At 39.7% G+C, this 72,089-nt stretch overlaps 1 protein-coding gene across 1 annotated transcript; it reads left to right on the forward strand.

Annotated features, from left to right (window-relative positions):
• Positions 1-12,907: 12,907 nt before the first annotated feature.
• On the forward strand, positions 12,908-29,436 carry ANKEF1 (ankyrin repeat and EF-hand domain containing 1). Its single transcript, XM_084248067.1, has 9 exons — positions 12,908-13,274; positions 15,133-15,332; positions 16,368-16,517; positions 17,562-17,685; positions 22,765-23,587; positions 25,217-25,443; positions 26,655-26,815; positions 27,881-28,018; positions 28,862-29,436. Exons 1-9 carry the CDS (start codon positions 12,929-12,931, stop codon positions 29,018-29,020), a joined length of 2,328 nt encoding a protein of 775 aa, XP_084104193.1. The 5' UTR covers positions 12,908-12,928; the 3' UTR covers positions 29,021-29,436.
• The last annotated feature ends 42,653 nt before the right edge of the window (positions 29,437-72,089 follow it).

Below are 72,089 nucleotides of genomic sequence, written 5' to 3' on the forward strand. Positions count from 1 at the left end.
ACACTGCTGAGGGGAGCAGAGGGCGGCAGGAGAGGTCGGCGTGCCATGTGGGACCCTCCTCCAGGGCCTGGGAGGAGCCGGGATCGAACTGGCGCCGCAGAGGCCGCAGGCAGCTTCGCAACCCAGCGTTCAACCGCTGCGCCACCGGGGAGGCCCCCTTCTTCATTTCTTTTTAATAAAATTATAAAATACACCTATGCCATGGCCACACATGGGTAGACTGAATAGTCCCATTCCTTGATTTGTGGCTTAGCCATGAAACTTGCTCTGAATAATAAAATTTAGCAGACATGATATAAACTTGACTACTGGTCCTGTCCTCTTGGCAGTGGTGATCCTTCATGAGAAGAACATGGCCCAAATAACTGCCACTCCTCCTTCTTCAGTCTAGGTCCTTTAATGAAATGTGGAAACAATGTGAACCAGGAGCTTCCATCCTGGGTCATGGAGCCTGAAGCAGAACTGCCAGCCAAGTGTTTTCTAGAAGAGACAACAGCAGTCACTTTGAGAACCCAAGAGTGAGAGTGAATGCTTACTGTTACAAACTACAGGATTTGGGGATAAATTTTCTGGTGAGTTTATTATCTAGTATTATTGTGGCAATAGTTGCTTGATACCAGTGGTGATTTTTTTTTTCTTTACTCTATTTAAAGTTATAATAGGGAGGAATAAAGACCTTTTGGCCAAGACCCAGGGTTCACTGAAGAATATAAGAAAATGGAATAGGAAAGAGGCTTCCGGTGAGAAACTGTAGAAAATTCTAAGCCAGGGCTTCCCTGGTAGCACAGGCAGTTGAGCGCCGCACTGTGATGCTGTCCGCAGCCTCTGCAGCGAGGGTTCGATCCCTGCCGGCCAGCAAGAATCCCTCATGGCGAAGCAGACCTCTCCTGTCTCGCCTGCTGCTCCCCTCAGCACTGTATTTCCTCAGTCTGCTTGTTCTGTTCCCTACTCTGTCTCTGGTGAATCCGCTCACCCTCCCATGCATCTGGCCTGTACCCCGGTTCTTGTATAAAAGTAAATTAAAAATCTTTAAAAAAAAAAGAAAGAAAGAAAAGAAAATTGTAAGCCAGAGACCGAGTGGGGAGCAGAACAGGTAGACAGATGAAAGCACTGCTGAGGGGAGAAGTGGGCAAGACAGGAGAGGTCTGCCGCACCATGTGGCTATCTCCCTGGCTGGGAATCGAATCCGCACTGCAGAGGCTGCGGACAGCTTCGTAGTGCTGCACTCAACCTGCTGTGCCACCAGGGAGGTCTTCACCTTCTTTTGTTTTTGATAATTAAACATTACTGATGTTTGCAAATGTGATACCAGCGTTTCTAATAGGTAGTGCCTTTCTGGGAATATGATACTCCCTTTTTGAGAGGGAAATATACATATTTAAATCTTTTCATGGGAAAATATTTAAAAACATAAATATTTCCAAAAGTTATGACTGATTTTGAATAGTTGCTCACTGATTTTAAATAAAGTTCAAACAAAAAAAACTATTGATGAAAAATTGATGACAGTCATAGATCTAATCCTTGTATTCCCGTATACCTTAGTTTGACAGCTGTCTTTGCTAGTTATGGGGGTGGGAGGATTTCTATAAACATTATAATAAGTATTATGTCCTTGGGGCCTCCCTGGTGGTGCATGGGGTTAAGCACAGCACTATGAAGCAATCCACAGCCTCAGCAGCAAGAGTTCAATCCCCATCCAGCCAGAGAGACACCCACATGGCAAGGCGGACCTCTCTTATCTCGCCTGCTGCTCCCCTCAGCAGTGTATTTCAGTCAGTCTGCTTGTTCTGTTCCCACTCTGTCTCTGATGAATCCTCTCATCCCCCATACCTCTGGCCTGTACCCCAGTTCTTGTATGCATAAATAAATACATCTTTACTTAAAAAAAGTATTATGTCCTTCTTACATAATCTATTCCAAAATATTTTAAAAAATGAAAACATGAAAAATGCTGATATGCTCAATAATAGCACCAAAGAAAAGGACAGACATTAAGTTCATACAAATAATGAATGAAATATTTTCAAATTCACTACAGTAGTATCTTAATATTTTAACAACGCATAGTGATGAAGACACTATGTAATAAAGGGGGTGAATTTATACTAAATCACTGGATGAATAGAAGTAAGCAAAACAAATCTCAATATTTGTAGGAAACTATTGAACGGAATGTATTTAGTCTCAATTTTAACATTACGATACAGTGAAATTCTAGGATTTCTATGACAATTCTTGCCCTTGATAAATAAAATCTATTTTCAGGAAATTGAACTTCCGAATATATCTGTTTCTGATATATTTACTATGGGAAAGACTACATTGCGTGGTTTTCTCAATTCACCTATGGGATTTGACGACATGTTTATATGTCAATAAAGTCAATTATCTTAATATTAAAAAAATACTTCCTATGATATCTTCCTATGGCATCACTGGCCTAGGAATACTTGACAATTTCATGCCTTTTGTCTTATTTCAGTTTTCCTAGAAACAGAGCATGAGGCAAAGGTTCTAGTTCAAGAGATGGATAGAGAGGGAACTCTTAAGGAGCTGGGTGGAAGACTTGAGATGGCTCTGGGGGAGGGAGCTAAGCACTAACAGGGGTGCTGACATCTACTCTCAGCCTGAGTGCTCACAACTCTAAATTCCTCAAATTCTGTCTCCCCTAGACTATTTCTCTCTTCCCATCTCCCATTTATACCTCCTGCAGCCTGGCTGGGGACAGGAAAGAAACACGAAGCACTTCACAGCAAGCCTGGCCACAGGTCATGTAGAAGGGGGTGGGAGGTAAGCTTAACTGAAAAAAAGATGCTGTCTCCAGGTAGGACTTCAAGCATCTAAAGTTTTGCCTAGAGCAAAGAGTCTACTTCCTAGATGACTTACTCAAATGGCTTTGGCTGAAGATATCAACCCCTCTCTATAGGGCACTACATGGCTACCTAAATGTCCTCATAACAGCAGCTGCTTTGCCCTAGAGTGAACATTCTGAGAGAGAGAACCAGAGGTTACAATGTCTTTTATGACCTCATACTCTTAGTACACCTCACAAATTAAGTACCAGTTCCAGGGGGTGAGAAGGGCAAGAGCAGATCAGAAGGCTTGATCTGCTATTATCTTGACTAGGCACCCAGGCTGTGTGGAGGACCGCAGCTCCTCATTCCAGGGAAGGTACATCCACACAACCTCTGCTTCCCTCTTCCCTGGGCCTCTAGCCGAGCTGACCACCCTGCCACCTGCGCCCCCTACTCCAGACCACAATCCACAGGCTCCACCCCACTTCTGTATATGAAGATGAACCTCCTCAGTGTCAACCCTGTTGAAGTCTGCAGTGATGGCGACTGACTGGGGGAAAAGCAATCCCACTCCTGTCTGAGAGACTGTCTTACCAGAGCCCTTATGTCTCACTGCTCCAAGAGCAACAGCCCATGGGAATCAGGCCCTGCAGTTACTCTGACAGGACCTTTCATGTCTGTTCCCTTTGGCAGGACCTGAACCACTCTTGCCAGGATCTACTAGGTCTGGGATACTTCCAGGGCCCTTTCTGGGGCTCTCTGGGGTTTGTAAGGCCTTCTGCTGTGGGTCTGATATTGTCCTGGGGCTCAATGAGGCTGCTGAGGCCTATGGTGGTGAACACTGCTTCCAGGAAACCTCCTGGTAGTTCTGTGGAGGCCTACCTGGTGTTGCTTCCTGGCCCTGTCCTGGGGGGCTCACTGATATCTGTGAAGGACTACTATAGTAGGCCCGTTTCCAGGACCCTCCTGGGAACTTGCGGAAGTCAGGGCGAAAGAGAGAGCACCTTGGCAGATGTGCTTCCAGGCCCCATCCTGGGGCTTGCTGAGGTCTGCTGCCTATGGGTCTGCATCAACGAGTGTCTCCAGAGGTCACAAAAGTCTGCACCAATGTCTGTGGGGTCCTGCTGTGGTGGGTCTGCTCTAGGGTCCTGTCCTAGAGCTTGATGAGGTCTGCTAAATGTTACCAGGCAAGAGCTGTGCCAGTTCCACTCTGCTGCTTGACCATGGGGCTACCAGGGCTCGCCTCACCTACCTGGGAAGGCTACCTGCTTGGCCCGTTCCATTGCTGGAGTCCCCCTCCTTTGAAAATTACTCCTAGCATGTGCTACAATCATGTTTTTCCTTCAGGACTTAGTGCTTTTGTTCAGCTGAGTATATGGAGAAGGTGTGCTAGCATCTTTACTCAGCCACCATCTTACACTACTGTCCTAATCAAAGTTCAAAAATAAATGAGGCAAGGCAAACAGAAAGCTATTAATATTCAACCAGGAGAAATTAAAGATTATGGATATAACCTAAGAAAAGGAGAAACACTATATAAGTATAAAAGGCAAAAGTTGGGAGTCAGATACATCAGAAATCTATATGTACAGAGGTATGACAATTAAATACATAAACTAAGAATAAAAAAAACCAAACAACTATAAAAAGAATTTGATAAAAATATACTACTGTAAGAGTAGTATATTTGAAGAAGTAGACTGAACAGTAAATTTAAGGGTTTATGGAAAACCTATATAATACAATAGTAGATTACAAATAATGAAAATATACTCAAGAACATGAGAACTTTGTGGGGGGGTTATTTTACATACATGAAAACCTCCCCATGTGAACTTAGAGGGCCTTACTCTAAGCCAGAGAAAAGTATAGATCCTGATATGAATATATGGATCTATAAACTGCTCATATCCTAAAGGAATAGCTGCTGGACATTCCTCATTCTAGAGGTGTTTTGTAATTGCTACAACTTAAAAGGATCGATCTAGGTCCTTGATGAAAACATTAAGCAGGGCTCTACATTGTCAACTACTTGCCATTTCAAAGCAATTTGGCATGTTTTTATTTCCCATTTGGAAAAACACATCTAAATGTCTATTATCAGTTCATCACTTCCTTCCACAATACATAAAGTTTTAAATCAAAGTGCAGTGCAAGCCAGTAAATAGCCTTTCTTGCAATACACAGGCATGCTGGATGGTTTTAGAGAGAAAAAAATGTTAACACATGGGCATTATAAAATATTCATTTTGTAAATATTTATGGAAAGTTAATGATACACTCTACTACCTTGATCTATAAAAAGATCCATAATGATTCAACAAATTTTATATCTAATTAGGCATACTACATCAGTTACTAATTCATATTTCAATTATCTTCACATTTAAATTAATCAATATAGTTGTTGCTACATTGATTGACTTTTCAGCCAATCACTCTGATTGATTTTTCAGGCCAGTAAATAAGAATTTAAGAGCTATGGGATTTAATGCAGCTTATTAATGGATTTTAATGACAACTTTTATAACAGTAGATGAGGTAATTCCATAAAGTTACTTTTATTTATCAGGCATTTTACAAAAAGCCTGGGACTATGTCAGAATTGTACATGACCAACCCTTTGTGTAGTTGTAATTGAAAGATAAAATTTTATTTAATATCAGATACAGATGAAGGCACAGGTTAGATTTTTTTTTTTTTTAAATTTTTTATTTTTATTATTTATTTATACAAGCACTGGGTACAGTCAGAAGCTTGGGAGGGTGAGAGAATTCACCAGAGCCAGAGCGGGGAGCAGAGCAGGCAGAAGGACCGAAGTACACTGCTGAGGGGAGCAGTGGGCGGCAGGAGAGGTCTGCGCGCCATGTGGGACCCTCCTCCGGTGGCCGGGGAGCAGCCGGGGATCGAACCGGCGCCGCAGAGGCTGCGGGCAGCTTCGCAACCCAGCGCTCAACCGCTGTCAGGTTAGATTTTTGACAGAGAATTCTGCCCATGCATAACTCTGAATCCTAAGTTTGTGTTGGTAAGAACTCCATAAACTCCATCACTCCTCAATTAGTTTTGTCTTAAACAGTAGAACTATTAATGTTGTTTATTCCCATTTGTGTTGCCCAAGTTCTGACAATTTAACTGCCAGACAGCTAAGAGCAAAAATAAAGTTCAAATTAAGAGCATTGCAGTATTTTTAAGACCTCTGGTGAAAGAGGGAGAAAATTTTACCCATATTGTGATTGCCTTCATTAGTAGGACACCTCCCTAGGCCACAAAATGCCTGAATTCAAATACGATTTGTCTACTCTGAAGCTACTTTTCTGCTACCTGCTCATAAAGTCAAATGGAGTTTTTATGAAACTTTGATAGTATCCTATCAGGGAAAAAATGTCGCTGAAACCAGACTGGGAGAGTGAGTCAAAGCGCTTTGCTATCTCCAAGGTCTCATTCAATTAACAATTGTTTATCCAACTCCTACTCAAAATATTTGCACCAATGGTTCTGATAAATCCAAGCATCGTTTATACATTACCGTTTTTTTCCTTCAGTCTTCTAGCTGTGTTTCTTTACAAATCTACCAGATTCTCAAATAAATTTTGGAACTTTCTCTGGAGTTAAAGTGTGTTGCCATTAACATTAAATTTGTGTCCAAAATGAGGGACATTAGCATTGTAAATCCACTGATGACCTGTAAACAGAGTGAAAACATTCCCAGGGAATCAATCACATTTGTCCACCAGAACCAAGAGAAGTTCATTAATTGTTATGTCTAAAACCTTTGTGATTTGTAAGGACAGTTCATTTCATTCCTATTTTACACAATGAAATCCAAGTAACCTGAGTGACTTACTCTTCATTGACAAACCCCACTAAGTCAACAAGCCACACTCAAACATTCCTACTTTGAGAAACAGTTCAAATAAAGTTGCCCTATTCTGTTAAAAACAATCTTAAGAGAGTTATGTGGTAAGTACTTGAGGGTAAAGAGTGTAACTTGCCAATAATACACTCAGCACTCTCCAAGGAACAAAGCTCTCAGACTAATAATCAGTAATCAGAATTTGCAAAATAAAATCATGAAATACCAGTTTACACCCACTAGATTTGCAAAATAAAAGTTTTTACAAAAACAAGTTTTAGCTGACACTGCTAATGGGAGTTGGATATATGTATGTATATATACAAGTGAAGAACAAGTTGACATTTTCTTGAAGTTATAAATAACCTGTTACCCAGTGATTTCACTCCTAGGCATGTAATCTAGAGAAACTCTTGAGCTTGTGCATTTAAGGACATGTACAAACATGATTAAAAGCAGCATTGCTTTTAATAGCAAATCTGGAAACATCTCAAATGTCCATCAATAGTAGAGCTGATTTCAAAGGGTTGTGGAATGATACACTACTGTTAAGATAAAGGAACCATAGTTAACATATCAACAAAGAAATTTCAAAAACAAGATGTTGGAAGGAAAAAAAATCAAAAACAATACATAACATTTGACTTTTTATATATTTTCAAAATATGCAATACTAAAGACACTTTTCTTAAAGATTTATTTTATTTATGCATATAAGAACTGGGGTACAGGCCAGAGGTTTGGGGGGTGGGAGGATCCACCAGAGACAGAATGGGAAACAGAACAGGCAGATTGAAACACACTGCTGAGGGGAGCAGTGGGTGAGACAGGAGAGGTCTGCTGAGCCATATGGGTAACTCCCTGGCCGGGGATCGAACTCATGGTGCAGAGGTGAGGGTAGCTTCATAGTGCTGAGACTTAACCCCTACCGCCAACAGGGAGGCCCTAAAGACACTTTTTTAAGGGATGCATTCATATGAAGGAACATATTTTTAATAAGAAAGAGGATGAGAAATACAAAATTCTGAATCTGGTTGCTTCTGGGGACAGGAAAGGGCGATGCAGTGGTGGAAGGAAGCACACAGGGAGTTGAGCATAGAGCAGACTTTCCCTTTAGCTGCGGTGTGCTGTGTTCCCCAAACTTTCCCTATGTGATGGAGTTTATTATATTATGTTCATGAAATAGTCCCTAATATCTTAAAACAGAGTGGGTAGAGTAGAAAACAACATAGATTGGGGTGAGAGGACTATGCTTGTAATTTAGAAGCTATTGCAGTCCATTTCCCAAAGCATACAAGTTTTACATTCACAGAAACAAACGTTTTCACACTTTGCCTCCCATAAAGCCTGTATGTTGTGAGGAGGGCCTGACAGGGCATATTTGTAGACCCTGAAATAAAATTCTTTGTGATATATTTGCTCCTGTTTGCGTGTAAGTACTACAAAGCATATATGCATCCCAGAGTGTGCAAAGAAAAGTTGAGAAGAATTACAAGAATCTGTAGATTCTGACAAGTAGATTTTTCATTTTATGCTATACTTGGCTGTAACCTTTTTAACTTATTGTATATTTTCTTTCGTTTGCCACATGAGCTTTGCTTTTCAATTAAATTATTTTTTGAATGGGAACAGGAGGTGAAAGTGGATATAGGAAAGGCGGACTTAGCACAGGGCTTGCCGCGCTCTGCTCCAGCCTCCTGGCTCTGTTTGACCACCTGGGGGGGCCGGAGCCACCTGGCGGGGACAGAAGCCGACAAGCCCCGCCTCACCCCGCCCGGCACCTGGGTGGTTGCCCTGGCAGCCGGGTCTTGCGTGGCCAAAGCTCACAATAGGCCCGGTCTGTGCAGTTCCCACCCCGCCCCCTGCGCTCACCTGGCCCAGCGCTCGCTCGCACGCAGACCGGAGGCCCATGGACACACACACCCCCTTCTCTGCTGCCCAGCGCGCCGGGCTCACCTTCTCTGCCCTCAGGGACACAGCTCTCCGCAGGGCGCCCAAGCTGGATTCCAGGGGCCAGAGGTAGCGGTTGGGTCCAGAGCCTGATCCAAAGAGAACCAGAGCAGAGGCTGCCGTGCGCCCCCGCAGGCCCAGGCATTTCTGTGGCTGGTCACCCAGGGCTCCTGACCCAGGGCTTGGTCCCACAGGACTAAGAGGTGAGTTTGGCCCGTTGGTCCCTGCCACCTGGCCTTTCCCTTGAAAACCATCTCTACCCATCTGCCCCTCCACATTTTTCTCAGACATAACACTGAAAGCAACAGCAAAGAACACACACACACACCCCCCAAATTAAAGGGTGAGCTGAAATTCACAGAAATTTGATAAATTCATTGTGAGTCTGCAACCAAGGACTTTGCTAAGTACTTTACAGGGATGATCTCATTTCCTCATTTACCCATAAAGTGGGTACTATTATTATCCTCATTTCACAGATGAAGAGACTGAGGCACAATCTAGATAGGTATCCTGCCCTGGAAGCACGATGTACTTGGACACACAGAACTTGCAAATTTTTTTCTATAGTTTCAGAGTATTTAGATTCTAAACATAGAACTCAAATCAAGAAATCCTGTTCTATCCCACTATATATGAATTGTCTGTAGAAATGTCTAAGTAGATGAGCCAGGGGCATAGGTAAAATATGCATGCTGAGGCACAGGCATAGGTAGTGACCTTCCTGAGGATCAGAGATGCCACAGCGTTTACAAGGAACCCAGGAGTAGAGGGCAGACTTAGTTATTTCCTCCATTGGGGAAACTCTTGATTAGTCTTGGTAGCTGGCTGTTTTGAACACTGCACAAGACACCACTGTCTCCCCAGGAATCTGGGGCTTTAACTAGGAGGGATATAAACCTCAGAGCTGACCCATGGACTGCTGAATTCATTAGTATAGCTGCTAGTTGCTTCTTAGAGGTGGATGCTTTCAAGGACAATAGTGAGGTCTCTCGCTAGGAAGTCTGTCCATGCAAATGAGGAGGCATCTAGTCAGTACAATGAATAAACTATTGGGCTGTCAGAAAAGTCATGATGCATTTTTTCCTATGTTTTTAAAAAAATATGTTATGACTTTTTTCCAATAACCTGATATTTGGAAGCATCTTACCCTATTGGCATATGATATACTTAAGTATGCAGTATGACAGCACTGTACCTCTCCAGAGTATGACTGATGAGGATAATACAAGCCACAAAAAAACAGTAGAAACACTCTTTAAGAGGTCATCATGAAGGGTTTGGATTTATTCTGATTACAATGGAAAGTTATTGTCATTCTTTTAAAAGATGGTTTGGAGAGAACTTTGTGGCATGAAGGTTATGTCTGTATCTTGATGGGGTTTGGGTTACTTAGGTGTATGCATTGTTAAACTCATGGAGTGGTACACTTAATTCTTGTATATTTAATTATGTATTCAATAGAACAAAAAGAAAAAAGGACAAACTCTGAACTCCAATTAAGGCTATGTATACTAGAATATACCTGCAATTTCATTTGAAATGGATTAAAAAACAAGATTAGGCAGCACTCCCACTGCCCACCTGTGACTAAGCAGGTGCTTTTCCCCAACTCTCTCCCTCTGCAGGGCAGCAGCCTCCTGCCTGCCCATGACCTATACTATGCTGGGACTTCTCTTCACTGACCTCCCTCAGCAGAGGCCACTTTCCTCAAGGCCACCTGCCTGCAACTATGCAGGCCTCTCTTAGCAAAACCTGTCCCTTTCCCTTTCCCTAATAAACCTGCTCTTTAAATTTGGGAAAGAAGAAAAAAAAGATTAGTGGATTGAGGCATGATAGATAAAGCAAGTAAAGCATTAATGGTGTAAGATCTCAGTGGAGGATATACAGGTTTTCAACTTTTATGTTTAAAAATAGTTTTTAAAAATGCTGTGGGTGGAAGCTTGCCTAATGTTATCTGATGAACATTTTTAAAAGACTGACTAGATAATGAGTTATAGGGAACTATTTTGAAAGCAGTGAAGCAAATTAGGCAGCTGTGGCAATGATTTCACTTAGGATGGTAACACTGGAAGGTGATGTCAGAATATATTCTGGAGGTAGAGTTGATAGGATTTGCTGATGAATTTAAAGAGTAAGGGATCTATGAGGGAGAGAATGGATGAAGACTAACCCTTAGTATTTTAATCTGAATTGGTGAATAGATGATGCTACCTTGGAGATGGGGAGAACTGGAAAAGGTTGGATGATATTAAGAGTTCTGCTTTGGACCTACTACATTTTAGAGGCCTATTAGATATCCATGTGAGAATGATGAGCCAAAAGGCAAAAAATATAACTTTAGAACTGGATTGAGTCAGGAACGACTAAATTTGAGAGTGAGCAATTGAAGTTGCAAACTGGGAAGAAGATCATGAGATGGGATAAGGTCAGCAGGGAGTATGTGATTAGGGAAGAATCCTGATCACTCTAACAATTAGGTTTTTGAAAAAAGAGGGACGTCCAGATAAAGAGACTGAGAAAGGGTGGGTGCAGATGTGGGAGGAAGATGGCAATGGATATGTTATGATTGCCTAAGGAGATATAGTTAAGAAAGAACAAGAGCTCAACAGTGCAACACGGAGAATTAGGTGAAGGAGTAGATTTGTTATAGGCAAAAGATAGTATAAAGTTTCAGATTTTATACTAAGATGGAATCTTTCCATTGTAAATGACAGAAACTCTACTGGCTAGCTCATGCTAAATTAAGGTCAAGAGAATGATCTATTTACTTATGCAAGCCTGAATACTGAAGTGTAAGCGCAATTTTTGGCACAACTGGGTCCATAGAGCAATGACTGCCATCAATATCAATCTCTTTTTATCTCTCAAACACACACAGTCTCCATGATAGCCAAATGGATGCCTGTAGCCCCAGCTCCACTCCCACTGCTTAACAACTTTAGCAGAAAGAGTTGTCTTTTCACATGGTTTTGGCAGAAAGTTCCTCTAAGTATACTAATTGGCTGATGTCTTTTCTGAGTATATGCTTGAGTCATTCACTGTAACTGGGAAAGTGTCACTCAAGAAGGCTAGACCTGGGCCCCCCTGGTGGTGCAAGGAGTTAAGAGGCAACCTATGACGCTGTCTGCAGCCTCTGCAGCACGAGTTTGATTCCCCAGCTGGCCAGGGAGCAACCCACATGGCGCAGCAGACCCCTCCTGACTCGCCCGCTGCTCCCCTCAGCAGTGTACTTCAGTCAAATCTGCCTGTTCTGTTCCCCACTCTGTCTCTGGTGACCCCTCTGACCCCATCCCCTCCATACACATACACCTCTGGCCTATACCCCAGCTCTTGTATGCATAATTTTTTTTTTTAAAGGCGGCTAGACCCTTCCCTGTGCCAGGGAATGAAAGAGATAATCTGATCCAACATGTTGGGAATAGAAGCTTGCTTGATTTTATCTGATCTACATGTTGAAATGATTTCTTTGAAATCTGAATAGTGGGTGGACTATAAGGATTTTGTGTAAACAAGGAGGCGAATTTGTAAGCTATAGCAGTGATATTCTAGGACAGTACCATTGTGCTATCTGGAATGGATTCCTTATTTTATACCAGGTTTCTTTTCCCAAAAGAAAGAAAATCAACTGGGGTTAGCTAGCATGGCCTGTGACTCAATACAAAAGATTGCATTTCCATAAACAGTAAAAGATAATCATCTATTTGAATGCACATCTTCATGACCATTTAATTGTGGGATGATATATAAAAACTTATAGTTTGTTTCTCAACCATTTATCTACATCATTTCCATGTAAGACCATATAAGAATCATCCATCCAACTTTTGTGTCTCACAGAGTTTGGTTGATCTCTATTTAAAATTAGCACCTCAAAATTCTACACATTCTTCATATCATTTTAACCACTGAAACTGCTAGAGTCTCTATTGTTGGGGACGTATTGGTACAGAGTCATACAGTGGTGAGGCCTAATCTCTGCCTTGGCAATTTGTTAGCCTTACCCTCATGGATGAATGCAAAGACTGTCAAGGAGGAAAGAAAACTACATAGCAAGACTAGTATTAATTATGATGGAGATAGGTTTTGCAATATTTTAACTTTGTGCTAGATGAATATATTTTCTAATTATATGTAATTTCTACTGTCATGAAATCTGTTGCAATAAATTATGGTAATAATGTTTCATAAGAAACTGCCTCTTTTCATAGACAAGATGATATAAACTAATCATAATGAAGATGACATAATTAACTTTGAGTTTTGTGTTTTGCTTCTTTAGTTTTTGTCTTAGTTCAGAAAAGCATTTTCAAGAAGCTGGTCGAATATGGCTTTGACAGATAAGAGACTTGAGAACTTGCAAATCTACAAAGTCCTTCAGTGTGTTCGGAACAAAGACAAGAAACAAATAGAGAAGCTGATCAAACTTGGATACCCTCAACTCATCAATTTCACAGACCCTGTCAACGGACACAGCGCATTGCACTTAGCCTCAGTTTCTAATGATATTGACATGGTTAGCTTTCTCCTTAACCTTGGAGCTCACCCTGATGTGCAAGACCAGATGGGCTGTACTCCAACTATGAGGGCTGCAGAACTGGGCCATGAATTATCAATGGAAATATTAGCAAAGGCAAAGGCTGATATGACTATAGTTGATAATGAAGGAAAAGGTAAAAATTCCAATATCCTATCCAACAGATGCAATCCACTTTTAGCTAGAAATAATGGTCTTTTTTTGTTTTCCAACTTTAGAACTGAATTATTATAGTTTTCTGCGATAGTCTAGATTCTTACTCCTGTACCTAAGGAGACCATATTTCCATAATCAAAAAGAGTATGGTTTATTTTAGGGAAACCAGTTCTAAAAATTTTCTTAGTTAAAAAGAAAATTAGGGTTAGATTAATCTGTGTTTGGTGGGTTTTTTAAATGTGGAGAATTTTCAAAATGATACATTGCTATTACTATAATCATAATTATCCATTAAAAATAAAATTTAGAATGAAAGATGAGGGAAAGTATTTTTGTTTAGAACCTCAAGTGGTACTAGACCTAGGACTCCAGATGGATTTTATCCCCCTTTCAGTGGCAATCTGATATAGGAAGAAATTGCATTGGGAATTTAAAAGAATTAAAGTGGTTTCTGGCATAAACTCCAATTTTCTAGGGTCATTTTAAACTGTATTTGGAAGTATGACCTGAAATTTGAGATTCGGAATTTCCATTATTATGAAGAAATAATATATTTAACACATATAAAATGTATTTTCCTATGTGTTATATATATTCTTTGTTTTATCTTGCTATGTATGTTATTTTCCTTCTGGTTGAATTTTCTTAAATTAGTGACATCTTTTTAGTTCTTTCAATGGCTAATAGCTTTATATATATATACCCCCGATATAAAGATATTTCTTGTGTTAATGCCCTAGGCTTTAAGAAGTATTCATTGATCATTATGAAAGGTGAGATTAGTACAGTAACCCTCCTTTTCACTTCTTTAGCTCCCTGTCAGCTACCAATTTCAGTAAATTATAACCCTCTTAGTTCTATGATTTATTTTATACATTTAAATAATAAACATCTCTCACTTATTTTATCTCTTTATATACTTTGAATACTGTATCTAACTCCAGAGGCAAAAGATGAAAAAAATCACATGATTATACCATCCCTCTCCCCCTTCTCTTCCCTCCTAGTTTTGTTAAATCACATGATGATTGCTACATTACTAAGAGTTCCAGTGTTTTCCTCTGTATCTAGAATTCCTGAGATGATTTAGCTTTGATTCTGTGATTGAAGAAATTCAGTATCTATCGCTGGTCTGTCCGTCATATATTCTCTATTAATCTCCTGGTAGACTCATTTTTGGCTTTATACCCTCTGATATTTGTATCCTTATATTAAAATGCCCATGGCTTTTTTTTTTATATGAACAACTTTTTGACTGTTACCCCAACTTTCTTACCAACACTCTTCCCAGAGAGTACAACAATATCCCTGGTTTATAGTAACATTTGGAGTAGTCTTAGAGCATGGGGATTTAGCATTTCCCACTCATCAGTGGAAAGAAATGATTTTCCAAAATGGTACAAGCACTTGCCATAGAGTTTTTCTTCTCATTACTGCTACACTAACAATCTACTTCATATAAGCAGTTTCAGAGGGAACCCAGGGACCACACCACTTCTGGCACACACAGTCCTCCCCGTGGCCAGAGGGACACTTGGGGGAGAGTTGTAATCTGCAAGATGCTAAATGTACAGTTTTGACAGGGGCTCGCATCCAGATCTCAGATTCCTCCCTAAACCAGATCCTCATCACACTTGGGTCTGACTGTTCTAACTCAGAGATTGGATTTCTTTTCTGTTTTATTATCTTGCTGTTTCTGTTGGTTTCAGAGGGGAAATCAAAGTAAACATGTCTTTGATCCACCTACCATCTTCACTAAGAATGGATATCTTAATTATTTTGCCTTATATACAGAGACTGCTAGTTAAGTACTCTTTGGGGGTTCTGTTTTTCTGCAGGTATTTTGTTTTACTGCATTTTACCTACTAAGCGGCATTATCGATGTGCATTGATTGCCTTGGAACACGGTGCAGATGTCAATAATTGTTCCTATAACGGAATGCCAGTATTCCTTAGAGCTTGTGAAGAAGCACATGATGTTAGAGATGTGTGCCTGACCTTTTTGGAAAAAGGAGCCAATCCAAATGCTATCAACTCAGTATGACCTTTCCTGTGATTATAAATATTACGGGGTTTTTTTTCAATTATAGATTCCTAGTAGTTATAATTTTTTATTTAAGCTATGGTAAAATTATCCTGTTAGCTTATAGACTATTCATTTATATTCAAAATGATTTAAGATTATATACTTTCATTATCTTTTTATTAAATATGATTCTACAGTCTAATCCCTAATTACATTTGGAAAATTGGTATTTATTGTAACATAGGGAAGAAAACATTTATGCCTTCATTGTTGTGGAAAGAAAATATGTAGTTCTGCTGCTTTCCTTATTTATTTAGCTTCCTCTCATTTGACTATTTTTATTCAGTTTTCTTACCTTGTAATCGTCATTTCCAAACAATAAAAATATTTTTTCTCACTAGAAAACACCTATAACCTAATTTTAGCATATACTTTGCCCTCTTTTTCCCTTCTTTTCTTGTTTTCCTTGCCAACAATAGATATAGATATAGAGAGATAGATAGATACATATATATGTATTCTTTTTTTAATTATTTGTTTATACAGAACCAGGGTACAGGCCAGATATGTGGGAGGGTAGAGGATTCACCAGAGACAGAGTGGGGGAGTGTAACAGGCAGACTGACTGAAATACCCTGCTGTGGGGAGCAGTGGGCGAGAGAGGAGAGGTCTGCTGCACCATGTGGGTATCCCCCCAGCCTGCCAGGATCGAACCTGCACTGCAGAGGCTGCGGACAGCTCCACAGTTCTGCGCTTAACCGCCTGCACCACCAGGGAGGCTCAATATATATTTTAGCATGATTTTCTCACAGGGGCATCTGTTGTAACCTTGATTTTGATTTTAGAATTCTATATTTTGAACATTGATTCATTACATTGACTTCATTTCTCTTATTTGCTACATAAAACTATTAAAATATTGAGAACTAAACATGTCACTTTCAATCTAAGGTCAAATGGATTTAGATCAGGTTAATACTGTATTTATACTGAATATGTTATTTAATAGGACAGGTATAGACAGTATTTGATCTGTTTTGTTTCCAGTCCACAGGTCGCACAGCTTTAATGGAAGCATCAAGAGAAGGAGTGACAGAATTAGTCCGAGGGATATTGGAAAGAGGAGGTGAAGTGAATGCATTTGACAATGACAGACGTCAAGCTGCACATTTTGCTGCCAAAGGAGGCTATTTTGATGTAATGATCTGCTCTTTGCTTTAACATTTTTGGTGGCTAGAAATTTGATCTTATTTTTCTGAAAAATTTAAAATATCATGTAGTTATGTACTAAGACAGGATTTTTTTCTGAGTTACCAGCTTGATTTCCCTAAATAATTCTAAAGTTCTATTTAAATCAACTTATTTTGTAACATTTTATCTCTTTATTCAGATTTTTCTGCTTTGCTAATTTATTGATTCAAGATTACTAGTGATAGTTTTATGTATCCTTCAATTATGAAGGATATGCAAAAGTTAAAACTTATGCAAATAGGGGTCTGTTTAAGGTCTCCATTGTGTATTACAATCTTCAAAACATGATATAACCTAATTGCAAGGAGAATAATGCAAACATTCACTTATTTCCCTGTTATCTGAGTGTATCACCTTGATGTGTATGTGATTCACCTTAATTTGAAACTCAACAGTTCTGATTACCTGGCAAAGGAATCTCAATGACAGTTACATAGCAGAAACAAAATAGGAGCCAATGCTATCCTGTTTTGTTAAATTCTGAATTACAACCAAAATTTATTTGCCCAGTATTCTTGGTTTTAACATTTTCTGTTTTTGGTCATAAATCTCTTTACTCTAATAAAATTATGCATAACAAGGAAATCACATTTGGTAAATAATTTACTCCTCTGGTGATAGCTGCCATAGTCTAATTCTTTCTAAAACTGCCTAGGTTTACCAAATGGACACTATCCCAGTTGAGTATAGAGTTTTCTATATACTCTAGGTCAACATGGCTTGATAGAACTTTTGACAATGATGGGAAGGTTCTATATCTATGCTGCACAACACACTACAGTAGTCACATGTGACTCAAACACACTAAATCTGTGAACATAAGGCATTGAGTTTTAGAAATCTGTTTTCCATTTAATTTCCATTTAATTTTAACTAGACATGTGTGGCTCATAGGTACAATGCTGGGTCTGGGTATACTGTGGGTCTAAATGCCAGTCTTAGTAAATGTGCCTGCCTATTCCTCTACAATGTCCACTATTTGTTTTGCAGATTTTGAAGCTTCTTTTTGCCTACAATGGAGACATGGGGCTGATAGCAATGAGTGGAAACACACCACTTCATCTTGCTGCCATGGGTGGTTATGCAGATTGCTGTAAATATATAGCTCAGCGAGGTAAAATTATCTAGCAACTTTATACTTAAAGCTTTTGTGATTTTCCCATGTCATAGATGAGTGGTGAATGTGTGCCTGCTACTTGTCAGTTGCTTGTTCTTTTCAGTAACCCAACCTCACTCATATATGTAAAAAGAAAATTGAAACTTTTTTTTTCTTGCACTAGCTTCTGTAAAGTCATGAATCTGGTTAGATTATTCTTGAACTGTAAAAGAAATTGCTCACAAATCACCCAATTATTAAAATGCTCATAGCTGATTGAACTCTTCCTTTTAAAAATGTCCATGTCAGGCCTCCCAGTGGTGCAGTGGTTGAGCGCTGGGTTGCAAAGCTGCCTGAAGCCTCTGCAGCGCTGGTTCGATCCCCCGCAGCCTGGCGAGGGTCCCACATGGCGCGCAGACCTCTCCTGCCGCCCACTGCTCCCTTCAGCAGTGTATTTCGTCGGTCTGCCTGTTCTGTTCCCTGCTCTGGCTCTGGTGAATTCTCTCACCCTCCTGCACTTCTGACTGTACCCAGTGCTTGTATAAATAAATAAATAAATAAATCTTTTAATTAATAAATAAATAAATAATAAATAAGAATGTCCATGTCATTCTTAAAAATGGACAAACACTGGATACCATGTTTGTTAGTCTGAATTGGGGTGGAAATCTTTGGGGTTTGTTTTTGTTTTTGTTTCTTTTTTTTAAGATTTATTTATTTTATACAAGAACTGGGGTACAGGCCAGATGTGCCGGCGGGTGAGAGGATTCATCAGAGACAGAGTGGGGAGCAGAACAGGTGGATTGACCGAAGTACACTGCTGAGGGGAGCAGCCGGCGAGACAGGAGAGGTCTGCGGCGCCATGTGGGACCCTCCCCGGCCAGTGGGGATAGAACCCGCGCTGCAGAGGCTGCGGCCAGCTTCACAGCGTGTGCTCAACCAACTGCGCCACCAGGGGTGGCCCAGAAATCATTGTTTTTAGAAATTTTGTGTTCAGTACAAAGATAACTTTTCTGGATAATTTAAATTATAGGGAAATGTTTTGGGAAGAAACATGAGATAAGATGAAAATTTTCATGGGAAATTTGAACTATAAGCAGTATTTATACTTTTAGCATTTCCTGTAACTTTTAATTAACTTTACTCATTTTGGAATACAAACTATATTAAATATAACAATGGGTTCCTTAAAGTAACATTTACTAATTAAGTATAAAGGTATGGATGAATTTGGTGTTAATTAAGTACTAATTGAATGTAGATTAAAACTTTAAACTTTGTTAGAGATGGAGCTGAAATCTACTAAAATTAATGTCAGTGGATTTTCCCAGTTTATAAAAAAATTGGAAAAAATTTAAAGACCACTGACCGTATAATAGAGCAAAGGAAGTGCTTTCATTTTTCTGTCCTCTACATGACAGAATTTTAGAAGCCACTGGGACCTAGAGATCCTATACTGTAACCCCTAAAGAATCAATAAGACTATAGTTCTTGCATAACTAACACTGTAATAATGATCTACTTTTACTTTTACAAGTTTATGTTCTTCCCCCCACCTCCCCCAGAACAATTAACACTTCATTTTGAGCAAATGAAGAAAGAAAAATACATCAAGTGTAGTTTTGTCCTCATATACTATCTCCTCCATCTTTTCAAATCTATCAGCAGTTTATTCTTTTAACAGTTAATTCACTTTCAACATTGTATATCCTAAAACTACAGATCTGTCCAAATGGAGACAAGCTTCTTCAATTCAACATGTTGACCTGTTTCTTATTGGGACAAACATACAACACTCTACATACACTTAGTCCTGGAATAAAGTCAAGGCAAGCAAATTGAGATGCAAAGAGCCAGAGCTTGGTCCATGCAGGTTTGGCCCAATGATGCAAAAAAGATTCATCTTCCCAGAGCTTGATCCTTGCAGAAGGTTAGACTGTGTCTCTAAAACAAATGTCTGAATATGTTGTGCCCTATCGAGCCTGTTAGGAAGCACAACCACTTCACCAGGTCCTGTGTGGCTGAGCCAATTCCCTAGAATAAGCATTATTGGTTAGTTACATTTCCACCATTAGAATCTTTTTTTTTTTAAAGATTTATTTTTTTATACAAGAACCAGGGTACAGGCCAGATGCGCGGGAGGGTGAGAGGATTCACCAGAGACAGAGCGGGGAACAGAACAGGCAGGCTCACGAAATACACTGCTGAGGGGAGCAGCGGGAGCAACAGGAGAGTTCTGTCCTGCCATGTGGGACACTCGCTGGCCAGCCGGGATCGAAGCAGCGCTGCAGAGGCTGAGGACAGCTTCACAGCACTGCGCTCAACCGCTGGAGCCACCTGGGGAGGCCTGACCATTAGAATCTTACATCTTAGGCTCTCGGAATGGCAATAAAGCATTAACAAGGAAACACTGTTTCTGAGTAAACTCCCTGGGGTTAGTATCTTCTGTACTTAAATGTAAAACATTTGTGCTGGCTGGGTTCTTTCCTCATTAACTATCTTCTTTAAAATGCTCCACTTTTTAATTACAATAAAGTAAATATCAAAATCAACAGGCAACTATAAACCAGAGACATTCTATGGGGGGAATAGGAGAGTAGGATCAAAACAGGGGTGGGAAGAGCACAAGGGACTATGTGATGGTGCACGGGTGAATGGGTGGTGGGAATTTCATGGAGACTATAACCGAGATGAGAAAGCATACATTGTACAAAATGAAGAATGATGTAAAAAATATATAAAATTTAACAAATGAAGAATCAAAAGAAAATGCTCCACTCCTGTCCCTGGCCCTGTTGCTGGCATAATTAACAAATCCCTGTTAGCAGTGTGAATGCCAAGTCCAGGGGTAGACAAGAGGGATAGGTCATCTTAAGCACCTCAAGGCGAGTTCTCCTCAAGATTCTTGGGCTCTAGTGTTCTGTAATACACCAGCTCAAACTTGAGTATCTTGACACAGAGAAATAGAAATCACAAAGGAAATTATTTATTAATCATAAAGGAGAAACAAAAAGTCCCATGTCAAAGGGAGAGGGGAATAATACCATCAGATTTTTAAGTTGGGATGTTGGAGTCTTTTAGTACATAAAGATTTCTAACTAGGAGAAACTGAGAGCTGAAAAAGGAAGCTAAAGATGCTTTTTAATACCTGGATCCTAGTTGGAGTGAATGTAGAAAGAATGGCTTGGCAGATGGCATATAAATCCTGCAGACACAACTATTTAAGCAAAAAACTCAAAGTAGCATACTTGGAATTACTATGGAATTACACTATGATATTATGCTATGGAAATATACTATCAAGACCAGCCTCAGGGTCTCCTTTTCAATAAACACTGTTCTTAAAACTGTCTAATACAGAAATTCTATAATCTTTACTGTCCCAATACTCTTTTTGAGTTTTTCTATTAGTAGCAAAATTATCAGCTTCGGTTAAAAAAATGATATCAAATGAGTATTAATCTTAAAACACTTTGGTGATAATTCTTGACAAGAATAAAACTAAAAATCATTGGCGGTACATGTCTTATTTTTGCATACAGCTGCTTATGTGTTTGGTTGCTAGAGACACTGATTGGATAGCATTCTTTTTTGCTTATGTGGTGTAGGTAAAGCAACAGAAGAATCTTGCTCTAGACTGAAATGCTAGGGAGAGCTTCTGCAATAGCCTTATTTATATGCATAACTGATTTTTTTACTATCTCAAGATAGTTATGGTCTTCCTAGGACTTCCAATGCTTTCAGAAATTCATTTCTTTGGAGGATACTTACAAATAATATTGGTATTGTTTTAAGTGAGGGATCAAAAAGAAAAATGAATTTTAATGTCTAACTTACGTAGGTATTATATTGCAATATTTTCAGTTTTAACAAATTCCTTTTTCTTTGTTAAGATTGTTCACATGACCTTTCCACGGAACAATATTAATTAGTACAAATAATGTTAATTTCATGGACAATACAGATAAAATATGGTTTAAGATTGTACTCAGATGAATAGTTAAAGGCATTAAAAAAAGAAATAGGTGTCTTCTGCATTCTAAGTTGGTAAGGTCCTAAGTAATTTTTTTTTGTTTTTTTTTTAAATAAATTTTATTTTTATATTCCTCATACAATTGCAACACCCTTATTTTGACCCCAATTCCTCCCCTCCCCACACCCCACCCTCCATAGAGTGTCTCTGGTTCATAGTTTTTTGTTGATTTTGATTTTCACTTTCTTATAGTTATTCATTTTCCTGGTCCCTTATTTAAGTTTTCTAGATTCCTGCTGTGAGTGAGACCATCCGGTATTTTTCTTTTTCTTTCTGGCTTATTTCACTGAGCATGATCCCTTCCAGCGCCATTCATGTTGCTGCAAATTGCATGTGTTTATCTTTTTTGAATGCTGAGTAATATTCCATGGTGTGTATGTACCACATCTTCTTGATCCAATCATCTGTTTTTGGGCATTTGTGTTGTTTCCAAAGCTTAGCTATTGTAAACAGTGCTGCTATAAACATAGGGGTGCAGGTGCTCTTTGGAATTGATGTTTCTGTGCCCTTTGGGTAAATACCTAGGAGTGGAACTGCTGGATCATATGGAAGCTCTATGTTTAGTAGGTCCAGAAATCTCCACACAGCTCTCCATAGTGGTTGGATCAGTTTTCACTCCCACCAGCAGTGCAGGAGAGTTCCTTTTTCTCCACATCCTAAGTAATTTGAATCCAGCTTCCTTCTAAATTCATGTATCACTTCGACTCTTTTCTCGCTTGGCATGAAGCCTCCCTAGCAAGTATCCCAAATATGATATTTGTTTCAAATATCTATGTGGATCAAAATCTTAATCCTCTGGGGATAGAAATTGTAAATTCTAAGGGAGAGACATGTCTCCCTTAGAATTTACTAAAGTGAAGCACACGGCGGGGGGGGGGGGGGGGGGGGGGGAATCAGAAGCTCACTTTGTAATTGCCAAAGCTTCATGCCTCATCTTTGTAAGACTATTTCAGGATAAACTTTTGACTCGTCATACAAAATTAAAAAAACAGTGGATATGTGTTATTTGTAGGGTCCTATAGGTGCCTCCGAACCATTTATAATAACGATGTTTCATGTTTTAGGATGTGATCTGAAATGGAAGAATTTAGATCATAAAACACCCAGGGCTATAGCTAAGGAAGGAGGTTTCAAGGCAGCCAGCAAAGAAATACGGCGGGCGGAGAGAATTGCTAATAAACTAGCCAAGCCAGGAGTCAAAAACCCGAATCCACTCTGGGCGCTTAGACTACACGACTGGTCATCAGTGCATGAGAATTTCCTTCGGGAAGCCTTTTCATTTGTGGACAGAGGTGACGGGACAGTCACTAAGGAGGACTTTGTGATAGCGCTGGAGGAGAGGCAAGATTTTGTGACCTCGGAACAGCTGGCTATGATAGCTCAGCTTCATGAAAAAAGTCGTGGGGGTGGGGTGAACATCAACGATTTCTTTAAAGGAATTAAATACTTAAACAAGAATTTTGTCTTGGGATCCTTTGGGCCTAAGAAAAAGAAAAAAGGGATGGCCAGAAAGGGAAGGAAAGGCAAGCTGGTTTTACCACTTCCAATCTGCACCATCCCTGATGAGGTGTTTCCTCGACGCAGTGACGGTGGCCCACCCTATTACATGATCGAAACCTACTCCAACGTCACTGACTGCAATCGGTTTAATCGAGATCATCCACCAGAACATCCCATTCAGGATGACTCTGCCTGGTACATTGATGACCCTGGGAAGGTATTTTCAAATATTAATTTTATCACCAGAGCAGGAGACCTGGCTTCTCTGAAAAAGGCATTTGAATCAGGAATACCCGTGGATATGAAAGACACTTACTATAAAACACCCCTCATGACTGCATGTGCAAATGGGAACATGGATGCTGTCAAGTTTCTTCTTGAAAAGGGGTAGGTTTTTGAGTATGTGAGGTTTGGATTGTCATGAGTTTTCACATTTCAAGGAAGTGACAGGAAGGCTAAGTAACTCCAGAATTTTAGCAGCAAAGGGAAGTGCTTCATTCCTGACGTCTAGAATACCGTTAGATCTTACACACGGAGCCAGGCTTCTGAGAACACAGGAGTGTGTGTGCAGAGAGCTAGTTAATTACAACTGTCTACAAAGTGAAGGTCAAGTTTTTACACCCAGGGTAGAATCCTTATGATTGGATGTCACAGACGTCCCAAGAGTTTAACCTCAATGGCATGAAATCACTTACTACTTAAATTTTTGGTGTTTGTGATAGGAACAGATATGAGAGAAATCTGCCCTCCTAACAAATCTTAAGCATACAAAACAGTATTGTTAATAACAACCACAGATCTCTAGAACTTTAAAACAGTCTCACTTTTTTTTTTTGGAAGAGATCCAAATGATTCAAATAAGTGGGATGGTGATCATTATAATCACTGAAGATGTTTCAGTCTCTCCCCCACAGGTTACAGTCTTATAAATATTTTTTAAATAACAAAGCACAATACTTTCATTTAACTTTTTAAACTAAGGTCGGTGGTTGCTTAAGTCCAGCACTTCTACCATAGCCAAATTACCTGGGGTAATTATTTAGCCTTTTGTGACCATTTTCTCATTTATATAATGGTTTCTAGTGGGACTAGTTCACAGAATTTGTTGAATATTAAATGAGTTAAAATATTAAAGCACTTGGGTCTCCCCAGTGGGAAAGCAGGTTGAGCACAGCGCTGTGGAGCTATCCTCAGCCTCTGCAGCTCCTGTTCGATTCCAGGCCAGCCAGGGAGATTCCCACATGACTGGGCAGACTTCTCCTGTCACTCCCACTGTGTATACACTGTGTATACACTCCTTAGCAGTGTATTTTGGTCCTCCTGCCTGTTCTGCTCCCTGCTCTGTCTCTGGTGAATTCTCTCACCCTGTTGCACCTCTAGCTTATACCCCAGTGCTTGTATAAATAAATAAATCTTAAAAAAAAGAAAGAAAAATATATATTTAAGCACTTATTACAATAATTGCGTACTTCATCAAAAGCATGATTAACACTACTGTACTGTGTGGTGTCAAAGAAGGATTCAATTTTATATGTTATCATGATGGATATAAAGCAATTAGTGAGAATTTGGAATTCTAGACAGTGAAATTTTTAGACAAAATAAATAATATACTAACAATTTTAATAATGAAGGTACATTTAGAATTCATGTATCACAGCAAATGTTGACATAAAGTGGAAAAATATAGTTTTATATTTTTTGTTAGCTTCCACCTTTGCTGAATCTAGCATTATCATTTTCCTTGATTTTAGTCTTTGCAAAAATTTAGGATTATATGCATTTTTAGGAATATATGCATTTTAAAATGAAATAAAATGTATATATACATAAAGAAAGTTAAACCTGTCAAATAATGTAGAACATGTGTCAAGAAAAATTATGGCACAGAGTTTAACTTTATCAGTTTTCTTGGTTTTCATTTGAACAATGTGATGAAATCTTACTTAGCATGTTTAGCCTCTAGTGCTTGGAACAAACTTGATTTTTAGCTTGTGCATGTATCTTATTTTATAGGGCTGACGTTAATGCAACAGATAATTTTCTGTGGACTCCACTTCATTTTGCATGCCATGCAGGCCAGCAAGATATTGTTGAACTTCTAGTTAACTCTGGAGCTGTGATAGATGCAGTTTCAATCAACAACTCAACTCCTTTATGTAGAGCCATTGAGAGCTGTAGCCTGGATACTGTAAAATACTTACTTGATATTGGTGCTAAATTCCAGCTGGAAAATAGAAAAGGTATGTGTTCAGGTTATGAATCATTTAGGTTTGGAAGAGGAGAACTTATGTTAGGTTCCAAACCCATTCTAATTTTTTTCTTGTTGCACCACAATAGCTCTGAGTTATTGCTGGAGACACAAGTTTGAGTTAATTGTTATAGAAGTTTGTCTTCTATTTCTCAAATTATTGGTGTTAAAGGGCTGGCTTTTTATGTTTACAGTCTATCGTGGACTAGTACTTTTGTAAGTTACAATCAAAAGTGATTTATAAGAAGAAGTGGGAAAAAAACAATAAATTACAAGTCTAGACTTTTCTCTAATATTTAGAATCAATAGCAGGAAATTCTTCTATCAAATTGCTATAGGAAATTAAAACTTATTCTAATTTCTGTAGTTATTTCATTGTGGTCCAGTCCCTATTAGTGTGCGAACCTGTGCCAATTTACAGATCACATCTTGAGTCATCACACTGTTACAACTATCCATTCCTAATATTCTCACAGTATAAAGCCTTATAGACTTTGGACTCCCTCTTAAGCAAGACATTGCCATTCCTGAATTGAGGCTTTCTCCAGGTAGTAGATAGGCGCTTATCTAATGTCATAAATATCACACCTGAAGAATGAATAATCCCTTGAATAAATATTTAAGCTCCTTGATTGAAGGTTTCCTTTTTTTATTGTAGAGCTCTGCTTCCTTTCAATCTGAGAGAGCATTAGTATCTCTGGCTGCTTCTGGCTGCCTGGAGTCACAGGTAGTTCTGTATTAGGCCTACTTGAGGACACTGCAGGTGTCATAATACCCAGGCATCTGTGTAGAACACTTGTTGGTCACGAGCTTCCCCAAGTCTGTTTGAATATACCTCCTTACATCGTGAGGGTCAAATGAAAGGAAATGTGCTTAGTGTGGAAGAGAATCAGCACAAGTTCAAAATGTAATTTACCAATATTAATCAATTTTTTTAAAGAAACATGCTCACAAAAATTAGTAAGACTGTTTTGCCAGTAAATGGCACTTTAAATTGTGAGACTTGAAGCTGAGTCTACCTTAGAGAATGTCTGATTAGCTCTGTGCCCTTACACATACCACTTACTTTAGTAATGACTTGCTGTCACATGCTTAGGGCTGACGAGCTAGGCTTTATAAGGTTAAATGTTAAGGTTTCCAAACTTAAATATAAAGTTTATTACTAACTAGCTTATTGTAACTCTGAATTTATATTTTAAACAGGGCATAATGCCATGGATATTGCAAAAGCATATGCTGACTACAGAGTAATTAGTTTGATTAAAGAAAAGCTAGATAACTTGCCAAAACCAGCAGAAAGTCAAAAACCAAAAAGCAAGCCCCTTAAAATGAAGACTGAAGGCCCTGAAGTCAAGAAAGAAGAGGTAAGAGAAGTAGTTGACTCCCCAAGAGTACTAACTGGAACCCTTTAAAACCACGTGTGGTTGCTTGTGTACATATTATTACAACATGGGCAAAAGAATACGCAATCAGTGTTCTCAGAAACATGTAATTATTTCAAATCAATAGCCATCAAGAATATTCCTGCTACTGAAAATTCTGAAAAGTGCTCATTGCAAACAGAATCCACACAAAAACCAAGCTGATTCAGCCAAATACAATTAGAATGTTGAAATAAGATCTAGCATTGAATATGTATATATTTGATCCTGAACTATACAGATTTGTTGAGATGGTCCAAACCAGAAAGAAGGGTCACCCTTATAAGAAATGACATAACATGGAGTGGTCTGGATGCCTCTAAACTACCAGTAGAAGGTTAAGATGGTTGCCCATAGGTATTAAGAGACATCAAGACATTTCCATTAGCAACCAGCTAAAGCTCTATTATCATTTTAGTAAAAATATACTCTTTTGACTGATGAGTGGTCACAGGTCAAGAATGAGTAGCTTGAAGACTTATGTGGTCTATCACCAATACTACTAATTTTTTAAAAAGATTTATTTATTCATTTATACATAGAAGAACTGGGGTGTAGGAGAGAAGTGTGGGGGTTGGGGGGGGAGAAGGAGAGGATTCACCAGAGACAGAGTGGGGAACAGAACAGGCAGATCTACTGAAATACACTGCTGAAGGGGGGCAGTGGCCGAGACAGGAGAGGTCTGCTGCGCCATGTGGGTTAGCTCCCTGGCTGGGGATTGAACTCATGCTGCAGTGGCTTGGCAATATCTTAATAGCACTGAGACTTTTACCCCTGCACCATCAGGGAGGCCCACTGCTATTATAATTAATAGAGTTAAACAAGGCAAACTAATTTTCTCCCCCTAGTCAAAGTTGTAATGACATTCCATTTGATTTTAAATTACGATCTGTCTGTACAGTAGCATTTTTCTGGCTCCAGTGTAAGATGCAGAACAACAAATAGTATTAAAAAGTGTATATAAGTTTTTAAAATTACTATTAATTAGTAATTTTGTCTTTCTTCCAGGAACCATTTTCAAAACTTTATACCGTTCCAGCCATATCACAGGAAAAGAAATTACCTACGGATAATGTGGTTTATCTCAATTCATTGATTACCAGTGGTTATACCAAGAAAGTAGATATTACATTTGTTCCACGGAGGGTAAGTACTTTGGAAAGATCATCATAACATGGTATAAACTCATAATGTCCTTTTTCAAATACTTTCATACAGAGCACTCCAAAAAATATTTTCAGGTCATCTTTCATAGTTATTATTTGAAGGTCTTTTTGCCATTCCTACTGCTTCTGACTCAGCAAATCAAACTTATTTAGCTCCCAATGTCTGGCTCCCTTAATTATCACATATTGAGATTTAATTTTCCTTGAAAGATTGAAGAAGTCTTTGTTCAATTCCATTTCTAATACCTATTCCATCACCAAGCTCTACAGATTTCTTTTCATGGTACTTCTCATATCCAATCCTTTCTCTTTATATTCAATACCACCATCTCACTTGGGAGTTTCAAGCTAATCCAGATTGGATAAATTTAAGTAGTTTCATAAAACATCTACTATTAAAGAGGTGGAGGCAAATTTGGAATATAAGAGTGACCTTACCGATGCCCATCAAACCATGCTGAGTCAGAGGCCATCAGCCCAGCTTCTTCTGCCATCTATTTTGAAAATAATTTTGACTTCCCCATCAGACCCAGAAGATAGTAAACCCATATACCTTATAATTCCATTGTTAACTTGTTTTGATACTTAAAACAGCAGCAACTGGCCTGAGGGTTGGTAGAGGTAACTGAAGAACATGTCAGTTGTCCTTATAGTCAACCAAGAGAAATAATGGTGCTTATGTTGAAGATGAAAAGCTAAGTTAAAATAGATTTATAAGTAAAACTGGTATTCTTAAATTTACTATGCTGAAAATTGTCTGGACCCTGGCATATTTATTGATGGTCACACTCACACCTGCTCTGTGTGTGGTTGTTTATTTAAGACCTGGAGCCCGGAAGCCACGACAGCAGAGCTGATCAGAAAGAGGGAGATGAGACGCGAGCGGTTCACTTATGAGGTGGACTTTGAAGACTTCTTGACGCCCTTTGAAAAGAACATCAAAGAGAAAGCTCAAGCATTGGAAGCTACTTTAAAGACCTAAATCACAGCTGTTGTTTCTTGGGGTAAATATTCTGAGGCTCCAGGACCAAACTTTGGAGTAATTAGATATTTCCATTAAAGCCAAAGGGATCTCCAAGGAAAGAATTTGTAACCAAATATTTGTTTTTGTTTTAACAGGTATAAATGTTCTGGGCTGTCTGGAGAAGGTGTATTTTTTTTTTTTTTGTAAATAATGATTGTTGTTCTGGATAAATCCCCCAATCTTCTTTAAGAATATTAAAATAAATGGCATTTTGGTTATAAATATTGGCAAAAAATTTACAAGGTATATATTATGTGAAAGATATAATTTTGCTGGAAATTGATAAAAACAAGATAGTGTTAGGAAAGAAAGTAGTTTTCAACTCATTTAAAGGTATTCCATGTTTTTAGCAGCACTATTCACAATAGCTAAGCTATGGAAACAACCCAAATGCCCAAAAATAGATGACTGGATCAAGAAGATGTGGTACATATATACCATGGAATATTACTCAGCATTCAAAAAAGATAAACACATGCAATTTGCAGCAAAGTGGATGGCGCTGGAAGGGATCATGCTCAGCGAAATAAGCCAAAAAGAAAAAGAAAAATACTGGATGGTCTCACTCATAGCAGGAATCTAGAAAACGTAAATAAAAGACCAGGAAAAAGACTAATCAATACAAAGTAAAAATCAACATCAGTAAGTAACTATAAACCAGAGACACACTGGGGGCGGGGGGCAAGGGAAGGGAAGGGTGGAGAGAGGAAGAACTAGAGTCAAAATAAAGGGAGGTGCAATTGTATGGAGAATATAACCATAATGAAAATGCATGCATTGTGCAAAGATGAAAAATGATGTAAGAATTACATAAAATAAAATATTTTAAAAAAAGTATTCCAACTCAAGGAAAGTATTTGTTTCCCCGACACCACCATAAAAGATGTACAGTAGCTACTGGGGCTTAAATAAACTTTGACACCTCTTGCAAACTGGGTCAGCCCTCCATCCACATTTCCCACTGCTTTGGGGTTCTAGCCCTCTCACAGCTGATTTCCGATTGCTGGAAGGCTGCCTCTCAAACTAGTATAGCAGGATCAATTACATGAGAATTAGAACCTCCTGGAAACATCCCTCATGCAATCACCAAATAGATTAGTGTATTAATACCCCAGCTTTCTCACCACTCTGGTGGGACTGCTCTGAAGTGCATGTTCTGAATGTGAATATTCCCCAACAAAACTAAGATCGAGTGGCTCCCAGTGGTGACTTATTTGATAACAAGGCTTTCCTCCTTCCCCTCTTTTTTCACTTTTCCCTACCCCTCTGGCCATTGTCAAGATCACTTTCCAAATAAATATACCTCAATCCTTGTCTCCAGTTTGCTTCTAGAAGGACCCAAACTAAGACAATTTCTATGGTATTAGTTATGGTTCTGAATCATCTAGTAAAAATTGTAAAAGAGCATTCTTATATTCTGTTCACTACAAAATAAATATTTCCCCACAACAAGGATTTACCCCAAGGTCTCTATGGTCATCAGTGCTAATTAACTGATAGTTTGAACAAAATTACTAGATGCCAGAAAAAAATAGAGAATATAGAGAATAACTAGATAGCATATGTGAGTTTTCCTTAAGGCAAGGCAGAAAGGGGAATTTAAGAGACCCATAATCAAACCTTACAAAGTGTCCATTGGGATTTCAGCCTGATGAATGACTCATACTTGGACAAAGGGCATATCACTGTTATAGCAGAGAAACAGAACCAGTAGTATGTACATGTAGGGTAAGGTAAAATGTAGGGCTTTTCTGCCCTCCCGCCATCAGGCTAGATGATGGATCCTTGCGGTCCTGAATGCATGCCTGATGGCGGGCACCTGGAATAGGGTGTGGGCATAGGTAGATGGGATTAACCTGGGCTGAGACTGGGTTTTTAAGGGTGGTGTCACGGGGATGCCAGCAAAAGCCAAAAGAGAAGCCGAAGAGAAGCTGAGGGAGAAGCTAGAGAAGCAGAAGCTGAGAGAAGGCCAGAGAGCCCGGATAGAGTGAAGACTTGCTGGGGGCTGGGAGGCCTGCCAGCCTCCTGGCCCCCCAGCACCCCTGCCTGCCATATGCCTGCTGAACCCCAATAAAAGACCTGCAAAAGCCACTTAGGACTCTGAGTCCTCCTTTACCCAGTCTGCTGGATATTAGAAAACCTGCACTGTGTCCCTTCCTGCCTCTTACAGTACAGAAAGATGATAGACAAATAATAAAGACACTTATTGCAGTGAATTGCCTTATGTGATTGTGGGGACAGCCTGAGCAAGTCTGAAATCTTTAAACAGGACATCAGGAAGGGCTGGCTGGAAACTTACACAAGAACTGTCTCTGCATTTCACAAGTGGGATTTCCTCTTCCTCAGGGAAACTTCAGTTCTCTTAAGATCTTTCAATTGATGCACCAAGACCACCCAGATTACTGAGGATGATCTTGTTTACATAAAGTCAACTAGTTCTAGATGTTATCTGCATCCACACAATTCCTTCATAGTAGTCAAACTGAGACATAAAACCACTGCTAAAGATATAGTACTGAGTAGGGGCATCACCCACATCCAAAAATGCAGGATCTTCAAAATTATCCACAGAAGCCTCAATAACAAAGATTCCAGAGAGCACTTACTCCAGATTACTAGTGTGTCAATCAAATATGATAAAACCCTTTTCCTCTAATCTCCTTCCTCACTTTCCCACCTTGGCGGGGCCTTAATAGTACCTAGTGAAGAATTGGGGAGAAGTGTAAATGAGTGAAGGTAACCAGACCCACCTTACCATGATGTTGGCATGGGCTGGGATTGCTGAGTAGTTTTAATATGAATCCTAGAGATGTGCTATTAAAACTAAATTTTGTTGTTTCATGAGAATTTTTTGTCTTTTTCATTTTTAAACTTTCACTTAATATCAGATGTACAGAAAAGTTGCAAAGAATTTTCAAAGAAGTCCTGTGGACTCTCTTCCCAGATCACCTAAATGTTAATACTTTACCATGTTGCTTTATCTTTCTCTGTATATACATTTCTATGTGTAGTTTTTCTTCTGAACTATTTGAATGTCAGTGGAAGACATGGTGTCTTTACCCCTAAAAACATGCTTTCAAAAAGCAAGGACATTCTTTTACATGACAATTTTACCATTCTTAAAATTAAGAAATTAACATCTGAATCAACTAATCTACAGACCTGATTAAAATTTTGCTATTTGCCCAATATAACTTTTTAGCAAAAACACAAAACAAAACAAACAAACAAAAAAACCCAAATCTTGGCTTGCATGGAGTTGTCACATCTTTGGAATACTTTAGAAGAGTTCCTAGTCTTTTTTTGTTTTTAATGATACTGGTGTATTAGAAGAATGCAGTCTCGTTATTTTGTAAAATATCCCTCAATTTTGCGTTGTCTTATATGTATATATCTTCTGGTATAAATTCAAGTGATGTATTTTAGGCACTGTTTTAAAAAACAAAAGAAAAAAGAAAAAAATTTCATTCAATAAATGTAGAGATCAAAATGACTATTAGACATTTCACCGATCAGGCAGCTTCCCATGTAGGAGGAGAAAGGTTCTGCAAGGGCTTGCATTAAGTGGAAGGTTTTCATAGTAAGAGGGTGGAACAAGGTTATTAACAAAAAAAGAAAGATTGTTTCAAGCAAAGTCACCTTCCCTAAGGGGAAAGGGTGTCTTGTTAGCAGAATTCCTCACTAATGTGGACCAGGAAACTCCAGAATAATTGGTTTAGAATTCCACTTTTGAGAGAGAGAGAAACTACTATTGGGTTGGGTTAGGTTTAGGTCTTAATCCAACTCACCCCCCACCTCCATTTTGGGCCAGTTGTTTTTTTTTTTTTTTTTTTTTTTTTTTGGTAATAGCATGAAAGCCACAAATGTGATATTTAGCCCTTTTCCATTACATCAGGGTATGGTATGTTGCTAGGGTGTGATGTTACTATGTGATAGCAAACTTTGTAAACTTTAATACCTTGTTCAAATTGGTTTTTCCCCTGTAAAGTTATTTTCCTTTTGTACTTACTAAGTACCTTATAGACAGATCCTTGGGAATTATGTAAATTTCCTTTTGTTCCTATAATTTTTTCATCCATTAATTTTAATATTCATGGATGATTTGTGCCTAAAATAATTATGTGTTTCCTATAAGAAGACTTTTTAATTTAATCATTCATTCTACATTTCTTAGTTGGTTTTCTACTACTAAGCAGTATTTTCTTACCTATTCATTTATGTATTTGAGTCGGTTTGGACTAATGTGTTCTGTTTTTGTTCTTATTTGTTTAGTGGGTTATAATCCTTAGCTATTATTTATTTTGATGATCAACTTGTCTCTGTTACGGCCAGTAGAAGCTCTTCCAATTGACTCATAAGAACAAGACATTTTGTATCCTAAAATAACTACAGGACTCATTATTTCTTGAATATGAGGGAAAATGTCTACCCACGGTTTCATTCATTAACAAGGAAAATGAATCTACAGATTTTTCAGAGGCTATAAGTTTCTGTTTGACCCTAGTGAATACACCTTCTAAATACCAGAATCACATATAGTGGTGTTCTATGATCACCTTCAGCCCTATGCAAACATAAACTGAAAATGTTAATATCAAATTCTATTAATTCTCTACACCACATAGAAAGTGTTTATAGTTGTTTGAATGGCTCAACGACATCTTTGAATGGAAATTGTTTGACAATTCAAGTGACTACATTTATTTGGAGTTTAACACAAAGCTCAGACAGAGCAGATCAAAGTTCCTGGATAACTCTATAATGTCATCAGTGCTATCCAGGGTCGTCCACAAACCAGAAGCATCAACTGGGAGCTTGGCCCGATACCTTGAAAATTATGACACACAATTCTATGAAGTATAAAATGTTTTATAGAGGAAATTTTACTGCCATTAAAAAGAGAGTCTGTCAAGTTTAGATGAAAAAATCACAAATAATATGTGTAATAATCTCAGACTTGTAATAAATTATTTGTTTCTGAATTCTCAGTTCATTGTCTCTGTCTGAAAGAATATTATCTAAGTCTTTTTTCCATAAAGGAATAAAAGAGGAAAATCTGAAATACAATCACTTTGGTAATTCTGGAATTCTGGGTCAATATTTTTTTCTCTTTAAAAATAACTTGCTATTTATTGTAAAGTAATATATGTTCATTGTAAAAGACATAAAATATGCCAAAACAAGACATAATGGGTTCATAATTTTGAAACTCAGGAAAATTACTGTGTATAGGTGTGTTGCTTTAATTATTGCTAATTGTCCTAGTTGTCATTCTAGTGGATTCTGGCCCAAAAGTTTCCTTTTTTCCCTGTCTCCAGAATTGATTTCTTCAAGAGTTTAAGTGGTTAGGTAATTAACATAGTATCTTAGGTCTAGCTCCCTGGAAATACAGCCTGAGATGGGAATCTTGTGTAAGTTTCCATTGAGAGAATTATTCCCAGGAGAAGATTTTAAGGGCATAGGGGAAGCAGAATAAAGTAGTGGAAGGACCTATGGGAAGGAGTGTTATTAGCCTAAAGCTGAATCAATAGAGAACTGTGGAGGAGAATTGCAGTTAGAGATTGCCCTGCAGAGAGGGAAGGCAGTGGCTGTCATTCCCGGCAGCAGTCTGTCCATAAAGCACAGTCCATAATGAAATGTCACAGAGGCAAGGTGACTGCAATCAGCCAAATGCAATTCTCCAGAAACTGGGCAGCACTGGGCCAAAAGCATCAGCTACCCACAGCAGCTGAGCAATGGGCAGACATGCCAACTGGTAGATGGAATCTGGTTAAGGCACTAATAGCATCTGCTGCAAATGACACAACACTTTTGTGTGCAAAGTTTTGTGTGCAAGGTTTGTGTGGTGATAGCTTGATAATCATTTTGTATAACATACTTTCTCTTTAAAAGGAATGTAACTTTTATAAATTTCTAAAACTGGTTTAGATCATTCTTAAGAATAAAGGATGAGCAAGGACAGCAATGAGAACCAATTCAGCAGCTGTTGAAAAGAGGAAAGCAATTCACAAATCCCACAAGCAGTGTGTGTTTCCTAATACTTGAATCGAGCACTATCAATCATTGAAAATTATAAACATGAGAGACAGAAAGATGCATTTAACCCTATACTCAGGCTAAGGTCATATCTAATTGGTACAAATGAATTAGTCCCAGTGTAGTTTTTCAATTTTTATTGAATTCACAATTTTGTAAATTTACTATGAAGCCATAAAGGTACCCAAGAGGACCACTTAGTCTGTAGTTTGTAGGAGCATGGCATATAAAGAAAAAGGAGAGGGGGTGGGAATTGTATGGGGAATATAACCAAAATGAAAATGTATACATTATGCAAAAATGAAAAAATGATATAAGAATTATATAAAATAAAATAATTCATGAAAAAGGAGAATTCAGATGAGTTCTACACATTGGACTACATTTGAAAGAAGTCATCTGAACTTAGTATTTTTTAAATATTTGTACATGGTATATATTTTTTTCCTGGATTTATGTTTCTTTAACAATGAATCCTGGGGGAAGTAAATGGGCTTTTTGTACAGATCACATAAGCTGACACTAACATTCTTTGCTCCTTAGGTAATTATTACTACATCATGAATTTTATCTTGGCAATAAGGAAGAATTGAATATTCTGTTAACATGCAGGAGCTCACTAGAGATTCTTCATCCTAAAAAACAGTAATTGAGTACTGGATGATGTATATGTATGTTTTACTCAGGATTAATAATAATGGCCTTCCCTTTTTATATTTGATAAATAAGACTTTGAAAAAGAATACGCAAAAGATTATTTGATTTTCCATAGGCATAATGAGTTCTTTATAAGATGATTTGAAATGTCCATGTATTTCTCTAAACTTGGGGGATTATGTTCTTTGTTACTATGACGTTCAGAGTATGATGCTTCCCTTCTAAGGAAGTTGGAATGAAGAGAAATAAGTATTCTTTCACAAAGTTTGAATAATGATGTCAACACAGAAAGAAAGAGATAAGCAATAAACCAAGAAGGAACTGAAGTCTTAAAGGATCCCAAATTAAAGCAACAGGTTGTAGGGCCTCCCCGGTGGCGCAGCCATTGAGTGCTGGGTTGTGAAGCTGCCCTCAGCCTCTGCAGCACCGCCGGTTCAATCCCTGGCCTCCAGGAGAGGAGCCCCTATGGCACAAGATCTCTCCTGCCACCCACTGCTCCCCTCAGCAGTGTACTTCGTCACTCTGCCTATTCTGCTCTCCGCTCTGGCTCTGGTGAATTCTCTCACCCTCCCGTGCTTTTGACTGTACCCAGTGCTCGTATAAATAAATAAATAAATATTAAAAAAAAAAAGGCAATCAATCCCCTATGCCCCAATCCTCCGAGGGAGGATTGATTAGCACAGAAGCATCACTAAATGAAAGCAATTAGGCTGTGTCTTTCTGGATCTGCCCCAGGTAGAGACCTCTGGCCACTGGAACACTTGATCTGTGTTATAAATCTTGACCTTTCAAAGCTTGTGGCACTAGAATTTTGAATTAACTGCCAACACTGGTGCTGCACATTATTTTTGCCATTCACGCAGCATATATTTATTGAGCACTAATAATGACGATCCTGGAGCTGTTTCTTGTTTCCTTCTATAGTACATTACAAGAGAAAGATGCATCCATTTGTCTTCTCTGGGTTTCTGCCTCCTTTGGCTTCCAATTTGATTCAGACAATGATAGAAACTGGTAGAAGAAAGGAAGTTCTTCCTGTTCTCTTTCCTTTGGTCAGTTTTGCAAGCAGTGGCTATGTCCATTTTCCCCATGACTGCTGCTCCTGCCTGACAATCCTGCCTTGGCTTCAGCTTCCACCAGGCCTGTGAGCACAAGGCCTCAATATTGAGCTTAAAAATATCCAGTGTTATAAACAGCTGTGCTATCATCTGGGCTTTTTTGTTCAATTGATAGGACAAGAGTGCAAGCAGAGTACCTTTAGCATGGTTCTAAATGTCTTAGCATTTTTGGAATGGAAAATGAGCATTGGCTTCAACTTAAAGTTATCAGCTGCTTTAGCCCCTAATAAGAGAGTCAGTCAGTCCTCTGAAACTTTGTAGCATTGACTTTTCCTTTCTAGGTATGAAAGTCTTAGGTGGTACCTTCTTCAGATATAATGTTGTTTCATCTACACTGAAAATCTGTTTTTTAATATACCTCCTTCATTAATTACCTTAGCTAGATCTTCTGGATAAGTTGTGGCAGCTTCTATACTAGCACTTGATGCTTTACCTTGCACTTTTATGTCATGGGAAGTTTCTTAAATCTCATGAACCAACATCTGCTAGCTCCAAGTTTTTGTTTTGCAGCTTCCTCAACATTTGTTAGCCTTTTTTTTTTTAAGATTTATTTATTATTTATGCATACAAGAACTGGGGTACAGGCCAGAGGTGAGGGGGGGTGAGAGGATTCACCAGAGATGGAGTGGGGAACAGAACAAGCAGATTGACTGAAGCACACTGCTGAGGGGAGCAGTGGGCGAGTCAGGAGAGGTCTGCTGCACCATGTGGGTCAGCTCCCTGGCTGGGGATTAAACTCATGTTCCAGTGGCTGCAGACAGCCTCATAGGCTGTTTCCCAACCCCTTGCGCCACCTGGGAGGCCCAATATTTGTTAACTTTTATAGAAGAGAGTTATGATCTTCCCCTGGATTAGGTTTTGACTTAAGGGACTATTACAACTTGATTTTCTGTCCATACTACTCAAACTCTTTCCATATCAGCAATTAGATTGTTTTGCTTTATTATCATTCATGTGTTCACTGGGATAGTACTCTTTATTTCCTTCAAGAACTTTCCCCTTGCATTCCAACTTAGCCGTCTATTTGTTACAAGAGGCATAGTTTTTAGTCTGTCTTGGCATGCTATATGCCTTCCTTACTAAGGTTAAGGATTTCTAGCTTTTGATTTAAAGTAAGAGATATGTGACTCTTCCTTTCACTTGAACACTTAAAGACTTAACTGATCAAATTTTTTGTTTAAATTTTTGCGTAGAACTGGGGTACAGGCCAAAGGTGCAGGGGAGTGAGAGGATTCACCAGAGACAGAGTAGGGAGCAGAATAGGTGGATCGACTGAAATACACTGTTGAGGGGAGCAGTAGGTGAGACAGGAGAGGCCTGCTGCACCATATGTGGGTTAGCTCCCTGGTCAGGGATTCAGGCTGTAGCAGTGACAGAACTGAGACTTAACCCCTAAGCCACTAGGGAAGACCAAACTGATCTAATTTCAATGTCATTGTGTTTCAGGAGTAGGGAGACCCCAGGACAGGAAGAGAGATGGGGAAAACCATTCAGTGGGAACACACCCAACATTTATTGATTAAATTCACTGCCTTATATGGGTGTGGTTTGTGGTGCTCCAATGCACTTAGAATAGTAACATCAAAGATCACTAATCACAGATCACCATAAAAGATATAATAATTAAAAAGTCTGAACTATGAAGGTTACCAAAACATAACAGAGAGACAAGCAACAGCACACAATATAGGAAAAAAGCCGCCAAGGGACTTGCTCAACACAGGGTTTCCACAAACCTACAATTGATAAATATATGTAAACAATATCTGTGACATACATACACTGTAAAGCAAAGTACCATAAAAGGAGGTATGACTTTAGCTGTGTGTGAAGCTTCTAGCCAGTGCCCATTGGTAGGAGGCACTCCCTTGCCTCACTGCTGCCCTACCTAAGTCTCGATGCCATGCCGTGCACTGTAAGCATAAAACTTGTCCATCATCTGAAGAAGTAAAGGGATTGCAAATAAGCAAGAAGAAAATAGTCTCAAAAATTCCTTGTAAATGATGTTGCAAGAATTTTTCCTTTTTGGGAGGTGGGAGACAGAACTAGCAGAATAAAAACACTATTCACAGAATTAGTAGATATGCTCTGCAGCATTAAAATTATCCTTTTGGCACTGAAAAGTATGCCACATGTTTTGCAATGCAAACCAAGCACAGGCTTTAAATTTTCCTCCAGGTTATGTACTCACAGAATTTGAGTGACATGAACTGGTTAACAACAAAATTATTTCCATTGTTCAACAAAGCCCTTAGCTTTGCTTAGTTTGTTATGTGTGAATAGAAATGAACACACACACACACACACACACATACCAGATCATATTATCTAAGCCATTTGATAAGAAATGTCTGACTGAAAAATGTAAAATGTACTTATTGATTCAAATGCAGTAACTGGCATGGTGATTTTCTATATCATCCTTTCTACTTATAGAAATCATCTTGAATATAGCAAAATGTTCTTTTGTACTTCATTCTAAAAATCAATAGTCCAAAACAGTTAATTCCTTTCAAACTTTTGGCAAAAAAAAAAAAATGACCAGAGTACAGAGGAGAGGGGTTTTCATTTTTATCTGAACTTTTCTGGTTGTTTCTGTATTTTACCATCTCTGATTTCATGCGTCTAGCATTGGAATTTTTTTTTCTGCAAGCTTAAAAGAAGAGAAACATAAACTTGGGGAACTCAACTGCAATCTTCATTTAGAGATTAAAAGTCATTCATTTATTTCATTCACAAATAGAAAAGACTCATGACTCTCCCATCAGCACTCCAGGCACCCCGTCTAGAGCATAGAACAAAGCAGAGTCACTGCTCCCCTGGTTATTGCCACCATAGTGGGGAGACAGCAATGAAATAAAACAAAAAAAGGTCATTATAAACTGTGATGCAAACTACAATGGAAATGTACTGAGTAAAACTTTGCATTGTAAGGCAAGAAGGGGCTCTCTGATGTATCCAGTCTGAGACCTAAAGGATGAGTAAAAAGTACCAGATTGGAGGGAAGGAGGGTGGAGCAAGCTATACACCAACAAGAAGAAGAGTCTGATTTGGTGACGAGCAGGAAGAAGGCTAGAATGGCTTTAACAAAGACATGGATGAGGTGAAGAGAACTGAAAATAAGTCTAAAAGGGAAACTGGTCCAGATTTGGAGGACCTTGCAGGGACAGGTAAGGAGTGTTAATGTATAGATCAAAAAAAAATTCTCTTTATTAAATGATCATTCTGGCTGCTTATGGAAAAGACTGAAATGAGGGCAAAGTGAGCAGTGAAGTTATCAATTAGGACATTGTAATATTCTGGATAAAAAATAATTGTGGCATAGTTTAAAAGAGTAGTTGTATTAGCCACAACCAAAATTAGCTCTAATGGTTCCCTTCTCATGATTTTTACATCCTGGTGTAGTTCCCTTGGTGGATCGGTGTAGCCAAGAAAGGTATACGAAAATGATTCATGTGTGACTTCCTTGAGTGAGCGATTACAGTCTCCTCTTTGCTCTCTCATGGAACATTCACTTTGATGTGCCAGCTGCCATATTGTGAGAACACAGCAGCCTTCTGAAGATTTTCTTACAGGAGGAATTGAGGCCTCCTACCAACAACCAGCACAAACTCCCCAACCATCTGAGTGACCATGTTGGAAGCAGATCTTGCACTGCTAGGCGAGCTTTCAAGATGGCTACAACCCTGGCCAACAAATGCAACCTCATGAGAGACTTCTGGTTAGAATCATTCATTTCAGCCCCTTCCACTCTTGAGCCACAGAAACTTTATAAGATACAAATGTTTTCATAGCATCATTGTTTTAAGGCACTAAGTTTTAGGTTAATATATGCAACAAGAGATGCTTAGTTTAGCTGTGGAGACATAAAAAAGGGTGGATTTTAAAGGAGGTGAAACAGGGGCGGTCAGAGCAGGGGAGCAGGAGGCTGGATGGACAGATGGAAGGCTGGAATGGCCACCCACCTGTCCAGGCTCTGAGATAAGAGAGCCACCAAAGAGCCCCAAAAACCAAAACCAAGGGCTATAGAAATACAACACCCACACAACAGGGGTCTGTGGGCTACAGCTGAAAAAAGGACAGTGCCCGGTAAGAGGACAGGTCGCTGTGGGTTCTCACCCACACAGCACACACAATTGCAAGAGATCTATCTCCAGGAACAACAACCATGGGGTTTATTTTACAAACAGGGGAGACAAAGGGATCACTGCAGCCACAAGTGGCTGGTTATCTCACCCAAATTCTGTCAGTGATGGTTACCACTGGCCACCAGAAGTGCTGGACAGCACTGGCCAGTAATGATGGTCACTACTGGTGCCTCAGGGGCAGTGTCAGAGATGCCAAGTGTCAACAGCTCTTTGTGAGTTGTTGGGTTATATCATCAGCAAGCAGCTCTTTGAGACACCAAGCCCAGGGCCTTTGGTACTCCCTTCAGGCAATGTTAGAGACAGCACTGGAGGCCCTGTCTTCTTTCTTTCTTCAGAGGCTAGAACCATCTGTCCTGTTTGGGGTATGGCATCTTCTCTCATCCTAAGCTCCCTCCAACCCTGGTTTATATTCTGTTTCTGGGCGCCCCACCCACAAGTATGATTGGACCATTTTTCAATCCTGTGACTGATTGGACAATTTAGCACCAATCAGCTTATAGCTCACACCTAATTGGTACATTCTATGATCCAGGCAATACACTGTTACATAAAAGGGCTCAGAGAAGCAACTGCCACAACAGACCCGTGGAAGGAGCATCAGGGTGAAAGGACACCTCTGTTCCTGCCGGCTCCAAATGCTGAAGCGGCTGGGTTCCAGTAACAGAGGGGGAGACTAGATGAGATATGATTAAGGTCTAGATATGAGGGTGAGTTTTGCAGAGGGCAGCATGGACATTACCTCCAAGATTTCCAGCTTGTGCTATTGAAGAGACTTCCTTATATAGAGAGAGTGAGAAAGACATCAAAAAGCAACATGACTGCGATCAAGAGCTCAGCTCCGGAAATAGTGAGAGACTCCTGTAAAACATCCAAGCGGATAAGCAAGCTCAAAAAAGAGATCTGGGCTAGTGATATAAATTTGGGGACTTTTGGCTTGATGATGGCATTCAGTCATAGAAATTAATTATATCAACTACCCATGAAGATAATTCTGCCTCAATAAGTGAAGTAGAAAAGTAGAAAAATAGAAGAAGTTGGACTTAAAATAGAAGAAGTTAGAAAAGTTGGCACACGAGAACAGGGAGAGGGTGATTTCAGGATATGGAAGAAAAAAATGAAAACAAGAGTGTGGAGTCATGGAAACCAAGTTAATAGTTTCCAAAAAAGAAGGAGAAGGTCAATGTCAAAAGTTGCTGCAAAGTTTAGTACAATATTGACTGAACAGGGGCTAGTGCAGTCATTTATGACCTTTAATGTGTTCTAGAATGAACTAGAGAATGTTAAAAATATATATATATATATATACAGATGTCTGTCTCCCATCCACAAAGATTGTGAATTGGCGTTCTGAATCACCCCCATATCTAGGCCTTAATCACATCTCATCTAGTCTCCCCCTCTGTTACTGGAAAACAGCCACTTCAGCAGTTGGATCCGGCAGGAGCAGAGGTGTCCTTTCACCCTGGTGCTCCACAGGTCTGTTGTACAGTTGCTTCTCTGAGCCTTTTTATGTAACAATGTATTGCCTGGATCATGGAATGGACCAATTAGGTGTGAGCTATAAGCTGATTGGTGCTAAATTGTCCTATCAGTCACAGGATTGAAAAATAGTCCAATCAGACTCGGGGGTGGGACACCCAGAAACAGAATATAATTGGGTATGAACTTGGTGTCTGGATTTTGAAAGCTTTCCAGGGCACTGTTATGCACTATGTTGAGAACCCAGGATAGAATGGATTGGAAATGTGGAAGGAATCAAGAGCTTTAGCATTTCGGAGGAGTGTTGAGACAGAAACTGACTTTGGTAGACTGAGGAGTTAAGTCTATTGTGACTTATCTTTCTTTGTTCTTGTTGATACAGCAATGTTAAAGCTTTTCTAATGTTCCTTATCTAATAAATAGAACTTCTTGGTAAAGGGTAAAATACTGTTAAACTATTTCCTAGACCTGTGGTTCTCAAACTAGGCTACTATTAGAACCATCTGAGGAGCTTTGTAAAATATCCATGGCCTATCTAGGTCAATTAAATCAGATCCCACTCCAAGTCTCCTTGCCTCGCCTATGAGGAAAAAGGGGATTTTTTTGAAAACACCCCAGGTTATTAATGTATAGCCAGGGTGGAGACCCGTTCTTGGGTATTATGTATAAGCAATGTAAATTTGTTGTTTACTTCATGTTGAAATATCTAGGGAAGCAGAGATTCTTCAGTACATATGAGCAAAGCTCATGATCACCAGATGTCAAAATCTAAAAGGGAAATGACAGAATGAACCTATAGTGCATTTGCAAAATTTGTAGATTCCTTAAAACTTAACTCATAATATATTTCCAACACCTACTCACGAAAAGGGAAATAATACTCTTAAGGAGAGAAATGGAAACTAAGGAAAAAGTATGTCATTTACTCCCCCCAAGTGTCTAGACAGGTGGGTTTTTTTTGTTTGTTTGTTTGTTTTTAGCAACACATTGCACAACTCCAGAAAGTTCTAACATAGAATATTATGTGAACAATGCTCCCTGGAATTATGATACAACAGCCTTGTCAGTATGTCAGTAATTCATCTAAATGAAAAATGTATACCTTTGAATCAATTAGCTAGATGGTATTGGACCTTCTTGAGGGTTTTGTGGGTTTTTTGGAAGTGGGGGGTCTTCACGATGCTAACAAGTGAAATCATATTGCTCTTTCTCTTCAATAAGTTACTCCTAGAACTCCAAGTTCTATGACAAATTTCCTAAGGAACTCAGCTCAGTAAACAGAAAGTTATTATTTTCAGTCTCTAGCTGTTGAGGTAGGCAGGTGGGAATATAGCCCAAGGATTTTAGACTTCACAAAAGTGAGACCAAGATAGACCTGATAATCTCTGTTCAGCCTGTGTCTTTCCAAGTGACAGAGAATTGGTAGGCTCAGAATTTGCTATAAAAATGTTAAATGCTTGCTTGGTTCTTTAACAGTATCTTAGCTCTTTCACTTAGTAGCTGCGATTTGACAAGTCATTTTACCTCTCACATTCTGTTTCTTTGTGTGCAAAATAGGGACAAGAACCTACTGTGGCAGTGATTAGTATTACCAAGAATTTTCTGTTGCCCCCCTCCATTCCTGAACACCCCTGACAATTGCACTCCCTGCCCTGCCCCCTTGTTGTGGGTGGTGCCAGGTGACTGACCAATAAGTTGTGGGTGAAGTAATGTCTGCTATTTGTAGGTGGAAGTGTGGATTTGCTGGTGCGTGTAAGTTTTCAAACTCTACTTTCCTCGGTAGCTACTTCCCTCGGTAGTTACTCTGTCAGCACGGATTACCCTAACTAGTACACATACTTCATAGTTCTGTGTTGAGGACTCAATGGGATAATATTTACTATGCAATTGCTTCATTTACTATCAGTCACACTATAAAGTGTTAAATACATGTTTCCAACTTTCAGGGAAGCATTATTGGACCTCTGTGTCCAAGAACTAGGATTTGTGTAACTTTCAGGATTTATTTTTCAGGTGTAAGATTGAACAAGGTACCCCTAAAAGTATCTACTTTGATATTTACTTATGTATGAAAATTATTTGGTATCCAGTTTGTAAATCATATATTCACTTCACAGTAATTGACAATATACAAGAATCTCTAAGAATTTACTATTACCTTACAAAAATAAAATTAGTTCCTAATTAATCCTCTTTTCAATAAATAACTGATTTACTCAGCACTTACCAATGCAGTTGAGGGAAATCTTAACTGTTTGATAAATATTGAAGAATGTTTAGTTTTAACTCATAACACAATGCATATGGGTTTAAGGAAGAAAATCAAGGGAAACATTATTCTAAATTAATTGGTTCCCTCCTTTCTCTTGTTGCCATTTTTTTCAAACATTTATGCTCTCCCTATAAATATACACCTGTATAAATTATGCCTTAACCTACTGTTATTGCTTCTTGGTAAATATTTTGCTGAATTGTGGAATCTTATCTCTGGAGCATTATGTACTAACTGATAATAGATTTGGCAACAGAAATAAGTTTTATGTTGCATTAAAAGCCAGTTCTCTCTTTCAGAACTGGACTTAGATTCTGGTTCTAGCCCAATGATACACTCAACTCCCAAATGAGCTAAAACAAATTTTAAATTTTCCAGTTTTATCATTTCAAAAATCATTTTTTCTCCATTTAAAAAAAAAACAGACTCTGATATGTTATTTTCCATGCGTTCTCAAAATAATAAGAAAATAACTTGACATGAAGTATGATTTTATTGAATTCAGTAATCTTTTTTTTAAAGATTTATTTATTTATTTATACAAGCACTGGGTACAGTCAGAAGCGGGGGAGGGTGAGAGAATTCACCAGAGCCAGAGCAGAGAACAGAACAGGCAGACCTACGAAGTACACTGCTGAGGGGAGCAGCGGGCGGCAGGAGAGGTCTGCGCGCCATGCGGGACCCTCCTCCAGTGGCCGGGGAGCAGCCAGGGATCGAATTGGTGCTGCAGAGGCTGCGGGCAGCTTCGAAACCCAGCGCTCAACCACTGCGCCACAGGGGAGGCCTGAATTCAGTAATCTTTGATAGGGGGTGATTATGTAACTATTCAAATTCTTAATCATCATATCATTTATTTAATTTTATATCTATTTTAAATATTTTTTTTCTTAGAAATACATAGTTTTACACAAAAACACTGCAAATTAGGAGCAAAAGGAAAAGTCACCCATTATTCCAATTCTAGAGAAAACTATTGTTAATTCTTTGAGGATTCTGCCTTAATTTTTTTGTTCTGCATGTATTTGCCATAAAGACAAATGCAAATAGGGCCTCCCCGGTGGCGCAGCGGTTGAGCACTGGGTTGCAAAGCTGCCCGCGGACCCGGTCCTTCTGCCTGCTCTGCTCCCCGCTCTGGCTCTGGTGAATTCTCTCACCCTCCCGAGCTTCTGACTGTACCCAGTGCATGTATAAAACAAAACAAGCAAAATAAATAAATAAATAAATAAAATACAAAATAGCATATACTATTTTTACCTTTGTTCCTGATTATAAATGCAAACTATATGGTTCTTATAGAGAATTTTGAAAATAGAAAAATTATTAAGACAAAAACTAATTCAGAGAAAACCATTATTCGTATTTTACTCACTTCTGAACAGGAGTGTCTGCCTTTATCATGTCTGTACAATAAGAGGCAATTACAATATATTATACCTTAATGTTACAGATACAGAAGACCCAGCCCATTCTTGCCAAGAGCTCCAGAGATGGGAGGGTATAGACTAGAAAGTAATTTCAACACAGAGTGTTGATTAGTGCTAGCATTTGAGAAAAACTTGAATGCAACAGAACTAGTTGGATAGAATGCCAGCCTTTCCACTGGGGGAGGAAATGTTAAGGGAAAACAAAAAGTTCCTGGAGAAGCAGAGTTTGCTTAGCTCTGATGGGGGTACAGCTAAGAATAGAGGAGAACAGAATCAACAGGGAACATATACTGTTCAGGATCAAAGGTAATCCCACCTGTCTGCAGGATAGTAAGATCGGAACAAGACTTGAGGTGGGAGAAGTCAGCACTGTATTTGTATTCCATAATGTTGAGCAAGTGACTAAGAAGGCTTTGTGTTTCATTATCAGGAGTCTTAGTTTTATGCAGAAGGTAAGGAGACAATTAAGCAGCAGAATACCATAAAAGGATGTGCATTTCAGATAGCGCATTCTAGCTACAGCAAGAAAGGAATGGGAGACAGGGCAAGACTGTGGCTGAGGAAAACAATAAGCCACTGAAGTCATCCAGGTTAGAAATGGAAGCCAGTGAAGGTGTAACAGGGTGGTCCCCAGGAAAGGGGGAGGTTCCTTGCCCCACCCAAGAGAGGGTGGAGCTGAGCAGGGAGAGGAGAAGCTGCAGAAGAGACTGAGGAAGGAAGCAGGATGGAGCCAGAAAGAGACCTGGAGGAGGCGCATGGAGCTTAGAGACACATAAAAAAACTGCACTTGTCTTTTGGTCGTGGACTGGGTGACACAGATGTGGGTGAGACCCGTGGGGAGGTGACCATGGCAGCTTTTATCTTGATGTTGATTTTGCTCTTTTCCTTCCGGACTTGTCTGGTTGTTTCTGACCCTTTTCTGTGGGTCCCCACTGGAAGATGCTTTAGACTTGTGGCAGGCTTTGGGGCCTTGTTCTGGGCCGATCTATATGGATGGACTTTTACCCACGAGGGGACGGGTAACTTTGGGTGCTTGATTTAAAAACTAAATTCTTTGCCTTTCCTGTATTGTTTCCTAATTGTATTAAAGTTCCTTCCCATTAAAGTTCCATATGTTTTGTGTTGATGCGGTAGATGGCAGAACCCATAGAATAGGCAGGTTTGCGGGGTTTGGGCTGCCCTGTCCTATAACAAAGGCACTGGTAACAATGATGTGAGGGATGTCAAGGAAGCTTAGAATATTCCTTAACCCTCCACATGCTACGCACGGATTAACATTAGATGTTGATCATGCCTGTCAAACTATTAATCAATATCTTAAAACTTGCTTTGATAATCTTCTTTCAGCCTTATGAGGTTAAACACAGCAAGTAAGCAAGCATTTTGTATTCTACTCCAAAGGGGTCATCAGAAAAGACCTGGATATGACTTTGGCACGATAATCCAAGTGAGGGCAGGAGTCCATAGCATATAGAGAATAAGTAACTCAGATTTATCACCTCAGTGACCCTTCTAGAGTAATGTGACCACTGCAGAAGAATGAAAAAAATATTCCCTTGGGTCATCTTGATTATCAGAGCTGCCGATTGAAACATGAAATCTATTCTGGACAATATAGTTATGAAATCATAGTCATTTATAGCCCATCAATGAGATAGTACCCAAATGTATACATATTCATTGTGTAAACAAACAAATGCAATAGGGTAGGAGTACTTACCAGGGGACATTGAAGTTCAATATCAGCAATTTCCTTTTTCTTTTGGGTTGCTAACATGGTTCATTTACAGAATTTTCATAGTCAAATGATTAACACAGAAAGCTATCCAAATTGTTTAGCACAATACTTAACAACTATTCATAATTTGGCTCCTGATATTTTATTTTTTCTTTAACAATTAGCATTTCCTAAAACTGTTTTGAATTTCTTTGTGAGGATATCATGTGTTTGCTGTCACTAAAAGCATTCCCCAAAAAGCTGAAAAATCACTGGAGGTTTTATGCAGGATTTATATATAGATGTAAATACTGGCTTACAGTTTTAAGGTTACTTTTTTCTGTTGTCGCTATGTAAAGTATGCATATGTATTGCTTGTTTCCTTTCTGCTTCCCAGGAAAGTTGAATAAAAATTTCAACTAAGTCATAAGATTTCAGGTGCAAGGTAAACAAATCATATAAAGTGCACCCCCACCTTATGATACTATTCCATTCTGAAGAGGAGATTGTATGGTGAAAATATAATGTGAATCCAATAAGACATTGATATTTCATAATTTGTTCTAAGATGGCATAACAAAAATTTTAGCACATAGTTAAGCATATATAATACTATTTTTACAGTAAAATAAAAATACTGAGAGAATTTCATTTTTATTCACATCCAAAAGATGACATTAAAATGAGTAAAGTAACAAATTGGAAAAGGTTATTTCAAAATCATTTATCATTTAGACTTTTGAATGGAGTGGGTGTGAAAAACCAATTCCCTGAACCAATTCTCTAATTTCTATAATATCATTGTTTCAACTTAGTTGAAATTTTCTGCTAGCACCCGCGATTACAGTTTAGCACAATATATTTATAAAATTCAACAATAACCACTTGTATAAATGATACATAAAAACTAAAAAGTAAAACATTTCTATATTTAAAAAAACTGGAAACCCATGTGATAAAAGATGGTCAATTTGACAATTGCATGTTTGGCTCATATGTTTCTCAAATGCCCCACCCTCAAATGCCCTACCGACATGGTCTGGTTGGCAATGGTAACGTGAATATTTAATTGTAAAGTGATACATATTTCCATAGGAAGGACTCCTTGTCTCATTCTAATAAATTACCTTAATGTATAGTAGGTAGATTAGATCATAAAGCTAGTCATTTATTCATTCAGCCTTTATTGAGAGGTAACTTTGTTATTTTTTTGTTTGTTTTTTTAAAGATTTATTTATTTATTTATTTTTATACAATAGCTGGGGTACAGGCCAGAGGCGCTGGAGGGTGAGAGTATTCACCAGAGGCAGAGCGGGGAGCAGAACAGGCAGACAGAGTGAAAGCACTGCTGAGGGGAGCAGTGGGCGAGACAGGAGAGGTCTGCCGCACCATGTGGGTATCTCCCTGGCCAGCCGGGAATCGAACCCGCGCTGCATAAGCTGCGGACAGCTTCACAGCGCTGCGCTCAACCCACTGCGCCACCCGGAGGCCCAAGAGAGCTAACTTTGTTTTGCTAGATATGAAAAAAATAGGTCACATCTAAAGGGCTATTGATAATTGAATCAAACTACAACTGACTACTGGCGTCGACTTCCACTTCAAAGCCTTTACAAGGAAGGAAAAGTTGATGAAAACAATCTACAATGATACGTCAAAAATGATAAATATCCCATCAGAAAGGAAAGAATCTCTGGGAGGTAGAAAACAATCAGGTGCAGAGAGGATGACAACAGCAGATACACGTAGCTGAAAATGATTCTTTCAGAAGTTAGAAATCTCAGAGAAGCCATAAGGGAGGGAGTTACCCTGACAGTGAACAAGCCACAAGGGGACACTGCCATTCTAGGATGACAAGTGATGTTGTTTCTACCCGAAAAATTTCAGAAAATTGTTTTTTAAAGTGAGATTTGAGTCAGTTTCATAATTCTTTCAAGTGTGTATGGTCTTTCTGGCACTGTTAGTTAAATTTGCTTGGGAGGAAGCCACAAGTCCCTTGGGAGCAGTATATGCTGCAAAGAAAGAAGAAGCACGTGACTCTCGGACAATTTTGACAGGGACTCAGCAGCAAGAAAAAAAAAATCTGTGACTTAAGTTCTCTGAGGAGGATATCACTTCACAAAGTGATCTAAGTCCTTTTCAATGCCACACTATTACACAACATTAAGATCGGAAGGCAAACATTCAGGACTAATCCCAGAGAGATAAGGAATTACCTTTTGGCTGTGAGACTTGAGAGAGTGGGGAGATTTGTAACCAGACACACTTGAGCAAGTCCAGTCCCAGGTATCTGGATTGTCCTTACCATCTGCAAAAGAGAAAAGTTTGCTGTGTCTTAATGAGATGTTCTTTTTTCTAAGGAACCGTGTTTCCATGTCACTCTGAAGGGATTAGAGAAAGCTGGGATGGAAGACGGGGGTGCTCTCAAAGCAGTGATTGGTGAAATAGGATTGGGAAATTTGAGTAACGGATCCAAATAGAGAAACTGACTGGAGGAGAGAAGTGTGAACATTGAGTGGTATTAAATGGAAAACTTAGAAGTTTATCCTGCAGAGATAGCTAAAAACAATTTTACTCTGAATGAGAATGTGATTGCTAAGAATTATTCTTCAAGCAATTCAAGATTTAAATTTCCTTGCTCTGAACTCAGAATTTAAATGGGCAAACTGATGCAGAAGAATTCAAGACTGTTCTCCCCTCCATGTGGCTGGTTTCCTCCATCCACAAGGTTTTAAGTTTATGATTACATCCTTAAACAAGGCTCTCTCTGACTACTTAGCTCATACTAGTTCTTTGGGATGAACTGGCTAATGTAGTTCATTGGGATGCAAAACATATAGTGTGTTTCAAAATGAAGTGATTAGAAAACAATGGCCACCCAGTCCTGTTGATGGAATAATGCATTCATAGGCCAGCAGAGCCCTGGTGCCCTGCCCAAGTCCTGCCAGCCCTCTCTTGCTCCTTCTCTATACTCACAGGCTTTATAAGGGCCTATGATTCTCTGACTCTCCAATGACTTTTCCTGCTTCTGATTCTGCCTGCAGAGCAGTCTGAAGGTATCCATTCTAGTATGGGTTAATGTCCCCAGAGCAGCCCTCAACAACCAACTGATGTTGGGTAAATATCCCAATTCTCACCTCTTGGGTGGGGCAATGCTGAGGTATGTTACCCGAAAGTCCCCAAAGCTGACCCCTGGCTGCCCGCAGAGATAATTTTGCCCATCAACACCCACCCCTTGATTGATTTCTTCCTTTCCCTCTCTTACTTTCCCACTCACCTTCCTAAGATGGTGTCACAAATACTTATTTGAACAACCTTATCTCAGAATAAGGGGAAAACATGTCCTTAGGGGAAAAAGAAAAACACATATGAGTCTTTGATATAAACTCTTCTCTTTCTTGATCAACCCTGGGTATAAACTGGGCTTCTGCCCAGTTTTTAGCACATTCCTTTAACAATCATTTGGCAAGGATTCTGTTTTGGGGAAGTGATTTTTTAAAACAATCTACCTGGAAGGAAATAAGCCATGCTTGCTTTGTTGAGTGATTCTAACATGTTTGGGAAGATGGTAGGGCACATGATTCATTGTTTGTGGACAAGTATTGTTTTTCTTATTCTCCACCAACCAGAACCCATTTTTCTGGTTGCCTATATGTGTTTACAAGTTTGTCTCCCCCAATTAGACTGTAAATAAGTTAAGGGCAAGGATCTTACCTAATGACCTCCAGCCTCCTGGGACAATGCATGTCTGTAGCAGCAGAAAGAAAGCCCTGTTCCTTTGTCTGGGGGTAAGGAAGAAAGCAAACTTGAGGTAGGACTTCCACAGCAGTGTCCCTGCAATCTATGCAAACTTGGTTGAAATTCACCACCTGCTGGGCTTCTTTTCCTTCTCTGGTCTACTTCCCTTAACCCTTTATTATCTCCCCGGAACCTTCCTTAGTAAAACATTTGCACATAATTCCTGGATCAAGGGTTTGTATTTTTTTCTGGGGAACACCAGCTATATTATCAACCCATAGGACCAAACATTGAAATAAGTGCTGTAGAAAAATTCAATTACTCCAATAATTACATTAAGCAGAAGCAGGTATGTTTTGCTAAATATGTGCCAGGTGCTGTAGGACTTGTAGTTATGCCTTAAGGTTACCTTCCCTTCTTGTCACACTTCCTCTCTACCCTACCAGCATTTCCTGGGACTGAAACTGAAGTTAAATTTGCATTCAGACTGTTAGACTACATTTAGACTGTTAGACTACACAACAGCTGTTGCAATTTCATTTATCTAACTTCCCTTTTAAGGTTTGTTTTCCACAGTTGCAGCGAAACAATGAGTTGTCCACAGACACAACCAAGCAAAACCACAAGATAAACCTATGCTAATAGATGACACCTTGTAAAAGCAAACAGTCCACCAACAAGGAAGATCTAATTCATATTTAACCAAGGCCTCCCTGGTGGTGCAATGGGCTAAGTCTCAGCACTACAAAGCTATCTGCAGCTACTGCAACATGAGTTCGATCCCCGGCAGGGAGCTGACCCATATGGCATAGCAGATCTCTCTTGTCTCACCCTCTGCTTCCCTCAGCAGTGTATTTCAGTCAATCCACCTGTTCTGCTCCCCACTCTGTCTCTGCTGAATTCTTTCACACAGGCCAAGTACTGATTTGGATTTCTAAAGACAGCAATATGAGAAGGCTCAGCTCCCATGTTATACCTCAAACATGGAAGCAACCATAGAGGAGAGCTGCATGGCCATCGTTTTAAAATATAGCTACTGCGACCTTAGGGTAGCTGTCACGTTCACATCACCCAACTAGGCATCAAGAAAGCAGCTGCTGACAACATAAATGTCCACAATTTACTGGCCTGGTTAGGATGGACAATATATATCTTGGCAGCTAAAAAGCCATGTCCCAATTTCTGTTGGTTTCCACTAATACAAAGAGAAAAAAGCCAAGAAAAATAATGACCGCTATGAGACTCTGTGAACCTTAATGAACAACATTTGATTTGAACTATGAAATCAGAGAAATGTCCCCTTGATTGTCATCTTAAATTTTGGAACAATTTCTACTATTAAAACAAAGTTTCAGGAGCAAAAGAGACTAAAACTCTACACATGCTTGCAGAATGATGGTAATAAACAATTACCATCTGATGAACTAGCAGGGAAGTTTGAGATTTCTAACAGCTTATTGCATAATTCAAGTTCTTGAACATTTCATGCTTTATTCCTTTGTTTGCTAGAGGAATGTGATTGCTCAATGAAATGTGAAAAGACATCACAAGGACTGTTTTCATGGTTTCCTATCAAATTCTTGCTTTAACTTGTTTGCTTAATCAAATACCTATCTGTGATGTTTTTGGGTGATTCTGAATTTCGTTGGTTCTTTCTGTAAAGAGAAGGTAATCTAATTGGGAAGGAAGGCTTTTACATCATTGGTCAGCACACATTAGCACTTTCTAATAATGAGTTCCAAGTCCCAGTTTCTAGACAACTGACCAGGTCAGCAAAGTTCTGGTTCACAAGATGCTGACCTGTTTTCAGCACAATCACTGCAACCAAAGCAAAGTGTAATATCTCATAGAACTGTGTTAATTGATCATCACAGCCAAAAGATTTGCTATAGCAAAGCAACAATTAGAGCAAATGATGCTTGTCTCTTCATTGGGGAAAATCTACAAGACAGCTCTGTCATAACTAATTTGAGTTCTGCCTGGCTATCCTGATGAAAATTACCTTAAAGAACTTAAACATTTCTCATTGTCTTCTATTTTAAAAATGTAAAGCAAATGTCCTGCTTAGTTATGCATAATCACAAGATGAGCTCTCACTGCTGTGGACTTGGATTTGAATAAAAATTTTGTCTTCTCAAAAAGATAGAATCTTAGGTGGAGAAGGTCTTAAGCAAGCCTTTAGAATTTACCGGTGAATAATGTCTTCCTACTGTAAATTATGGACAATAAAGCCAGGACAATAAATCCCTCCTCCAAAATGTCCCCATCCTAATCCATGGTAGCTGTTACTTCAGAAGGCAAAAAGGGCTTTGCAGGTGGATTCAGTTAAGGATCTTAAGATGTGATGTTACAACCTTGTATTATCTGGATGGGTCCAACCTAATCAGGGTTAATTAATATGGTAGAACCTGCCCCAGCTGCAGACAGAGGGAATGTTACTACAGAAAAATGGTTAAAGACATGCAATCTTGCTGACTTTGAAAATGGACTAAAGGGCCATGGAATGTCGTTGGTTACTAGAATCTGGAAAAGACAAAAAAAAAAACAGATTCTCACCTCTAGCCTCCAGAAATAACCACTATCTTGTTGATATCTTTATTTCAGCTCAGTGAGAACACGGCCAGATTTCTGACCTCTAGTATTATAAGATAATAAAACTATTTTAAGCCACTTAAAGGTGCAGTGATTTGTTACAGCAGCAATAGGAAACTAATACAATTATGATACTTAAATATTTTGTAGGAAAACATGTAAGAAAAGAAAAAGTAGATTATGGCAGAGTTAAATTCTTCTCCCCCAAATGTTTAGGAGTATGCCTTCTCATGTTCCTTATTCTCTTATTTTTCTTTCCCACCACCTAGAATTTATTTTAACACTTTGTGTTATGGCCTTTCTATGCTGTAAAGAGTAAAATATTCATTGTAGCTGAACATAAGGGCCCCTTTAGTCATAAAGGCTATTTGCATACTCTTATCCACTCCATCAACCATAATCACATGCTAATTATATATTCTTATAATCCATTTAAAACATATAAATACATATTCAATTTATACTTTCAGGCAGGGTTCTTTGTTACAAATACAGTGTTGTGTACTTTTGAAAATTTTTACATAGGTTCTCATAAAATGAAAGGCTTTTGACAAGAGCTGGAAAACATGAGACCCAAAGCAACTAGCAAAAAAGCATCTAAAGAAAAAAACAGTGGGGAGATAAGCCTTTAGCTTCTTCCTAACCTCCCCCTTGCTTCCCTAATTCCTACACACGCTTCCTATGAGCCAATCCAGCAAGAACACCAGTGCTGCACTCAGTGGACTCAGTGATCACTCACGGCTACCATATGCAACAGCAAACACTGGGCTGGAGACCATGGCTGTAAGAACATGAGATTTTTTTTTTACCTTTATAAATTTTTCAAACCAATTTTCTATGTGACCCATTTTCTTTTTATGATCATTCTGAGGCCATTCAATGAAAAGTAGCTGTGTTTTGTTATTGGTGTCAACAAAAGGAGGTGAAGAAAGTTAGAGAAGGAAGGAAGCTCCATGACAGAATGAGGGGATATTGGTGGAGATTTTGGAGAAAGAAAATGAGCCTAATTCTCCAAGGTCTCTTTGACAGGAAGAATAGGGGCCGCAGGGCAGCAGAATGGCCCTGGAAAGGGATCAAAGTGATCCATGTGCTTTCAGGCAGGACTCTTTGTTACAAATGACAGAAACTTGATTCAATCTGGCTTTGACAATGAAAGTTGTCTATTGGCTCAAGTAACTAAAATCTCTGCAGACCTTCTAAGTATGTAGGCCACATCCTAATCCTTGTAACCTGTTACCTGAGAAGGCAAAACAGGGTTTTGCAGGTGGATTGCGTTCAGGATCTTGAAATGTGTAGTCACCCTGTATTATCTAGCTAGGTCCACCCGAATCAGGGTTAAGGTAGTAGAACATGCTCAGCTGCAGGCAGAGGGACCATAACTACAGAAAAGTACCTGCAATAAGAAACTCAGGCCTCAATAAATCAGGAGCACAAATAATATCAAAGTAATCTATTTTTTCTCAATCTCAGCACCTATGACCCCTGTGTTGCTTTGTCAGTCTGAGGTTCTCTAACACTGGAAGATGGCAGCAAGTTCTCATAGTTTATATCATTAAAATCATCACCTTGTGGACCTCGCTGGTGGTGCAAGGGGTTAACCTACAACCTATGAAGCTATCTGCAGCCTCTGCAGCACGAGTTCAATCCCCAGCCAGGGAGCTACCCACATGGCACAGCAGACCTCTCCTGTCTGACCTGCTGCTCCCCTCAGTTGTGTATTTCAGTCAATCTGCCAGTTCTGTTCCCAACTCTGTCTCTGGTGAATCCTCTTACACTCTGCACCTCTGGCCTGTACCCCAGTTCTTGTGTGCATAAATAAATAAATCTATATAAAAGAAAGTAAATAAAATCACCACCAGGAAGTGCTCTAAAAACCTCAGAAAAAGTCTGATACTCATGGCCCCTGTTTGGGTCATAAACATATTTTTCAACTCATCCCTCAGCCTGGCTGATTTCTCAGCTTGAAGACGGAGGGTCGGATCTGCCCACTGGAAGCTCATGATCCACTGTCATGCAAAGGCTCACTGCCCAACTTGCACAGGGGCCAATCCCATAGCATCCTGGCTTTGAGAAAAGATCCCTGATGGTGTTGCTGAAGAGCTAAGTCAGCCGCAACAGATGCCTGCCTCCAGTATTCCTTTTTTTTTTTAAAGCTTATGTTCTTTTTTTTTTTTTTTAAAGATTTATTTATTTATTTATTTATTTATTTATACAAGCACTGGGTACAGTCAGAAGTGCGGGAGGGTGAGAGAATTCACCAGAGCCAGAGCGGGGAGCAGAGCAGGCAGAAGGACCGAAGTACACTGCTGAGGGGAGCAGAGGGCGGCAGGAGAGGTCTGCGCACCATGTGGGACCCTCCTCTGGTGGCGGGGTGGCGGGGGAGCAGTTGGGGATCGAACTGGCGCTAAAGAGGCCGCGGGCAGCTTCGCAACCCAGCGCTCAACGGCTGTGCCACCGGGGAGGCCCTCCAGTATTCTTTTAACATGAGATACAGTCAGGGTCTATTTTGGTTAAATCCGTGTGAGGTAGGATTCTGATATTTAAAATGAAAACCATTCCAAACTGATATGCCTAGTTTATGGTTTGATTTGGGTCTGACCCAGTCTGTTTATATCAGAGAGTTAATACAGTTTCCTCATTAGTATTGCAGGAGTTGTTGGTGTTGGGTCTAGGTGAGCCCCTTACCTGACACATCACATTCAACGCTGTCTCTAGCAGTGTGTGTGCCTTCTCTTCCTCACAAAGACAGTGTCTTAACAGGTTGTACAGCAGAACCCAGCAGAGTGCGCAGCTGAAGGCCCTTAGTACTCACCACAGGCCCTTAGTAACTGGTAGTGATCTCGATTAAATAAAATGGATATGAACTTTCTGTACAGCATGCCTAACATCACACCTAGGTTTATGGGTATACCTGGAAACCTAATTAGGATTGGCAGCGAAAAAATAGTTCAGTTTAAAATGACTTCTACTACAGAGGAAGCAAATTAAGAGGGCATTGAGAGGACAAAAGAGAGAAAGAAAAAATAATAATCCAAAGTCACCTCCAGACATAGCAGAGCCTCTATATAATTTATTCCCTCTTGGGAGCACTCCTATCAGAGCGCTGATGTCAGAGTCAGCAATCTGGCATGGCTCTGCATTTTTACCCTGTTCCTTAAAATATGTTGGGTCATTTAGATTTTTTAGCTTATAATTTAGTAAAAGAAAAGGAAAGCGACTGAAGAGTGCCTGAACTCCTAATTAAGCAATAGAGGGGGCTGGGGTGACTTAGACTGTGCCCTTAGAGCAGATCCTTAACAAAAATAGGATTTTGTCAAGGTAGTAAATGAAAGGAAGCGAATACTCGTGTATTAATTATTAAGTTATGCCTGTAGTTACTAGGAATCCATCCTGATTGGGAGTCCTGTGTAGACTGCTACTAAATTGTTCCTCATGGGTAATGAGGAGCTGGGATATTTCTGCACTGTTCCCATTTATCACTGGTTGGGGGCCAGCTCTGTGGTCACTGGCCCTTTGACATAACCAGACTGCCCCACTCACGACTGAGCGTGTTCTTGGAGTCAAAGGAGGTCCTTAGGCAGAGAATCTGAGGTGCTTGCAGTAAGAAGCTGCTGGCATGTGCAGGAATTCCAAATGTTCAGAGTATACTGGGGAGAGTAGAAAATAGAGAAGCAGATGGCTGGAGGCAAGGATGAGGAACTTACATGGATAGGGCTGAGGCCTATGAATTGCTGGTATGTTACAGCAATAAACAAAGGTGAGTATCTCATTGAAACAGCTGGGAAATCTGTAATACCTCTCCCATTTTTCTTTATTGACTTTAGATTTCTGAGCATTTTGTAAATAAATCTCATATTTATCAAGCTTCATATCCTACACTGGCATGAACTTGAGTGGAACGTCCTAGAGCTGTTTAAAATTATGATCCACTAAGAATTTCAATTTCATTAAATAATAATGCTTATTATTTAATGGCAAGTGTTAAAAAAAAGCAAGAACCAAAACTATATGTCTAGGGGCCTCCCCAGTGGCGCAACTGTTGAGCGCTGGGTTGCGAAGCTGCCCGCGCCCTCTCTGGCACCAGTTCGATCCCCGGCTGCTCCCCGGCCACTGGAGGAGGGTCCCACATGGCGCGCAGACCTCTCCTGCCACCTGCTGCTCCCCTCAGCAGTGTACTTCGGTCCCTCTGCCTGCTCTGCTCCTCGCTCTGGCTCTGGTGAATTCTTTCACCCTCCTGCACTTCTGACTGTACCCAGTGCTTGCATGCATGCATGCATAAATAAATAAATAAATAAACGAACGAACGAACGAACGAATGAATAAATAAATAAATAAATAAATCTTTAAAAAAAACTGTATGTCTAATAGGATCACCACTGTTAAAAAAAAATACACTGAAACAATGTTGGAAAATCATTGTTTTTGGTGGGCTTGCAGCTTCTTTACCTTCTTCCTATAATTCTCTAAACTTAACATATTTTCAACAGAAGCATGAATTACTTTCATAAATTTCTCACAAAATTCTTGAGCTTACATCATGTCACTCATGGCCAGAAATGATCCTAAAATGACATTGTGGATTTGACCCAACTAAACCTCTGTTGTTAGATTCTGCTTAGGATTGTGCTCAAGAAGACAGGCCCCCCAGGAGATTAACACCTTCAAATTTGGTCTCCTAGAGCCACCCTAGTGGTGGAAGGGGTTAAGCACCTCACTACGAAACAATCCACAGCCTGGGCAGCACTAGTTCCATCCCAGGCCAGGGAGATGCCCACATGGTGCAGCAGGCCTCTCCTGTCTCTCCTGCTGCTCCCCTCAGTGTACTTCAGTCAATCTGCCTGTTCTGTTCCCCACTGTCTCTGGTGAATCCTCTCAACACCCACCCACCCACACCCCTGCCTCTCTGGCCTGTCCCTCAGCTCTTGTATGCATAAATAAATAAATCTTTTAAAAAAATATCTGGTCTCCTAATTCCTGAGAAGTCCATGTTGCAATCCATTTCAACCAACCAACCAACCAACATCCATTCATTAAAATAAGTATTTACAGAGCACCACTGAATGCCGGGCTCTGCCCTAAGCACCAGAAAAAAACAGACACAGTCCCAGCCTTCATGGAGGAAATTACATAATAAAGTACATAAATAAAAAATACTATCTTGAAGACCCCTGTGTGGGAGAGACACATATTTCCATGAGAAACTACAGTAGGATATTTGGATCTAATGGGGGAGATTGCCTTCAGAAGTGAGGTTCAAACTCTGACCCAAAGGAAGCCTAAGAGTTAAGCAACAGATATTAATTGGAATTAATTCTAGTATGTACATAGGATTCTAATATATGATGGGTTCTTGGGGTGCTATGTTCTAACTTCTGTCCTAAAGATTTCATCATCTAATTGTCAAACTACAATCAAGTTTCTCAAAATAGGAGGGTGAAAAAATACTGGGTTAAGTACCTCAAAGTCTGTAGAAATGGGAGATCAAAGAAAAGGTGATCTGTGAGGGATACATAGTTAGGAAAGACTCTTTGGAGGAAATGCAGCGTGGGTTCAGCTTTTTGGCCAGCCAGAAGGGAGGATTTCCCAAGCAAGCTGACCCATGGGATGAGAAGAGCAGATGGATCTAAGATGAAAAGGACCTGTCCTTGGAAGCTGGGTCAGGGTGCAGGGACTAGATGTGATGGGAACTAGGAAGCAGACAGTGACAAGATGAAGGGACAGGAGGACTGATGTGGCCTAAAAAGAGAGGAGTCACCAGGGCTGGTCATGGTGATCCAGCTAGAATAGAGACTTCCAGGAAAACGTTCTTCCTTTTACCTGTGGGAAGCTGGGATATAAGAGTTTCACCGGGTTTTCAGCCTCTGGAAAGGAAATTTCTATTAGAAGATGCAACCGCTTTCTATGGCTTAATTTCATCTGTTTCATCTCATTTATTTTATCCATCTGTCTCCTACAACCAAGAAAATATACTAAAGCCTAACCAATTTCTTTCCCTTTCCAGGGGGGAGTGTGTTTTTAAATTATCTAGAATTCAACTCTCCTAACAGAAATCCATGGATCTGGGGATCTTCCTCCCACTTTAGGGAACCCCTCTTTTCTAACAGCCCCCCAACCTTCCAGACTCACAAAAGTTGTTCTCAGCACTGGTGGAGTGGGAGCAAGGGAGGAAATGTAGGTCATGTTGGTAAGGACCTCCGTTAGCCCACACCCCTTGCTGGGAGGACTGTGAGGATGGACATGAGAACAAGGAGTCTCTTTCCTGTGGGTGCTGGTGGACAAACAGCACATTTTACCCCTGCTCTGACCTGGGGGTCCCCATGATCAGCACTTGCTTGGAACAGAACCTACCTCAGGTCGTTTTCTTGCATGACCTCTACTGAGACAGTCCCTCCTGTTTCTGAGATCTCTCTAGGGAAGGTGGGTTCCAAACATCTTAAGTGTTCTGTCTCACTGTATACTTTAACCATCCCTGGAGCGATCATAGAGATGTCAGGGCCATGCCTATTTTACTGCATATTGCAAAGCCCTGTCAGAACAGTGCTAGAATTTCTACAGGAGGGGTTAAGCAGTGGAAATCTAGTTACCCTGAAGAACTTTGCTCAAGGCTATATTTGCATAACAAAAAACTGTTTTGACTTTGTTTATCTGGGCAGCACCTGGAAGTAATGGGCTACTTGAAATCCACACCTTCCAAGTCTGTCCACTGAGCCTGAAAACAAGGTTTCTCTTTCAGTTAGAGACTCTTATACAAGTCCTACGCCTTCATCTTTCACCAACAGGACAGAATCATTCATCAAGGAATAAATTGCTCAATTAATCACCTAACTTCTGTAGCTAGCAGCCACTACTTTCTCATGGAAAGGTGAGCACCAGGTGAGAAGATTCTTGGGAATCAGGTACCCCTCCACCTTAACCGGGTTCTCAGGGCCGCCGCTGGCACTTTTCTTGGATCTCTGATGCCCTCTGGTGGCCATTTTAGGCTGCACACTCACCTGCACTCACTGTTCTTCACCTCTGAAAATACAACCAGCCCTGAATTTTGAAAGGAAAGAAAATAATCCTTATACCTTTTTTCCCTTTTTTTACTTTTCCTGAAATTCAGAAAGCAAATTTAGGGGTATCTAATTTCTGACCCTATCAAGGTTCATCTGACCTCTTAACATTTCCCTGGTTTGTGTTTTAATGAGTTTTTTTGGAAAGCATCTTGCGGCCTGCCTTAAGCCCTGAGCAGCTGTCCTCCCATTCAAAACACAGACTTTCACATAGTCCTTAGATTTGTTTCAGAGCATCCTAACTTCTCCCCCCCCCCTCCCCCCCCCCCCCCCCCGCATGAACAGAAGGAAGTATCTAAATGAAGGGGGGTAGTGGTCCTTCACCTGGAGGAGGGTAGATTTTCCTGCCCAGCAAGTCAAGATGCCCCCTAGGCAAATGCTCTGCTTGATTACAGGCCCAGGGCATCAGAGTGAACCTTGGCAGGGCTGAGGCAGCCACTGTCTTCTTGTGACTCTGGTAGGTAGGTGAACCCAGAGTGTGGCTTGAAATTGGCCACATTGATCACTTTTATGAATCGATTTGTACAAACCCATGGGAAGCTTTCCTAATATAAATAGCCTGTGTTATTGCTGCTTCACCTTCATCTGACCCCTGGGAGCTCTAAAGAAAAGCCCAGCACGCTCACCTGGCCTTCATCCTGAACCAGGCAATTAGGCCACTAGCCAGGATGGGACTGAAGGAGGAGAAAGAGCCAAGGAGCCTGATGTCACTTGCTCTAAGCTGAAAGGAAAAGAACAAATATTTGCTGGGCTTGTGCTATGTGCTGCCCACTGAGTATTTCCTATATGGAGCAGGACTGGCTATGCATTTTACAGACGAGGATATTAAACATTAGAGTTAAATGTGTTCCCCGCAATCACATCACTATGTAAGCAGCAGGGTTAGGATTCAAACCCAGTTATGACTCTCTAAACCTACTCTTCAGTCTCTTACTTGGGTTTCATGTCATGACTCATCTGGGCAATGTACCACCTGCACATCTGTATCGAGTAGCCCAAATCAACTTTGACAATCACCCATGCTTAAGAGTCTAAGGCTGAAATGTGGAGCCTTGCTTCTCGCAGTGTGGTCCCTGCAAGTATAGCTTCAGCAACAACTGGGAGTTTTTTTTAGACATGTAAGGTATTGGGCCCTGCCCCAGATCTAGTGAATTATAATCTTCAAGGCTGGAGACTTAATAAGACCTGGGGGTCTTAATAAATGCATGTTTTGTTTAAGGATGCCTGAGGAGGCAGTGGGGAGCTTCTGCTTCTTTAACCTGCTTCTGGATAACATCCACACCACGGACAAAGCTCTACATTATAAACCTGAGCCTGCATTAAATCACAAGAATGACTTGCTAAATACCATTTGTTGGGTCCCACCCCAAAAGTCTGGGATGGTGCCCAAGAAGCTGCATTTCTGACAAGAGCCCAGGTGATGCTGATGCTGCAGATGCAGGGAACCCACTTTGAGAACTACTGTTTTAGCCTATTAGAACTTCCTTAAATTAGACAATGAACCCCATGCTGTGGGCTTTGTATTTACATGAAGTCCTATTCAGTCCATGACTCCTGGCATTTTAGAACTGAAAGGACTTCAGAGGCCAGGGGCAAAGACAAGATTAAACATCCTGACTCACTCTATTCAGTGCTGTTTACTCTGTATCCTGCTGCCTCCAGAGCTCCATAAATTCTCCAGCATCCAGCCACTGCAGTATTTTGGGGGAGCTCTCCATCTCGAGCTAGCTTTGCAGTTGCTTGAATTCCTATCACACACATATGTCATCTGCACAATCCGTGAAAATGCTATGGCCTCCTACCTCACAGCTCTGTGAAAAGAGGGCTTTGGAAAAAAACAGCATCCAGGCTGGCAGCCGTGGTAGAGAGAAAACGCAGCAGCTAGCAAACTCAGACAAGGTGATTCAGCACAGAGGCCCAAAAGCAAAGTACTAAGCCAGAATACTGAGGGCAGCTGGCATTCACGTTCTGCTGGGCGATTCTGACAAGGTCATTTAACCTCTCTGTGCCCAAAGAGATGCTTTCCTTTAGGGAAAACAATAAGAAAATACACTCAAAAGAGGGTCTCACACATGGACTTGGGGTGGGGATTGAATCAGTTAATTACCATTGCATAACAAGTCACCTAAATAATTAGTGGCTTAAAAAGCAATTATTGATATTATTATTGCTGGTGAATTGCTGAGCAAAAGTAGACATCTGCAAGGACCCTGGTAGCCCAGGATTTCAGCTGGTAGCCCAACACATCTGCCATATTCTATTGGCCAAAGAAAAACCCAAAGCTGGGCCCACTGCTTAGTGGGAGGAGCTATATCATCACCATGCAAAGATGAGGATGGGGTCTATGCCCAATTTGCTCATGATCACAGAGTTTAAAGTTTCATAGTTTAGAAAATGTGAGGCAGAGTCCAAAGCTAATAGTTTATTTGGTTATTGGGAAAATGAAGGAAATAGCCATCAGGGAGGAGACACAGGGGTATGTAGCCAGAGAAGTGTGCATGAGTGAGAGTGCATGAGTGTGCGCGTGAGTGTGCGCGAGTGTGCATGCGCAAGTGTGCATCAGTGAGTGTGCGTGAGCAAACTAGCTGACACTGTGGGTCATTGGAGTCTAATTCAGTGGGAGGATTTGGAAGTGGTGGGCAGGTGCCTTTTGTTATCCCCACTGAAAGGGGATACAGGGACATTTATAATTGATACATTGATTCCCATCCTATTTGCTGAAGGATAATCACAGGGGACACTACTGTCCCATCATTTCAGCTTCCAGTGCTGGCAAAGTAGAAGTCAGGGCAGGCCTTGGCCAAAAAATGCACCGACAGCTGGTGGCCTGGCCACTGTGCTCTGGGGAAGTAGGGGAAGGAAATACAGATTAGCCACCTACAGTATCTCCTGCAGTACACGGGTGAGAAAATAGAAAACACTGGAGCTTCAGCTTTAAGCAAAGCATTTTTTTTTTAAGGCTGGGATTTTATTTTAGGCAATGCCTCTGGTCTCCTGCTGACAAAGGTTGGGACACTAGATGGCATCAGATCAAGTTGTCTTGCAGCTTGGGGAACAAAATGCCAGGTTGTGTTCCTAGTTATCCTTGGAATTTAACAACAGCTTGAGCTGGGAACAAACAATCAGGCAGGCTATGGCTGTAGTCCTGATGGGCAACTGGCTGGCATTTTTGAAGCAATGGGATTCACAGAACGGCTAGAAGGAGAAACAGTAAGGAGACTGAAATTTTCTAACTCCCCCCGCCCCCCCCCCAGAGGTCTTTGAAATGTATGGAAGAAAATATATGGAAGAAAACACAGTATACTTACACTAGAGATTTTGTTCCTTGTGAGTGGGAGTTGAAAAAGGTTACTAGGGTAAAGTTGAAAGTGAGGGTCAAGAAGATATGATATTTTATTTAAAATATTTAAAATATGACACAAAATATCAGCATTGATCAATTCTTTGTAATAATATCAGGTCATTTGATGTTATTTCTACTTTTTCTTAAATTTCAAAAAGTAAGTCTGTATGGGGGGGTTGTAGGTGGGTAGAATTGTTCTCCTGTAATTAGCAAGGTCATTGATTTGTATCTTCTGAGTCTCCATTTCCTGTTTATAAAATGAAGTAACAATAGCAGTGATGTCAGGAGATTGTCACAAACCCTGAGTGAATTGACATACCTGTAGTGTCTAACACAGTGCCTGACACAAGATGGTCCCATATATAATGATCTTTTACTCTTTGCCCTTCCTCTCTAGCTCCTATCTCTCCACCCTCTACCACCATGGGTAAGAGAATTAGGATCCTCTCTCACAGTTAAACCAGAGGATAGGCTAATTGTTTAGATGGGGTTAAAAACAGAAAAATCTTAAGTAGAGCTTTATCCAGACTCTTCTGAATCCAGGGAAAGAGTTGGTCTAAAAAAGAAAATGTTTCTTGGAACTGTGGCTAAAGAGACATTCCCTTTCGGGTAAAGCAGGATTCTGGAATTTAGCAATAAAGACTTCCTAACTTTTCTTAAGACTTTAAAATCTACATTGAGTGGCACTTACCTACTTCTAGGACAGATCAAGGGACCTTGGTGTGTCTTATAAAGAGATACTGCCTTTTGCCTTTGGATGTCAATGAGAGCTCTTGATTCCTTATGCAAATTAAAGGAAGCCCACAGCTAGCCTTGTTAACCCAAATGCTGTGATGATAGGAGGAAGAAGAGTAACGTGTCTGTGAGAGTGGAAAATGTAGTGTAAGGTCTGTTGAGAGAGCAATTAGAAACCAGACCTCTAGGAGAGAAAATAACAGCATTCCTCATTTTTTTAATAAAGATTTATTTATTTATTTATTTATGCAAGCACTTGGTACAGTCAGAAGTGCAGGAGGGTGAGAGAATTCACCATAGCCAGAGTGGGGAGCAGAACAGGCAGACTGACGAAATACACTGCTTAGGGGAGCAGCGGGCACGGCAGGAGAGGTCTGTCGTGCCATGTGGGGCCCTCGCCATTGGCCGGGGATTGAACCGGTGCTGCAGAGGCTGCAGGCAGCTTCGCAGCCCAGCACTCAACTGCTGTGCCACCAGGGGAGTCCCAGCATTCCTCATTTATGTGAGATTGTCCCTACACAAAAGCTGAGAAGGCAGAGCTAAGAGCCACTGGACCTCGCTTGTTCCATGCAAGGATTGCAAATAATCTCAGTCTTGACATACTTCAGAAGGGATATGTGTGTGTGTGTATGTGTGTGTGTGTGTGTGTGTGTGTGTACAGGGCTTCCTATTCAATCTGTTTCAGAAACCTATTACCACAACTGGTATGCATAACAACCACCCCAAGACTTAGATTTGAAATAATAACTATTTATTTAACTCTAAATTCTGAGGCTTACAATTATAATTGGGCTGAGCTGAAGAGTTCTGGTTTTAGTTGGATTCTCATGTGTCTATGCTCAGTGGCACGGGTGGCAGGTAGTCTGAGCCAGGCTTTCCCACATCTCAGAGACTGAGGTATCTATTTCTACTTCTCTTTGCCCATCTGCTCCATTTTCTCCTCCATTTACTTGCCAACGAGCTCATACTTCATACTAGCAGTCACACTCCTAAAGCCACCAGAATTTACATCTGTCTTCTGCTATTGACAAGATGCAACTCTGTGTGTGTGTGTGTGTGTGTGTGTGTGTGTGAGGGAGGGGATAGCCACAGAAATATAGTTCAGATTCCTGAGAAGAAATTTTATTGGTTCGGCCAAATCTAAACGTAGATACACTTAGGCAAGATGTCCACTCCCAGATTAACTAAGCATGCTGACAAAAGGCATGGTGGGGATAAAATTTTATCATAACCCAGTACTGACCTTTCAATTTCCTTGAAGGGGGTATAACTGAGGCAAGCAAAGAAACCTGCCTGTTACACTCTTTAAGTATAACAATACATGTAAAAAAGTTTAAAAACCATAAGTGTGCCACTCAAATAACTTTCACCAAATACGTACCCGTATAACCAGAACCCAGCTCATTAGAACCAGAAAATAGCCAACATTCCAGAAACACCCTTTATCCCATCTTTTCCTTCCCCCCAAGGGTAATCCCTAATTTCATTGACTGACCTTGACTTGTTCTGGATTTATATGAATGCAATCTTGCAATATGTATTCCTTGTGTCTTTTATTCAAAATTGTATTTGTGAGATGTATTCATATGACTGCATGTAGGTATAAACTGTTCATTTTCATTGCTGCATTGAGATTCACTATGTAAGTACACACTATTTATTCATTCATTTTGCTAATGATGTTACTTGGGTTGTTTCCTGCTTGGGCTATTACAAATATTGCTGATATAGGTATGTCCTTTGGCATACGAATTTTTGTCTTTTGGTATACACTTCTGTTGGAGTATGCTGAGTCAGGGATACAAAGGTTCTGAGATTCACACACAAACACACACACACACAGATGTGAGGAGGGGAAAGGTGAACCCATTATGGACAGTTAAATTCAGTTTTCCAAATGCCATGTATCAGAGGCTTGTAAATTCATTCAATATTTTTATGCCCATTATTTAGACCTTATTGGGTAAGTTTTAAATAGATAAACATTGGAAGTACAAAAGGATAGATTAAAAAAGGAAACCGGGCCTCCCCTGGTGGCGTAGGTGGTTGCGGTTGAGCACCGCGCTGTGAGGCTGTCCGCAGCCTCTGCAACCCAGGTTCAATCCCGGCTGGCTGCTGAGGGTCCCACATGGTGCGTCAGACCTCTCCTGTCTCGCCCGCTGCTCCCCTCAGCAGTATATTTCATCAGTCTGCCTGTTCTGTTCCCCGCTCTGTCTCTGGTGAGTCCTCTCACCCTCCCACGAATCTGGCCTGTACCCTAGTTCTTGTATAAATAAATAAATAAATCTTAAAAAAAACAAACAAAAAAGGAAACCTCATATACAGAAGCACCTATTATGAAATGGCATATAAAAGGTGCTAAGTCTCTATCAAACAAGACTCTACTTCTCTACTTCTTTTTCCATATCTATTTTGGCAGCTCCATGCCTTGCCCTGAAAAGAAAAGGGAACAGCAGCAAAGCATTGGGAATTGATTCAAAGACACCATAATCAAATGAAACCCTTAGATCTAATAATTACAGAAAAAAAAGTCTTATTGTAAGTTTCAGTTGTAGATTTCAAATACATAGGTGAAAACATTTGAGGGACAGGATTTAAATATAGCAAGAAAAACTGATTACATTGAGATGACAGGAATGTTAAAATTGTCTCACTAAAATTTTAAAGCAGAAATCGTAAAAATATTTCATTGCAATTATGAACATATTTGAAACCAATGAAGAAATAAAATAGCAAATAATCAGAAAATATAAATAAGAACTCAATAGAAATATTAGAACTGAAAAATATAATAATTGAAACAAAAAAAAAACTTAACTGATGAACTCAAAAGAATGGAGGGGGCAAAGGAATGAATCAGAAAACAGGAAGATAAAATAATAGAAATTACTCAATCTGAACAACAAGCATAAAATAGTCCAAAAAATCAACAGAGCTTTAGGGACCCATGGAACTCTAACAAAATATTTAACAATCATTATCAGAAGCCTTGATAGAGAAAAGAAAAAGCACAAAGTTGAAAAAGCACCTGAATAAATAATGTTGACAAATTCCCAACTTTAGCAAAAAACCAAAACCTATTGACGGAAGAAGCTGAAAAAGTTATTAAATTAAATAAGATAAGCCTTGAGAAATCCATGCCAAGAACTCTTAAGGCAAAGAAAATCTTGAAAGCAGTGAGGGAGAAATGACAACTTACCTGTAGGGGAAAACAATTAGAATGATAGTGACATCTCATTAGAAACCATAGAGGTCAAAAAGGAATCTCCTCATATTTTTCAAGTTTTGAAAAAATTCTCAACCCAGAATACTAGATCCAGTGAAGACATCCTTTGGGAATGAGGGGGTGAATCAAGACATTCTTAGATGAAAGAAACTGAAAATAATTTATCACTAGCAGACATAGCCTAAAAAGAAAGACAATTATAAAGGAAGAAACTTTGAAATATCAGTAAGGAAGGAATACAGTAATCAAATTATGGGTACATGCAATAGACTTCCCTTCTCTCTTGATATTTTTAAATTATATTTCATGGATGAAGTAAAAATTATAACAGTCTGATGTGATGCTAAATGCTAGAGAAATATTTAAGAAAATGATATTATGAATAGAAGAAAATAAATTAACATAAAGGGAGGTGAGATTGCCTACACATCAAACTGGTAAAAAGATGAGTAGACTGGGATAAGATAGATAGATAGATATATACATACATACATACATACATACATACATAGATACATAGACACATAGATAAATAGAGATAGATAGACAGATATAGATATTGATATCCTTAGAGCAACCACTAAATAAGTTATACAAAATGTACTCTAAAATACCTATAGATGGGCCTCCCTGGTGGCACAAGGGGGTAAGCATCACACTATGAAGCATTCCACAGACTCTGCAGCACAAGTTCAATCCCCAGCTGGCCAGGGAGAAACCCACAAGGCGAGGCAGACCTCTCCTGTCCTGTCCATTGCTCCCCTCAGCAATGTTTTTCAGTTAGTCTGCCTGTTCTGCTCCCCACTCCGTCTCTGGTGGATCCTCTCACCCCCCACACTCTGGCCTGTACCCCAGCTCTTGTATGCATAAATAAATAAATCTTTGAAAAAAATTTTTAAAAATACCTATAGATGATTTAAAATGGAATTCTAAAAACTGTTCAAGTAACCCATATGAAGTCAGGCAAAAGAGAACAGAAATTTAAAACAGAACAAATAGAAAACAAAATATAAAATGGCAGACTTAGGCCCTAATATTTCAACAAGTACATTAAATGGTCTAAATATATCAATTAAAAAACAATTGGCAGACTGTATTATAAAAATATAACCCAAATGTATGTTGCCTATAACAAACTCACTTTAAATATAATAATACAGGCAAGATGAGAGTAAAATGATGGGAAGGGATTATCATACAAACAATAGTCAAAGAAAGCAATAATGGCTATATTAATATAGAATAAAGTGGACTTCAGAGCAAAAATAGTTACCAGAGACAGAAAAATTATATACTGATGAGTCAACCCACCAAGAAGAATTAGCAATTCTAAATGTGAATGTACCAGACAACAAAGCTGTGAAATAATTGAAGTAAAAAGTGATAAAAGTGAGGGCCTCCCTGGTGGTGCAGGGGTTAAAAACAGCACTATCAAGCTACTGCCAGCCACTACAGCATGAGTTCCATCTGGCCAAGCAGGGAGCTAACCCACATGGTGCAGCAGACCTCTCCTGTCTCCCCCACTGCTCCCCTCAGCAGTGTATTTCAGTAGATCCACCTGTTCTGCTCCCCACTCTGTCTCTGGTGAATCCTCTCACCTCCCTGCACCTCTGGCCAGTACCCCAGTTCTTATATGCATAAATAAATAAAAATAAATTTTAAAAACCTGATAAAACTGAAAAGGGAAATAAATGCATCCATAGTTGTAGATTTCAACACCTTCTTGACATTAGAAATATATATATATATATATATAATTGTTAGAACAACTAGACAGGAAATCATAAAGAATATCCAAAAACTCCACATCAATAACCAACAGACTGTAATCAACACCTATAGAAGTGTCCTACCAACAGCAGCAGAACGCACATTCTTTTGAATGCCCACAGGATAAACTCCAACAAATTTAAAAGTATTATAATTATACAAGGGCCTCCCCTGGAGGCACAGGCAGTTGAGCGCAGCACTGTGAGGCTGTCTGCAGCCTCTGCAGTGCCGGTTCGATCCCCACCCTCCTCGGAGCAACCCAGATGGCGAGCAGACTTCTCCTGTCTCGCCCGTTGCTCCCCTCAGCAGTGTATTTCATCAGTCTGCCTGTTCTGTTCCCTGCTCTGTCTCTGGTGAATCCTCTCACCCTCCCGCACATCTGGCCTGTACCCTGCCTCTTGCATAAAAAGAAAAATAATTTTTTTAAAAAAAGAATTATAGTTATACAGAGTGGGTTCTATCATAATGGAATCAATCTAGAGATCAAATCACTGTCTAAATTCACTGGTACAATAAAATTGACAAGACCTGCTACAATTACCTCCCAGAGTACATAACACACCCAAATAACATTAATTGAAAAAGAAACTTTACGGGCCTCCCTGGTGGCGCAGTGGTTGAGCGCTGGGTTGCGAAGCTGCCCGCGGCCTCTGCGGCATCGGTTCATTCCCCGGCTGCTCCCCGGCCACCGGAGGAGGGTCCCACATGGCGCGCAGACCTCTCCTGCCGCCCGCTGCTCCCCTCAGCAGTGTGCTTCGGTCCTTCTGCCGGCTCTGCTCCCCGCTCTGGCTCTGGTGAATTCTCTCACCCTCCCACAAATAAAACATGCATCTATTAAAAAAAAAAAGAAAAGAAAGAAAAAGAAACTTTACCAATATGAAAATAAAGTCTAGATATAAATATTAGGCACTTGAAAGTTCTTCCTATATAAGTAGATGCCTCAAATTGCCTTTCTCCTTGTAGTTCAGGAAGATAACTGCATGACTAAGACTACCAACTAATTTTATTTTCACCATCAGTCATTAAATTCCTGCAATATAATCAAAGAGAAATCTTGGACAAGAGGAGATGATTGATCTCAAGTGAGCAGGAATCTGTCAACCACCCCCCTCCTGTTGTAAAGCATACTGTCAAATAGTTGGTGTGTAGAGTTCAGACCACTTTAAGGCTAAAATAACACATTTTCTATTTCAGGATTGGTTTGAAGAGATTGCACAGAGTTCATCCCAAGGTCCTTCATGTGTGAGAGAAATCGTTTGGTCATTTATAGCCTAAGAAGGCAGAAATAGAAGGGCTAAAGCAAATTTTGCCTACTGCTTCTTTGTGGGCATAAGATAGGAATTTATTCTATTGGATGCATTTGAAACTACTAGAATGCTTTCTGCTGTCATTAAATTTCCATTATTTAAAGATACTCTAAACTAGATTTTTAAGTGAGTGCATATATAGGCTTATTTAGGAGGAAGTTTAATGTGACTTGGCTGATCTACTATCCCGCTATTATTATCTAGGGCTTTGATTCTCTACAATTCTTGGCTTTCCTATTCTATTCACATGATTGGCTTCATTTTTCAAGGCTGGCTTCCATCAGGAGACAAATGTGATTTACCCACTTCTACCTTATAGGGAGAGAGAGAGAACAGCTTGCTCTGAAGAGCAAAGCAGAACTTCCCCAGACAGCACCATGAACCTCTGATCACACACCACTGGCCAGAATGGGGTC

This window comes from Talpa europaea (assembly GCF_964194135.1).
Source record: "Talpa europaea genome assembly, chromosome: 11".
Classification (NCBI taxonomy): Eukaryota; Metazoa; Chordata; class Mammalia; order Eulipotyphla; family Talpidae; genus Talpa; species Talpa europaea.

Coding starts and splice junctions, on each gene's coding strand:
- ANKEF1 (XM_084248067.1), top strand. CDS start 12,929: ATGGCTTTGACAGATAAGAGACTTGAGAACTTGCAAATCTACAAAGTC. Junction 16,518..17,561: donor CCAAAGGAGGCTATTTTGAT/GTAATGATCTGC, acceptor TTTGTTTTGCAG/ATTTTGAAGCTTCTTTTTGC. Junction 25,444..26,654: donor CCAGCTGGAAAATAGAAAAG/GTATGTGTTCAG, acceptor TATTTTAAACAG/GGCATAATGCCATGGATATT.